At 43.3% G+C, this 72,089-nt stretch overlaps 1 protein-coding gene across 1 annotated transcript; it reads right to left on the bottom strand.

The window, feature by feature from the left end:
• Positions 1-30,969: 30,969 nt before the first annotated feature.
• On the bottom strand, positions 30,970-61,646 carry WSB1 (WD repeat and SOCS box containing 1). The gene is made up of 10 exons (XM_029611956.1): positions 61,544-61,646; positions 61,252-61,426; positions 50,576-50,744; positions 40,805-41,073; positions 39,056-39,187; positions 38,459-38,559; positions 35,591-35,763; positions 34,468-34,581; positions 32,531-32,638; positions 30,970-32,165 (listed from the first exon to the last, which is right to left on the bottom strand). The coding sequence occupies exons 2-10, from the start codon at positions 61,289-61,291 to the stop codon at positions 32,006-32,008; spliced, it is 1,266 nt and encodes a 421-aa protein (XP_029467816.1). The 5' UTR covers positions 61,292-61,426; positions 61,544-61,646; the 3' UTR covers positions 30,970-32,005.
• Between the last annotated feature and the right edge of the window lie 10,443 nt (positions 61,647-72,089).

Genomic DNA, 72,089 nt, shown 5'->3' with positions numbered 1-72,089 from the left:
ATGTAATTCGGTTATTTACTCTCTCAGATAATAGAAGGACCAGGGGACACTCCATGAAGTTAGCAAGTAGCTCATTTAAAACAAATAGAAGAAAATTATTCAGCGCATAGTTAAGCTCCAAAATTCATTCCAAGAGATGTAGTTTCAGCAGTTAGTGTTACTGGGTTTAAAAAAGGTTTGGATAAGTTCCTAGAGGAAAAATCCATAAACTGCTATTACGGTAATTAATAAGCAATAGTAGCTTGTGATCTATCTAATGTTTGGGTACTTGCCAGGTACTTGTGACTTGGATTGGCCACTGCTGGAAACAGGATACTGGGCTTGATGGACCCTTGGTCTGACCTAGTATGGCATTTCTTATGTTCTATGTTCTTATGTAATATGGTGGCATGGTTAATTCTTGGGAAATCTGGATTCGATTGTGTTTCTCCATTATTGCATTGTCTTCACTGGTTGCCAGAGGTGGAAAGGGCAAATTTTAAGTTGTTGGCTATTGTTTTTCGAATAATACAAAGTTGTTCTGATTGCTCCTTTTGAGTAGCAGTTTCCCTATTTCATGAGTTCCAACGGCATTGTTATATGTCTTAAAATGTATTGCTGTGTGTTTCTATGATTATGGATGTTTATTACTGTAAATCACTTTTATAGTTTATATTGATTATTATAAATACGTTAAATAAATATTGGGTAGAGACTAGATGGGCCTTTCATCCCTTATCTTCCATCATGTTCTCTATTTCTTGGTGACTTATCCCACCATGCCTCACATCTGCTCCACCTTACTAATGCCTTTCTGGAATGCAATGAACGGTTTTGATTCACCAATCAGCATGGATTGTAAGCTCTTCAGGACAGGACCTTGCAAGCACTGAATATGTCTTATATAGCACTGTGTGGAGGCAGGTGGTAATTCATTTATGTCTTGCTTTAAAACAAAATTTTGCTCCAGTTTTGTCTCAGTGTGCTCAACAGTAAAAACACTGAGATAATTGTTATTAATAAATCTGAATCAGTTTTTGAGCATGCGCCTCATTAACTATTATTATTAGGATTATCATTTTTTTCTTCATTGGAATAAAAAGTTGATACCGCTCTCCCTCACCCCAGCATGCTGACAGTGACATAACATATAAAATAAATATCTTAACTTATATGCTTCTCAGGAAGCCAAGGCTCTCTATTGGCTTGGAAAGAGGAAGGAGCTAATGTGGAATTGTAATTGTAAATGAGCTAATGTAAAAGCGTTATGGATTTTCAGTCCACCTAGCAGTGCAGTGTGCTATCGTTTAGTAGATCTGAATTTGACTCTTGACCAAGTCCAGCACCTGCTCCATGAGCTGTAGCTGCAATGTCTGGGCTTGCTGACCAGAGAGGGTTAAACCCTCCATCTAGCTCACAAAAACTCACAGTGCCCTAGCTCTAGCACAAAGTTGGTTTCTACTGAGCTGGAAGCCCAAAGGGCAACAGGAAGTTATTGGGGAAAAAAAAAAAAAAAGAGAGAGCAGCTCCTATCAGCGCATGGATTCTCATGTGACAATATTTCAAGGTCTGTTCCTTTGCTAGCAAATGCTAAATATTTTTCCTCTCTTGGCCGTTACTGCAGGCTGTACAGGGAATGTTCTTAGTTAAATGGGAAAGTCTGTCCACCCATCTGAACAAAATATGGCCATAAGGATGCCAGCACTATCCTTTTCAGTTGTGCATGTGATTGGAAGTATGTTGCTCTGACAGGAATCAAAATAAGAACAAAAAGAAAAATCAGTAACAAAGGCTTTTCTGCAAAAATAGAATAGAAAAACCTGTTTGCAAATAGTAGTGCAATGCCGAAAGGTTAAGACTTGAGCTATCCATCTTTTGCAAGTTTGTGCTTTCTACAAGTTTTGAATGCTAATCCCTTCCCCCACCTCCAAACTGAAAGTACTTGGGACCAGAGTCCTGCTTGAGTTTCTTAATCTGGAGATCTTTCCCTCTAGGCCTTATGCTCTTGAAACAGATCTGGTTTTCATTTCAGGGTAACCGAAATATGCAAAATCACATTCATGCAGCAACCCTTGGGAATTCTAAATACTGTAAAACCTGGACCTGCCTGGGGGTAGGCAGAGAAACGCTGGCTTAGCCTTTCATAGGCTTAGTCAATAATCCCAATGGACAGGGGTGCTACTGACAATCACTGCCTTCTGTGAATATAATTCCACTCGGAAACTGATGTGGTCTCAATTCATTACCTGCACCCTAAATGTATTTGTGTGTCCTTCCCATCCCTGCCTATTGTTAGAACCATGACCTTCTTTTTTTTTTTTTTTTTTTTGAAATATATTTATTGAATTTTTCAGTTACAACCTACAACGGCATGTTAACAATACAAATCAGCAACGTGCAACAAAAAGAACCATTCCCCCCCCCCCTCCCTCCCTTCCCCCCCCCCCCCCCCCCCAACGTCCTGGTGGTCAGCTCTAGATCTCTGTTCCTGGCAAAGGTAGTCGTCGTCTCAAATGGGCGCTTGCAGGATAAATCCCTTGGGAACACGTAGGAGCGTCTTCCTCATGTGGCGTCCGCTGTGTGGTCTGTATCCGGGCCTGGGTCCCATGGGTCCATGGTCAGTCTTGTAGTCGGAGCTAGATAAGTCGTAAAAGCATTCCATATGCGGGAGGTAAGCACACCCCTCCGGGGCTCCTTATAGGATAGTAGGGAGTACTCCATGGAACATAGCCTTGTCATGAGCCTGAACCAGTGTTCGTAGCAGGGGTCCGTTGCGTTCAGCCAGTTTTTCAAGATGACTTGCTTCCCCGCCACTCCCGCTTTCAGGATAAATAAGAGTGCGGGTTCTGGCAGTGCTACTGGAAGCGAAGTCGGGCTCCCAAACAACCACAAGTTGGGGTCCGGGGGCAAAGTGATTCGTAAAAAAAGTGAGCAGGCACAGGCTATTTTGTTCCAAAAAGACGAGCTTGAACTACAATCCCAAAAACAATGTTGATACCCACTGTCCAGATTGAGACATTTTGGGCAACTGGGGGAAGGGGCAATGTGCATTTTGTATGCTCGTGAAGGAGTGATATAGGAGCGCCAGAGAAATTTGTACTGCACCTCCCGCATCAATACACTATCTGCCACCGCACTTATTTTCTCAAAGCAGTTCACAAATTCAGTATAAGACAACAAGAACAGCGGCCAAGTTTGCCACTGAAGGTACAAGGAGTAGAGAGGGCGACTGTTCACCAAAGTCCCCACAGCTGTATAATATCCTGAAATGGAGGGCTTACCCCCCTGCCTCTTACTCAGTATTTCCCTAACTTTCCTAGTGTGCAAGGTTTCCACTATTGGAGGGCGGGACCGGCGAATGAAGTGTGCCAACTGTTGATAAGCATAGATGTCCACTGCCTCCAGCTGGTATCGTTCCCGGAGGGTGGAAAACGGTAGAACACCCCCTCCCGCCTCATCTAAGACATCAGAGAGATACACCACTCCCCGATCCTTCCATCTTTGAAAGACCCCTCCTCTAGCCCCTGGGGGAAATAACACATTACCTACAATAGTCAGTAAGGGTGTCTGTGTAGTCGGGGCGTTGCACAGTTTGCATAGGAGAAGCCACCCCTTTCTGCACGAAGTCACTAAGTCCAAGTCTCGCATAGCAGCCGGAACATGGCAGACGGGGAGCTGAAGCCATGGATTGAGGGAGGCCGCACGCAACCACTCAAGGAGGTATGCATGGGGAGTAAAAGATGAAGTCGTTAATGCCCAATCGCTGACATGACGGAGGCAACATGCTAGGTTATAAAGTTCCAAGTTCGGGCATCCCAGACCCCCTCCCCCCTCAGGGCCCATCAGCACCGACAAAGGTATGCGAGCCCTCTTGCCCTCCCAAAGAAAGGCACGGAGCGCCATCTGAAGGATTCGGTGGTCAGTCCTAGTGATCCAGAGTGGTGCCATCTGTAATACGTACAACCACTTAGGGACCAACATCATTTTGTATAATTGTATGCGCCCAGTGATAGACAAGGGAAGGGGCGTCCACCGTCTCAGCGCATCTAAAGTATACTTCATCAGCGGTTTTATATTAGCCCCATACAACCGCCCCCTCTGGCCGGGTACACAAATCCCCAAATAAGTAAGCGACCCCTCTGCCCACTGCAAAGGGAAGAGCCCCCCCCAGCGGGCCCGAACAGCATTCGTAACATCCAACGCTGCAGATTTCATATAGTTGATTTTCAGGCCTGCAAAAAGACCAAAACGGCGTAATATGTCTAAGACCCTGGGCAGGGAGGTCTCAGGTTTAGTGATAAAAACTAACAGATCGTCGGCAAAAGCCGCTGTCTTAAACACGTGCTCGGGTCCGCCCACTCCAGCTATCAAGGGGCTGCTCTCTAGTTTCCGAAGGAGAGGGTCCAGAGAAAGAATGTATAGCAAAGGCGATAAAGGGCACCCCTGCCGGACTCCTCTCTGAACCGTCACCGCCCCGGAGAGACACCCATTGACCAGAATACGAGAACAGGGGTCATGATATAACAGGGTCAGATATCTCAAAAAATCGCCCTGTATACCAAACCGCTGTAGGACCAAAAACAAGTAATGCCATTCAACCCGGTCAAATGCTTTCTCCGAGTCTAGACTGATGGCCAGAGCCGGGATGTCATGGTGCTGGCATAATGTGATGGCCGTCAACAGTTTTATCAGATTTGCAGTAGGTTTTCGGCCTTTAACAAAGCCAGCCTGACTCGGAGAAATCAGCCGGGAGAGGAAAACATTCAGTCGCTCTGCAAGGATCTTAGCTAAAATTTTATAATCGCAATTTAGCAGTGAAATGGGCCTGTACGAGGCCGGGTTGGTAGCGTCCCTGCCTGGTTTGGGTAAGACGATAACATGAGCTTCATTAAAGGTAGGCGGGAAAGCCCCTTCAAGAAGGCCTGCTTCATAGTATTTAGTGAGTGGGGTTAAGATGAGGGGGGACATAATCTTGTAAAACTCATAAGAGAGGCCGTCTGGGCCAGGGGATCTTCCGGTATGAGCTGCACTAACAACCTGTTCAATCTCGTAGTTCTGCAGAGGGCGGTTCAAGAAAACTCGCTGGGATGCATTTAGGGTCGGGAGCGAGAGGTCTTGAAAGAACACTGCCTCCTCGGTGTGCGCCTCCGAAGTTTCCGAAGAATAGAGTAGGCTATAAAATTGTCTAAACACTTCACTAATTTCTTTCTCATTAGCTGTGGCCCCTCCCGTTTTCGTGGTCAATCTTGCTACAAAAGACCGGGGGCGCTGTGTTCTGGTTAAATTCGCCAGAAGTCGGCCCGGTCGATTTCCAAACCGAAAAAAGACCCGTTGTCTCCTCCAGTCAAGAGCCCGTGCCCGTTGATCTAAGAGGGTATTAAGCCGTCCCAATACACTATAATAGGCTGCCCTCGCTTTGTCAGTATTCTGAAGCAACAGGGCATCTTTTTTTTCTTTCAATAAGGCTTCGAGTTGCAAGATTGTTTGGTTAATTTGTTTAGTTCGCATATGTACATAGGAAATGATCTCCCCTCTCATCACGGCCTTTGCCGCCTCCCAATATAAATGTGGGGCTTCCGCGTGCAGGCTATTATAGAGGGCATAATCTTTCCATTTGTCCCTGAGGAACTGCTGGAATCGCCTGTCATCCTTTAAAAAAGCAGGGAAGCGCCAGATCCGTGTTCGATGGGCGGAAGATTGTGAATGCAGCTCCACCGATATAGGAGTGTGGTCTGAGATAGAGTGCGCTTCTATAACGGCTTTCCTTACTGCAAAAAAAGGCACTCTGGGAGATAAGGATATAATCAATTCGCGAGTGCGTGCCGTGGGCTCGAGATATGTGGGTATAATCACGCTCTGTGGGGTGTAGCGTCCGCCACACATCGAGTAGATCAAGTTGGTGACAGAGGTAGGCTACTCCTCTCCGCCTTTGCCCCGGGGGGTCTGGCGTGGATGTGCTTTTATCTATTAAGGGATCATGTACAGTATTGAAGTCTCCCGCTACATACAAAGTACCTTTGGCATGGAGTTGAAGCAAATTACAAAAATCTACAAAAAATTTGTGTGTGTAAGTGTTGGGGGCATAGATCGAACAGATGGTGACCACTTGACCGTCCCATTCACCCACTAAAATAATATAACGGCCTTCCGGGTCGGAGAGTGTGTGCGTCACCTGCAGGGGCACTGCTTTATTGATCAAGATTGCCACACCCCCTTTACGGTTGCACGCTGCTGCATATTCACATCTGCCGACCCATTCTCGTCTAAGTTTGCTGCTCTCTAGCGCTGTGAGGTGGGTCTCTTGGAGACACACGATATCAGCATGGAGCCTCCTAAGACGTGTTAGTACTTTGCTTCTTTTTACAGGGGTACCCAACCCATTAACATTCCATGACACTAGATTTAACATTTGTTAAAACATGTAAGTTCTAAACTGCAGCACAAAAGATTCCACAGTTTCTGGGGGAAGGGCTCCCAGCCTAACCCTCCCTCCTCGCACCTTCCGGGCCCAGGTCCCCACAAATACAAGCTAGGCGCCCAAAGCTCGACGTACCGTGCATGTCCGAACAAGTCCCAGGAACAGTAATTATGCCAGTATTGTCCCCCCGGTCCCCGACTTCCCCCCAATCCCCTCCCCCCCCCCCCCCCCGCCCCACCCCCCCCATGTATCTCCCTCCCCCCCTCCCCCCCAGTCTCTCTCCCACATCCCCTCCCTCTTCCAGTCCCCGCTACCCAACTCTGGGTCAGGGGGTGTACAGGCTACCCCCGCCCTAAACCTGGATAGTCTGAAGAGTGTACGCTCTCAGAGCGTTCGGGTGCTCCGCCTCCGCCAAGCACAAGAATCCAAAGTCTGTAGTTTCACATTCTGCCATGGATAGAAGAATAGAAAAATCTTGCCATAGTAATACAGGTAGAGAGTCCGAAAAGTATAGTCACCAGGTGTGTGCCTGACCTCGCTGCACTGCCTCTCCTGTGCACCGGCGCTACCGGACAGAAAGAGCCCCCTACTACTTCAGGGGGGGTTCCCCTCCGCCAACAGGCCGGCACACAATATTAGGCCGCAAGTACATGGCTCTCCAGTCCGCCTTCCTCCCCGTATGGGTCCGTAGCTATGAATAAAGTGTACTGTCCTAACTGCTCCCTCGGGAGTGCGGAAAGAAAAAGGAACAAAGAAAAAACCAATAACATCCAACGGAACGGAATAACACTGCCAAGTTTTTGCAGCAGAAAGTCAACAATTCCTGACCTGTGCCTGGAAACGGACGGGCTCCGTCCAGGCCACAGTGCAGTATCTCAGCGTAGGGGGTTCTCCGCATAAAGACACATGCAAGCTCAGCCGTTATTCCCCTGCAAGAACTTCTGCGCCGCTTCTGGGTCTGTAAAGCTGTGCTGCTTCCCGTCGCGCCAAATTTTAAGAATCGCCGGGTAATGGAGCGCAAACTTTATCTTGCCTTCGAAGAGTTTCGAACAGACAGGTGAGAACTTCTTCCGTTGCTGTGATACCAGTACTGAGTAATCTTGTGCAATCCTTATTTTCTGTCCTTGATATAAAACGTCTTGGCATTTCCTATAAGCAATCCAGATACGCTGCTTAACTGCCGAATTCAAGATTTTGGCTATGGCTACTCGAGGGCGTGTGTCCGATGGCCTACGGGCCCCTAGGCGATGCGCTCTCTCGATTTTTAAACTGCCTTTAAGGTCATCAAGGCCCACCGCTCCCGGCAGCCACGATTCCAGGAAATCCCCGAGCCCCTGTTCATCTAATACTTCTGGGAGCCCCAAAAAGCGAAGATTGTCGCGCCTTAGCCGGTTCTCCATATCTTCCAACTTTTCTTGGCACTGCTGCACTGCTGTAGTGTGTGCCTGGACCGTGCCCTCCATTTTGGCCACCCGATCTTCCGCGTCTCCTACCCTCCCTTCCAGCTGATCTATGCGCGGAGTAAGATCTGATATCGCCGATTTTACCTCTTGCAGTTGCTGGGCAATCCCTGCCAGTTTCGCGTCTAATGTGGCTTCCAAAGTTTGTTGTAAAACCTCTACCGTCAAGGGTAAACCCCCGGAAAGCCGCGGTTCGCTGACTCCCGGCGCCATCTTGGGGTCTGCGGGCTTTTGTTTGTCCTTGTCCTTTTCTTTTTTTCCCCCTCTAGCTGCCATTACCGGCGACGTTTTGTTCATAAAATGAACAATCGACATGTACAAGGGGTCAGCAGCGCACTGGTACACAGATTCTTGTTAGCCGTTAGTCGATGCCGGTAGATGCAGAGGCGTAGCACCCGGAGCTAAGGGAGAACGTGTCCGCCCTAGCACATCGCCCCACGTGACCCCATGACCTTCTTTAAAGAAGTCTTTCCATCCGAGGATGTAGCCTCAGCTGCTGCATCCAGGCCATAGACATATCAGGGTGGCCATAGACATAGACATATCAGGGTGGCCATAGACATATCAGGGTGGCACCAGTCCAAGCGCCTCATGGTGAACAGCACAGCAGCAACTCCCCCCCCCCCCCCCTTTAGAGCAGTGTTTCTCAACTAAAACACCCCTAAAACAGCAAATTAGACAAGTGTAACTCTCACATAGCCATTGAGCATATTCTGGGCTACAGATTTGGCTCCATAACTGTGTGAGGGTTTTATGAAAGGGCCTTGCATCCTCTGTACGTCAGATTCACTATTTCTAAGTCTGGCTTCTTGATAGATAATGTTATCTCTTTGTAACCAGGCTGCTGTTTCATGGGCCGCTACAAAAAACAAAAAAAAACAAAAAAAACCCCCAAAAACCTGTCTAGCTGAGACAGGAAATAAAGGCTACATATGTTTAACAGTGTTGCTACAGGGATAGATGCACTGCTTTGTGCTCTTGCTGCTCTGCGAACCAGTAAGAACCAGTTTACCCCGCAGTTCTCCGGTTCAGCGTCGTCACTGCAGCTGAACAAAAGGTAAAAAAAAAAAAAAAAGAAAGGTCAAGATGGTAAATCTTTGTCCAAGCAAAGACTGGATGAAGTTGCAGACCTTGAAGGATTTTCTAAGAGGGCCAAGACGATGGATGTCCGTAGACTGCAGCTCGGACCTTTTGTATTTTCCGTCTGCTTCAGGCAGATTCTGCTAGAGGGCAAGAAAGAACACAGGGTTGTCACAAGTTTTAATTCTAGTTGTCAAGTGTAATTTATGTATTTATCTGCTTTGTGTGACTGGAAACGTACCAAAGGGAGTCGCCATTCCTGTTCAGCTGTTCATTATGTTGAAAAAAAAAAAAACGGAAGAAAGGAAGTAAAAGAGGAACAATTTCAAAAGCCAGGGAGCTTTGGTTGGCGGAGTTGTTGGGCTTCCAGTTCAAATCGGTAATGTGCTCCCTGAGGCTCCGGCACCACCGACCCTTCATCCACAGCCACCCGGCAGTTTTCTCCAATTTTCCATCTCTTCCCAACTCGCTCAGCTCAGTCGTCACAGTGACAACCTCAGCTGGGGGCCACGCATCAGGACTCCGTCTGGGAGACTGAAGTCACAGAGCTACTTACTCAATCAATGTCTGGTGAGCAAAGTTAGCCAGATACACTTATCCGGCTGACTTTGCTCACCAGACATTGATTGAGTAAGTAGCTCTGTGACTTCAACTGTTTCTGAATATGGACCTCAAAGTAACATAGTGAATGGAGGCAAATAAAGACCAAAATGCTCCATCTAGCCTGTCCAGCAAGCCTTCTGTTAAGGGAGTAACAACTGCCACTCCGTGCAGGCCACCCCAAGCCTTCTGTTAAAGGAGTAACAACTGCCACTCCGTGCGGGCCACCCCAAGCCTTCTGTTAAGAGAGTAACAACTGCCGCTCCGTGCGGGCCACCCCAAGCCTTCTGTTAAGGGAGTAACAACTGCGGCTCCGTGCGGGCCACCCCAAGCCTTCTGTTAAGGGAGTAACAACTGCCGCTCCGTGCGGGCCACCCCAAGCCTTCTGTTAAGGGAGTAACAACTGCCGCTCCGTGCGGGCCACCCCAAGCCTTCTGTTAAGGGAGTAACAACTGCCGCTCCGTGCGGGCCACCCCAAGCCTTCTGTTAAGGGAGTAACAACTGCCGCTCCGTGCGGGCCACCCCAAGCCTTCTGTTAAGGGAGTAACAACTGCCGCTCCGTGCGGGCCACCCCAAGCCTTCTGTTAGGGAGTAACAACTGCCGCTCCGTGCGGGCCACCCCAAGCCTTCTGTTAAGGGAGTAACAACTGCCGCTCCGTGCGGGCCACCCCAAGCCTTCTGTTAAGGGAGTAACAACTGCGGCGCCGTGCGGGCCACCCCAAGCCTTCTGTTAAGGGAGTAACAACTGCGGCGCCGTGCGGGCCACCCCAAGCCTTCTGTTAAGGGAGTAACAACTGCGGCGCCGTGCGGGCCACCCCAAGCCTTCTGTTAAGGGAGTAACAACTGCGGCTCCGTGCGGGCCACCCCAAGCCTTCTGTTAAGGGAGTAACAACTGCGGCGCCGTGCAGGCCACCCCAAGCCTTCTGTTAAGGGAGTAACAACTGCCGCTCTGTGCGGGCCACCCCAAGCCTTCTGTTAAGGGAGTAACAACTGCGGCGCCGTGCGGGCCACCCCAAGCCTTCTGTTAAGGGAGTAACAACTGCGGCGCCGTGCGGGCCACCCCAAGCCTTCTGTTAAGGGAGTAACAACTGCCGCTCCGTGCGGGCCACCCCAAGCCTTCTGTTAAGGGAGTAACAACTGCCGCTCCGTGCGGGCCACCCCAAGCCTTCTGTTAAGGGAGTAACAACTGCCGCTCTGTGCGAGCCACCCCAAGCCTTCTGTTAAGGGAGTAACAACTGCGGCGCCGTGCGGGCCACCCCAAGCCTTCTGTTAAGGGAGTAACAACTGCCGCTCCATGCGGGCCACCCCAAGCCTTCTGTTAAGGGAGTAACAACTGCGGCTCCGTGCGGGCCACCCCAAGCCTTCTGTTAAGGGAGTAACAACTGCGGCTCCGTGCGGGCCACCCCAAGCCTTCTGTTAAGGGAGTAACAACTGCGGCTCCGTGCGGGCCACCCCAAGCCTTCTGTTAAGGGAGTAACAACTGCGGCTCCGTGCGGGCCACCCCAAGCCTTCTGTTAAGGGAGTAACAACTGCGGCTCCGTGCGGGCCACCCCAAGCCTTCTGTTAAGGGGAGTAACAACTGCGGCTCCGTGCGGGCCACCCCAAGCCTTCTGTTAAGGGAGTAACAACTGCGGCTCCGTGCGGGCCACCCCAAGCCTTCTGTTAAGGGAGTAACAACTGCCGCTCCGTGCGGGCCACCCCAAGCCTTCTGTTAAGGGAGTAACAACTGCAGCTCCGTGCGGGCCACCCCAAGCCTTCTGTTAAGGGAGTAACAACTGCAGCTCCGTGCAGGCCACCCCAAGCCTTCTGTTAAGGGAGTAACAACTGCAGCTCCGTGCAGGCTACCCTCATGCAGAAATGTAAACTTTAAGTGTAGTAGAAAAGTTACGGGGTTTCTTCATTTTCAGTCTCTAGCCAACAGGGATCCCGTGTTTGTCCCAAGGCTGGATTTAAGATTTTTTGCACTGCTAGGCCCAGACTTGGCTATGGCCCTTCAAAGCTGTGCAAGCACACAGCCTTAATGCAAGCCTGCAAATTTGATGCCTTCAAAATTTGGCACCCTAGGCAGCTGCTCTACCTAACTCTGGGCCTGTCGCTGTCCTCGTCTTCACCACCTCCTCTGGGAGGGCATTCCTGGCATCCCCCCACCCTCTCCATGAAGAAATATTTCCTGACAGTCTTCCTGAGGCTTCCCCCTTGAGGTTTCATATTGTGACCCCCTAGGCTTACAGCTTCCTTTCCATTGGAAAAGATTTGATTTTTGTGTATGGATTTCTTTCAGGTATTGGAAGTTCTTTGTCATGTTTCCCCTGTCTCTTCTCTCTTCCAGGGTATACATATTGAGGTCTTTCAGTCTCATCTCATATGACTTTCTGTGCAGACCCCACCCCGTTTTGGTTGCCTTTCTCTGGACTGCTTCCGTTTTGTCCTTTATTTATTTTTTGAGAAAGGGTCTCCAGAACTAAACACAGTGCTCCAGGTGAGGCCTCACCGAGGATCTGTACAGTGGCATTATCACCTCCTTTTTCCTGATAGTTATACCCCTTTCGATGCATCCCAGCATCCTTCTGGCCTTAGATCCATGGTCCTAAATCTGACCAGTGTCACCATTACATAAGGGGACTTGGACTCCTAGGATTCGGCCCCTCTGCTCCCTACCACACTCAGAGGCTATGAATGCTTCCCTGGCTAACCAAGGGGCCGATGTTGTAACCCCAAACATGAAAACTGCGTGCTGAAATTCAGCGCATCGTTTCTTCACACGCAGACTTCTTCTTCTTTTTTTTTTCTTTTTTAAATCTCTCGCTGCAGTAAGTGAATGTTATGATAATGCGTCAGGATTTTAAAAAATATGTACAAACCGAAATATGTGTCCAACGAAAAGACTCAATGCCTGGCAAAACATGATTTATGTGCATAACTCGTATTTTATGCAGAGGAAATATATTTGTCTGTTGTTTTTTTTTTGTGTGTGCACACAGCCTGTTTTCTGTGCATAAAATCTGACTACAGGTCCCAGCACAGGCACTCCAGCTTCCGCCCGTAGACTGACATTAGCCTTAGAAACTTTACTCCACCTCAGGCTGGGGAGTTAAGTTTCCAGCGCTAAGAAAACAGGAGGTGAGCCAGAGCCTCTCTCTGCATTGGGGGGTTAATAGCTAATGCCGTCATAAGCATGGGATTTCCGTGCGCAGGCACTGAGGAGTACGCACAGTTCTATGCGCAAGGCTCCTTGCCGCAATGGCAGTAAAGTTTGCACACAACACACGTGCGCGCAGCCTGGAGGTTAAACCGTACGCTGTGCCAAGGGAGCGTGGAAGATGTGAGCAGGGCACAGAATCACTGAGGCGGCCGGCTTGGTTTCTTATTTAAAACGAGCAGAGGTAGGGATTTCTCCTGACCATGAACACATCTGGCTCCTGGGTCCGGACAGCCTTCTCTGTCAGTCATTGTTTTGTCTTGCGTCATTCACAACACTCTCGGGAGTAGGCACTAATGATGACAGCAGCACGCTGTGAGTGGCACAGAGTGACTATTGTGGCTAACGAATGGATTTGAGCTCAGCATTCCAGTTGTCAAGGTCGGCATTTCTCTTCTCTCCTGTTCCCTCCCCTCATGGCTCAGCACCCGGATACCTCCTAAACCTGGACCCCAGTTCAGATGGATATCTGCACACTTGATCGCCTCATAAAAAATGTGCAAAAAATATTCACGCTAAAAGCAAAATGCTAAAAAAAAATCAAGTTCTCAGCACCAATTAAAGCACAGCCAGTTAAATACATACAGAAACCATCCTAAAACAAAAGTCCAGTCCTTCACAACAAATAATTAAAACACCACAAATGCTACAAGGCAATATTAAAACAACAAAACAATCCAGAACAGAATATGCAAAACCAGGTCCAGCATACCAGTATCCAATAGAAATGATCATTTTTTTTAAAGGCAGCAGTGAAAAGCAAGCTTTACAGCCTTTCCCTAAAAGATAAAGAGTGATCATTTGTATGTAAATATTTGGGCAATGAATTCCACAAGGTAGGCGCAGCACAAGAAAATGCCCTATGTATTTTTTTTTTTTTTGAAATTTTTTATTTAATCTCTTGCAGTACAAAATACAACATATTGTCAGATGAAGATCATGCAACTGCACGGACAGTATAGCTTCAAAACAACAAAGGGAACCATGCAACTGCACCGACAGTATAACGCAACCTTGTGCACAAGTGTACCTATGTTATGCTCTACACATTTGCAATTATTGTAGGTTTGTGTACCCAAGTATAATAAACTGTTCCCAAAAACAACCTGAGTGTCGTATTGCATCGAACTACGCTCCCCGATTTCATCCCCCCCTTAGAGTCCCACCCCCTCCCCCTCACCCCACCCACCCCGCTGTCCATGCTACAATACTCTAGTCACGCTTATAATCAGAAGATTATCACGACTGGTTACTACTGTGTTTGTTGCCAGGCTCGGTACGGTTCCCAGATAGCATGGAATTTGTTAACCCGGTCATGAGTAACTGCTGTCAGATATTCCAACTGATACACTCTATCCAATCTCGTTAATACCTGAGGCAGGCTAGGCACGGTATCTCCTTTCCAATGTAAGGCAATTTCACACCTGGCGGCTACGAAGATATGCAAGGCAAGTCTCCTCTGTTTTTCGCCACCAAAACCCCCCGTTAGGCCTAACAGACATCCCTTAGGGTCTAGCGGTACATCTACCCCCAATAAATTAGTTAAATACCGTGTGACTTCTGTCCATAACCCCTGTATTTTGGTGCACAACCACCACATATGAAAGAATGTACCTTGCCCGCCACACTGACGCCAACACTGGTCACTGATCTGGGGTTGTATACGATGCAGTCTTTCCGGCGCCATATACCACCGGTACATTAATTTATAACCGTTCTCCTTAATAGAAGCAGAAATAGAGCCCCGCCCCATAGTCATATGGCATTGATCCCATTCTGCGTCCGAAAGGGATGCACCCAAATCTCTTTCCCACTGAGTTTGATACCCCAACTTTACCTTAGGGCCGCTGTTAATAAGCAAATACAGTCGAGAAATGGGCTTCGAGACCGGTTGGGCCCATTCACAAAGCGACTCAAACAAGGTCTTGCCCTGCGCCCATGCATCAGGTGCCCCTTCCGACCTAAGGAAATGGGTAATCTGTCGATAGGCATACAAGTCTCTAGGAGAAAGATCGTAAGTAGCTTGAAAGTCAGGGGCAGGGATCAACTGAGACCCATGGTAGAATTGACCTGCCGTAGTGACCCCTAATTGGCGCCATCTCCTAACAAAACCAGGATCCTGCCCCGGTAAGAATCGAGGGTGCATTAAAAAAGAAGTGAGTGGATAGATACTCTTAGTGCCAGTCATACGTCCCCTCCAGTTCCTCCAGTGCCGGAGTACCATTTGTGTGAACGGGGTGAGTGTCTTAAGTGTACCCTTTCCCAGGTCGCTCCACCAGACTCTAGCGGTTAAAGGGACAGGGTCCGATCTCGCCTGCGCTATGGCCACCCATGGTTTGGGGTTGCCCTGTGCGTGCCAGCTGATAATGACGCCTAGCAAAATGGCCGAATAATACCAGTAGAGGTTAGGTATATTGAGACCTCCTCGGGCCTTATCTTGATAAAGAACAGCGCGTGAGACCCTAGGGGGTTTCCTCTTCCAAATAAACTGAAAGAGTTTTCGTTGCCAGATTCTCATGGCTCCTGCTGGAATCGCTACCGGAAGCGTTTGGAACATATAACAAAAGCGGGGCAGTACGTTCATCTTACTGGTGGCCACCCTCCCGAACCATGATAAGTCCGACCTATCCCACCTCCCCAAGTCCTGTTGAATGCGGGTCAGTAAGGCATCATAGTTTAAACTATATAAATCATCCAAGTGCGTCCCTATCTTAATCCCTAAGTACTTTATGGTCTCCCTAGCCAAGCGAAAAGGCAAAGTACTCCCCAACGCCGCATATTGGTCAGCAGTCAACGACACATTAAGCACTTCAGACTTATCGGCGTTGACTTTAAAACCCGATAGTCTACCAAAGACGCGCATTTCCTCCAGCAGAGGCTGCAGAGAGACCTCCGGGTGGGCAACTGTAAATAATAAATCATCCGCGAAGAGCGATAATTTGTAGGATACATCCTTAATGGGAATTCCCTGAATATCTGGGCGACCTCTAACATGCTCCGCAAACGGTTCTAAGGATAGGGCAAATAATAACGGGGATAGAGGGCACCCCTGCCGCGTGCCCCTTTTCACCTCAAAGGGGTCAGAGTAAGCCCCATTTATCTTAATTCTAGCCTGTGGATTCCCATATAATTTTGCAATCCAAGTAATAAAATGTTCCCCCAAGCCCATAACCTCCATTACCTTGAATAAATAAGGCCAGTGGACTCGATCGAACGCCTTTTCGGCGTCAACAGTGAGTAATACAGCAGGGATACCATTGGTCTGGGCCCACCACATCAGTTCCACCACCCGCCTCACATTGTCTGACGCCAAGCGTCCTGGAATAAACCCCGATTGATCGCTATGAACCAGCCCAGGTGCAACTCTCCCGAGCCGGACAGCCAAGGCTCTCGCCAAAATCTTCATATCTATGTTAATTAATGAGATGGGGCGATAAGAGCCGCACAAGGTATGATCCCGGCCCGGCTTGGCCAGTATCGTGATGCCCGCCGTATTAGACTCCTGGGAAATTCTACCGTCCCCTTGTAATGCATTAAACATGGACACTAAGGTTGGAGTTAATTCCAGGCTGAAAGTCTTGTAGAATTTCCCGGTTAGTCCATCCAGGCCTGGTGCCTTCCCCAGCTTAAGATCTTTGATGAGTAGTAAAATTTCCCCCTCTCTGATTTCCTCATTAAGCAGAGTTCTCTGGGCATCGGGCAATACCGTAAGCGGTATGTCCCGCAGATACTGGTCCTGCTCATCCGAGGTACTTAACTGCTCTGAGTCATACAAGGTTCTGTAAAACGTATTGAAACATTGCCCTATTTCCCGCTGGGTATATACGTATTGGCCCTGAGGCCCCTTAATCTTAATAATATTGGATTGCGCTTCCCTTTCTTTTAATTTCCTGGCCAGTTGCCTCCCTGCCTTATTACCCCATTCATAATGTTGCTGCCTCACTTTCTGTAGCATAAAGGAAATCCGATCATTATCTAGGGCCTGTAATGCCCCTCTAGCCTCCCCCAATTTACCCAATAGGCCCGGATCCATGGAACGTTTATGCTGCAGCTCCAAACGGGCTATTTTGTCCAATAATAAGCAACGCTCCCTGGCCCTCTCCTTTTTCACATACGAGGCTCTAGCTATAAAAAGACCCCTCATATAAGCCTTCAGGCTATCCCATAAAACTCCCGGTGTAACCTCCCCATTATCGTTAATGTCTAAATATTGAGCTATTTTGACCTTTAGCGAATCCACAAAGGTCTTATCGTCCAGTAACCGGTCGTTCAGCCTCCAGAACTTGACCCCCGCTGACGGGCTATCGAGGTAAAGCTTTAACCATATCGGGGCATGGTCTGACCAAGATATAATTCCGATATCTGCATCCATTATAGTGCCCACCATATCTCTATCTACTAGAAAATAATCGATCCTGGAGTAGGAGAGATGGGGTTTGGAAAAAAAAGTGTAGTTACGGGACGTAGGGTTACGAAGCCGCCATATATCTACCAAGCCCCTGTCGGCTATCAAGTTTTTTAGGGCCCTCCTAGTGCTCTTACTCCCCACTCCTCCCCTTCCCGTATTGTCCAAATAAGGGTAGCGAGTGAAATTAAAATCACCCCCCACGACTAAGTGCCCTTCCGCCCATTCACTGAGAACTATAGACAATTTATTAAAGAATGAAGACTGGTCTGTATTCGGGGCATATACATTCATGAAAGTAAACAGCACTTCATTAATTTTAGCCTTCACTAAGATGTAGCGTCCCTCCACATCCCGGATGACGGATAAAATATCTACTACCAGAGCTTTGGCAAAAAATATTCCCACTCCCGCATATTTGTTTTGCCCTGTCGCTGCAGCATGATATATCTGAGGGTACGCTACTGAAGTAAGCAAGCGCTCATGACACTTCCTGACATGGGTTTCTTGGCTGAAAATAATGTCAGCCTGTAAGGAGGCCATATCACTGATCATAAGCTGTCGTTTATGATAGGTATTTAGGCCTTTCACATTCAGGGAAGCAATATTTAACACCCCCATACCAGCAAAAAAGTAAGCCGAGCAACAGCCGTCCGAGGGGCCCCCTGAGTCCGGTAGGTCAGTGTACCTTCAGTCATGTAACCAGATGTAAGCAATCTGTAATATGTGACAGCATGTACCCCCCCATCACTCCCCCCTCCCCCCCTCCCCCCCATCCCACCCATCCAACAACCACTCTCCACCTTGTGGTTCAATTCCAAGAAGAGCTGGCATCACCCGCCACACCAAACCGTGCTCCCCTCCGCCCCTCCTGGATCCTTAAAAATGGAAATATGGCTCCTCCATCCATACGCCTGCAGTGAGATGCAAAATAAAGCAATAGTAGGCAAAACCTCTCCCGCTTTAACCACATGGATAACAGTCCTAGCAACATGCTAGTTCAACGTATAGTCCAGCACATAAGGCTGGCAAACTAGGCATCCCAGTCCGCTCTGAGAGCCATAACCCACGGGACTGCAATTCGTTTATCGCCCCGCTAGCATGCAACTGTCTCGCCCACACCTGCCCCTAATGTCTTATCCAGGTGCCTCATGATCAGTGGTTCCTCCCGACCTCCGGCTTAGGCGTCCTCTGCCGGTATCCACTCGCTGCCATCTGGATCTTTGTCCATTGCGCAAGCCGCCTTCTCTTAGTGTTTCCATACGCTCCGGAATGGGTGGATCCGGTAGTCCCGCCGCACGTAGTATATCCTCTGCTTCCATAACTTGATGAACTCTGGAGGTAACTCCCCCAATAGCAAACTGTAATCCAAAGGGGAATAACCATCGGTATCTGATGTTGTGGGCTCTCAGAATTTGAACAACTTCGCGAAAGGCCCTCCTCTTCTTGATGGTGGAGATAGCTAAATCTTGGAAAACGTCGATTTTATGTCCCTGCCAGGTGACGGTGCCCAGGGATCTGGCCGCTTGTGCCACTTGCTCCTTCACCAAAAAGCTATGAAAACATACTACCATGTCGCGTGGCATGTTATTACGGGGAGTGCCATAAATCCTGTGGGCTCGCTCCAGCACTACCTCCCTAGGCCTCTCTGCTGTGCCGTCTGGGTCCAACAGCTGGGAACAGATACTTTGCACAGTCTTTGCACAGTCCTTATATTCCTCACCTTCTGGAATGCCGCGAAACCGGAGGTTTACCCTCCTTGCTCTGTTCTCCAAGTCTTCCACTTGGCGCTGGAGGTCCTCCTGCAGTTCTTTAACCTTCCCCTGTTCTTCCTGTAGCCTTTCCATCTCAGCCTGCGTCTCCTGCAGTCCCACCTCTGCCTCATCCACTCGGTGTCCAATGTCCCTGACCTCTTTCTGAACGCCGGCAAACATGGCCCCCAGCTCCTCCCGATAACGTGCCATATCACCCCGGAGCTCCTGGAACCACAGCCTGAATTCCTGGCGAGTTGGTACCTCTAGTGCGCCTTGCTCATCGCCAGACCCCGCCATCACCTCCGGGGCTTCCGCGGGTTCCCCCGCCGGCGCCATCTTGATTCCCTCCTCGCTTTGCAGGGCCGCAGCTGTAGTCGCCGCTGCGAAGGAAAAGCGGTTTAAGTCAGGCTTTTTTCACGGTGTGGCCATCCTGTGAAGCTGGCGATTCGATTTCGCACTGTGTGGGCGAGATTTACCCTGCCAAGCCCGCGATGGAGGAGGATTGCTTGCGGCGGAGGGGAGAGCACCGAGTTTAGGCGGCCATCGCTGCGGGTGACGTCACCGCTCTCCGCCCTATGTATTTTTAAGTTGCATACATTTTACATCTTTAATAGAAGACACTGTGCATCTTGTGCTGATCAAAGCTGTCTTTTGGGGGCACAAAGTTTAAGATGCTCCCTCAAGAGAAAGCAATCTCCTAGAAATTAAGTTTTTAAGATTAAATGAGCTTCATGTGAGGTGATACCTGTTAACAAAGCAGGCTAAAACAGGAGTCACTTCATTTGAATCCCAGTAGAATCTGATCAGTCGTATTCTGAATATATTGCAACTATCCCAAAGATTTATTGTGCATACCCACAAAGAGCACATTACAAAAGTCTATACGAATTAGCATGCATGCTGGTTGCAAGATTATCTCTAGATAAGGAGAGATGTTCCAAATAAACCAGAGTTGACAGAAAGCAGAGATCACCACATTGTTTACGTGAGACTGCATAGAGAGATCTGACCCTACTGTAACCCCCAAAATTTCTGATTTCATTGATAGTGACCATCAAGAAACAACAACTAGGGTAGGAAAAGCCATTGTGCCCTTTCTCATACTGCACACATATGTTTTTAGTGGGTTCACAACAAAATCAAAACAATCAGAGTTTTTGTAACATCCCACTCATGTTTTTCACCAAGATCGACAGGGATCTGGCTATCATCACAACAGAACAAATAGCTTCTTTTTTTAACTGACCCAAAGGATGAACATAAAGATTAAACACCAGGGGAGACAAAGCAGATTTCTGTGGAAAACCCGAGCCAAAGAACCGGAGGATCTGAGATCTCAGCCCTAAATCTTACTCTTTGGGATCTATTTGTCAACAATGATCCAAACCATGTCAACATTGTAACCATTGTACCATGAGGGCCACGAGATGCTCTAATAAAATCGCATGGTCTGCGGTGTCAAAGGCTGCTGAAAGATCCAACAGAATCACTAATGAATCCCTCCTCTCTCCAGACTGCCCTGAAGTGAATCTAACAAAATATTCCAAGCAATTTCAGTACTTTGTAACAGGTGAAGGCCTGTCTGGCAGGGATCAAGAAAATTCTTTCCCTGTAGTCATACTTCAAATTGCTGTGCAACCATCCGTTCAGACAATTTACCCAAAAGCTTTGGTTTGGATCAGTATGGGGTGGTGAAAGCACATCAGGCACAGGAATAGCCATGAACTGTGAATGGGATGTTGTTAGTAATACTAATTGTTAATATATTTGTTGATGATAATGTGTAAATGAGCATACTGCTACTGCTACTGCTGCTCCTCATTCCTACAGCGCTATGAGATGTGCAGCACTGTACACATAAGAGACGGTCCCTGCTCCGTAGAGCTTACAGTCTAGTCAAGACATAAGATACATAAGTGGATTCTGGAGATTTATTATAGGAAACATGGTTAAAATCAACAAGGCAATACCTAGGGAGAACCAGGGTTTAAGACGTAAAAGCAGTCAGGGTGTGTTTAGTGTGCATTCAGCCGAGGCAAAGAACAAAGTGGTCATCCTTCCATGTGTCAGCTCGGAGTGTGGTCAGGTGTGGGTATCTAATCCTCAAAAAGGGAGTATTGAAATGTTAAAAAAAAAAAAAATCAGAAAAGGGTCTCATCCATGTAAAAGGATTGTCCAAACTGGGTCCATTGTGCTTAGAAAAAAGATGGATTTGGGAGAATTAACGACACTGGGAACTTGCAGGCCCATTAGCTCCAAACAAAACCAGGAGGCACCTTCTTAGGCTAAGGTGAAACAGATTCTCCTACTTTCTTAAAGAAAACTTTTTCAGGAGAGTTGTCATGGTTACGACGCTACATAACTTCAGAAGAAATGCGATCAATGAGTAGCGTGATATAGTTAAACTCTAGGGAAATCCTCTGGCAGAGGGACGGACTGCCAGGTTTGGGCTCAGGAAGGAGTTTGTCTTCACTTAGCTGCAGGACAGTTGAATTTGCTGGACTTCTCATCCTCTTGCAACCAAAACCAGCCGGGCATCTTGACCAGTTAACAGGCAGCATTCCCTGCTCCTCAAATACCACACAGCAGAACATCTTTTATCTTTGTTAAAATGTGTTCATCACCCATGCACCAGGCCCTAGGCAATGTACAAAAATATAAAACATAATTCAATTGCTGCAAAACAACAACATAAAAAAACCCCAATGCACCTTCTTTAATAATGCATAGCAATTCTTATAACCAAATATTATTGCCACCATCTAAACAGGTGACTACGGTAGCAAAGGTAAAGGCACCTCTTCTATCAGATTTATGCCTGCTTTAAAGAAATCTATTTAATTATTTGTAAACAATCCAATTGCCTAATCTCTGCAGGCAGTGAGTTTCAGAAAGTAGGGGCTGCAACAGAGAAAGCACAGTCCTGTGTTACCACAAGGTGAGCCTATCTTGCCGAGGAAACATCTAGAAGACCTCTGAGTGCACGAGTTGGACAGTATGGCCATACCTCAGCATTGGCCCATAGGGATTTGTCGGAGCTGATTATTTTAAAAACCATCATGCCAGTCTTATATTGGATTCGCTGCCTTACAGGAAGGCAATGAAAATCCATCAGCAGGGGAGATATACGATACAATCCCTCCGATTTTTTCCTCCTATAAGTCTGGCAGTAGCATTCATTAGCAGATGGAAGATTCAGTGTTGAAGCAGGAAGACCCAAGAAAGCAATATGACAATCAATCATGGGCAATACAGATGTCCTCACAACTATTCCAAAATCAGCCTATGCTTTGATGTAGAGGTAGTGGAAGCTATGCATAACCCCTTGCCAGGTTCTTATGGCCTGGATTGGCCTCTGTTGGAAACAGGATGCTGGGCTTGATGGACCCTTGGTCTGACCCAGTATAGCATGTTCTTATGTTCTTATTGTGAGGAACATATCAGCATATCTATGCTTAAAAATTGTTATCTATCCATACCAAAGATAACGAATAATGTGGGCCTCAGAGAACTAAAACAACAAATTTTTCATAGAATCATTTTTTCTCCTGCGAGGGCCTATAAAATGCACATAATTACATCGGACAGATGTCTCAAATATGGTTCCATACAGGCTTCTCTCATTCATTGTTTAGGGACCTGTGTGACAATCCAGACTTTCTGGGAGACCGTATGGACGTTCTTTGGTCCTGCTCCTTCTGTATTTTGAACAATGATCTGGGGGGAGGGGGGGGAAGTGTGAATCACGACAATGTATGGTTTTTCTCTAAGGCATGTCTAATAGCAAAGAAATGCATTTTATCCCGCTGGATAGAGGCCTCTCCACCTACTGGAGAAATGTGCACAGCTTTAATGACGGAGTTATATCAGTTGGAATATGGCTCCCTGTACCATCGGTTCTCTCCCAAGAAAAAGTGATTCTTCAAGGAGATTTGGTCCATCTTTTACGACTCATTGCCGGACTCTGTCCACAGGCTAGTCCCTCTGGACTCAGACTGAGAGCCTGTATTTCACTAGGGATCTTGATTGCCATTTTTTCTAGACATTGCTGGGATGTAAGCTTAATCTAATAGTGTCTAGACAATGTTTGTATAGTGCAACTATGGGGTCTTAGGGAGGGGGGTTTGAGGGGGTGGGAGTTTCATAATTAAGAAAAAGGGGTGCTGCTAAACATTGGTAATGTAACCTGGTTGTTTATTTGTAAGAATGCAGTATCTCACAATAAAAACAGATTGGGGGGGAAAAAAAAAGATGTGGCAGAAGATGATCATTGGCTACATTTGGAAAGAGTCCACCACAAATTGCTAGAGCTGTTCTCTTTCTCCCTAAAAGAAATGGTGGCGTGGGTGCCCCCAATTTGTTATGGTACTTTGGGGCAGCTCAACTTCGGGCCTTGGTGGACACATAACAGCACAATGCCACTGCAGGCACTTCCGTGGCAACCCAAACATACATGGAGGCCAGTAAACTTCATGCTGCTAGCGTTAGAGAATACACTCAAAGTTTGGACTCAATGGAAGGCTAAATTGGTGGGTCTTTTTAAATATTGTCATCCTTATTTGTTTCATAATACCACTTTCCTAGTGGGAATGGAATCTCATGCCTTCTCAGTGTGGGTTGGCCATGGCATTGCCTGTGTCGGACAGCTCTTGAAGGAGGGAACTGTGATGACCTTAGCCGATTTTGAGGGAAAATACAAGCAATGTGTGAAGAATTTCTTAGGATATGCGCAAGTCCATCACTTCTTAAAAACGTTGCTGGACACTAAAACACTTCGCTTATCCAAATCCCTGTTCGAAACTTATTGTGAACATGCCGACACAATGAGGGGTATCATATCTAAGAATTATACTATATTCAATGTGCACGCGCCCTACACTTTTCCACATATCATAGCGTGGACTAAAGATCTACGGGATGTACTGAGTGAGGATGACTGGGACTTAGTGTTTTATAAGACAGCAATATGTTCTATCTCTGCTGCTATTTAGGAACACTGCTATAAAATATTATAATCACTGGCAATTGACTCCCGTCAGATTACATGCCATGTTTCCCAATGCAATAGATAAGTGCTGGAGGAATTGTGGTCAGGCACGTATGTACACATTTGGTGGTCCTGCACAAAGGTGGGTACCCTTATGCAAACAGATAAGAGGCAGGCTGGCTGACTTATTGGAGGGAGGTGAGCCATTAGAACCTAAACATGCCCTGTTAAATATACCCATAGAGGGGCTTAATAAATCCCCACAAATATTTTAGCTTACAAATGTATATCTCTGCCAGATGCAAATTGGCAAAGGCCTGGAAGCAGCCTGATCCTCCGTCACACTCGGCAGTGATCCACAGGCTTTACTCTCATTATCGAATGGCATATCTCACTGCTGTGAAGCATGATAGACATGCGGCTCTTCTTGCGATGTGGAAACCACTGGGCGTGTGGCTAAAAGACCAAAGTTCAGCAGGATGAACAGTTTTGTCTTATTCTTAAATGAATGCAGCTCACAGGATGTAGTACCATTTATTTTATTTTACTAAGTACACTGGTGAGAACTGGAGTCAGGAAGGGTGGACGAGTTGGGATACATGTTGGAATTTGAACATGTTATATAAAATGTTTGGCCATTATGCCATGTGCATACTAAGAGGTTTTGTAATGTGCTCTTTATATGGTCAATAAAAGTTTATATTGAAAAAAAAACCTAATCAATTCAATAGCTTATGGTGTAATTTTCAAAAGCCCACTTATAGGCCAATTCAGTGAACTCTGTAGGAGAGCCTGCGCTCTGAGGCGAGTGCCCACTCTCCCGCCACATGCCCAGGCACCGCTCCTGGGTGTGCATTTATTTAAATTAGGGCCCGTGCTAATAAGGAGGCGCTAGGGACACTAGCACATCCCTAACTCCTCCTTATTAGCAGAAGCAGCGGCTGTCAGCGGGTCTGACAGCAGACACTTAATTTTAACGGCATTGGTTGTCGAACCAACTGATAGCCACGGGTTCCGAAAACAGATGCCAGCAAAATTGGGCATCTGCTTTTGGTTTGGTTTTTTTTTTTTTTTTTACATTTGTGGGACCTCCAACTTAATATCGCTATGATATTAAGTCAGAGGGTGTACAGAAAAGTGCTTTTTTCTGTACACTTGGCCGGTGTTGTCTGAAATTAACACCTGCCAAAAGCAGAGTAAAATGTGCGGGTTGACCGCACATTTTACGTTCTGTATTTTGGGTGACTAACCAATAGGCTCATCAATATGCATTTGCATGTAATGAGCGCTATTAGTTTTGGGGGGAGGAGGGTTGGCCGCAAGTTTTCCCACATGCTTTTACCCCTTACAGTATGTGTAATAGCGTGTCAAAAACGCACAGCCAAAGGGGGGCTAAATGAAAACCCAGTTTTAAGTGCATAAACCCTTTTGAAAATGACCCAAGTTTGCTTGTGCTACAAGTACTGCATAATGGCAAGGGGGGAGTGGGCATATGTCAGCAAGAGGAATGAGGTTCACACATTAGCACCTAATCCTAGAACCAGGCTGCACAGTGGCAGCTTTTGAAGAGCAGACAGATTGTGCCATGAACAGCTGGAAACACTGGCTCTGCAGATGATGGTAACAAAACTCCCGGTGTGCAGACTTGGGACTACAGAGCAGCTAAAGGAAAAATAAAGACTAGTAAGAGTACAGAGAAACATTAGATGGCATGAAGAATAGAACTGAGAAACTCCTCCCCCCCAAGAAAAACAGACAGTTCCCAAAAAGTCTAACAAGTTAGCTGCTGCTGGATAACCAACTTTTTATTTTATCAAAATGAGTATAACAATTATAATAAGCCACTGAGAAGAGGAACTGCAGCTGTTAATATCTGAAATGGGAAGGGGGAAGTAATACCTCATAGAAATGCTATGTCCTTGACTTGTGGCCTCTTTTCAGTGCAGCAACAGCTTCTTATGCCAAAAAGAATAAGCTACAACTGGTTCGCTCTGGAAGCGATGCCTTATTTGGACACTTCAGTAACATTTCTCCTGTGCAGACACAGGGATCGAAAACCAGAGCTGTTCTCTTGGCAGAGAGCTGATCCTGTTCCCCCTGGCCTTTATAATCATAATCTCACATTCTGCACAGTTTTCAAACTGTTTGCAAGCCTACAGTGTGTTCAAAATCAGTCACCCTGAACATGTTCCTGTCGACTACTACCTCGTGCTGACCAGTGCCAGATCTCTGGTAGAAGAGCAGACAGACTGTTCACTTTTGGCAGAAGCCTCTCTCTTGAATGCAAGTGGCAGTTTAACACAAGCGTATAGTGCAGCACGTGATTTTTGTGCATGAAGAATGCCATCTGGAAACAGACATTCCAGGAAGCAAAGTGGGTGGGCAGACAGGAATCTATACGGGGAAAGCAAACCAACTTCATGTGACCAAAACCTTTCAACTGTGCAGAAAGTGCGTCACATTTTTAGCAGTCCAGGCAACCGTTCTGTAAATGAATGTATAGACACAGGCCGCACACAAAGCTTGGGTAAAGGAACAGTGGGGTTGCAAGTTGAACACTAGTATGTGAAAAGGTTTTCAAGGCTGCCAGATTTTTTCAATACAAGCTTCTTGGAAACACCCCCCTCCCCCCCCCCCCCCCCAATTGTTTAAAAGGAAAATACCAAAAAAAAGGTACCAGGTTTGAACTAACAGGGGACAAAATCTAGTTTAAGAATATCAGACAAGTGCAAATAACTAAGAGTGGATACAGTTCATGCAGCAAATTTCAGCCACACTGAACTGGAGTTATAAACAGAAGCAAAAGTGGAAAACCCCCCACAAACTTAGGCCAGCTACAAGCCTTAGTAGGCAGGAAAGATTTTTTTTTTTAACAAATTTTGCTAATAGACTTTGTTTTTTGCTTTGAGTAGGTGTTTCATTCAGAGGCAAAGTCAGGTACTTAAGGGGCAAGCTTTAGTAGTGTTTTGCATAGGAATAGTGCAGAATAGACTTTGAATTGTTTAGCTAATTTTAACAATGTCAAACAGTCTCAAAAGATATGAAGATGTTCCGTGCTTCACAGGGACCAGATAAGCTTTTACCAAACCCAGGACAAGAGTAATTTTGTAAGTCAGGATGCCCAAACTATGGCACAAGTGCTGGATACTGCTCCTGGCAGCGATGGCAAAAGTAGCTTGACCTGGCCTGCAGCAGCAGGCATGGGGGCACATTCCCGGTCAGATACTTTAAGTAGCGGCAGGGTATACCCATATAAGCCCACCACTGATGATTTGCTGTGTTAAGATTGCATTGGGATGCTCTGATGTGCATTACTACCTCCCTATTGTAAAAACATAAGAGATTAGCAAGTAGGCCGATTTGATAGAATAAGATCACCTTGGGAATTTACAGTTGTAACCAGATTTTAATGCATGACTTCCATGTTATTTCAGATCAGGAATTACCCACATTATTCTACAAGTACCTCCTCGCTAAAAAAGAAAAAATGTCTTTGCCAGGGTCATTTTTTTTTCAAAGTCATAGGAAAGCCAAAATTAAGTAACACATGGTAGAAAGATTTTAAAATTCCTATTTCCTGGAAGCTTCATCATTTTGAGACAATACAGAATTAGCTTTAGCCTATAGGAAATCAGGAACTGGCCAGAAAATGAGGCAAACTTAAGAGCAAAGGTGAAAGGAGGGGGGTGGGGGTGTGGAAAGAGGGAGGAAACAGATGGGAAATGAGAGAGAGACTAAAATACCTGAAAGGTAATGCTGCACAAGAATCAAAACCTTTTCCAAATAAAAAGGAAGCTGCACGAACACAGCTCCAGGGGGTAAACTTAGGAACCAAGTCAGGAAATATTTTCCACCAAAAGGGTTGATGTATACCTGAAATACCCTCCCAGAGGACGTGGTGAAGACAAAATGGTAACAATTCAAGAAATACAGATGATCCCTAGTGGCTAGAGAATAAGAACAGAGGTAACTGATGGCAATTTTGGTGTAACATTTCTAAATGGAGGAGCAGTTACAACCTAAACACCTTGGCTGGGCAGACGGGATGGACCATTTAGGTTATCATCTGCCATCATTAACTATGTAACATGAGATGGCTCCATTTTGATGTAGCAATGCAGAAGTCTACATGGAAAATTGAGTTAAATGTCATGGCTTCATGCCTCCCGTCAGAGAGATTGCTTTGGCACTATTCCATTTTCAAGTAGATTATGGAGAAAAATAGCTGATCCCCAATCCTATTGGGTATTTGTTTTATTTTTTTAAAGTTGTCCTCCTACCACTCCATTTGATGAGATTTCTAAAATCTGATTGTGAATCAAAAGAAATCAATCCTTTGAAGACACCAAGATGGAGCACCACCTTTCTGGAGAGGTAGAGGGGGAGAGAGAACATGCACTGCAATTCAAAACAGAATAGGGAGATGAGACGCGAGTCCATCTTTCAGGAAGGCATATACATAAGCTTTATAAGTGTACCTTTTCATGTATCTATGTATTTAAACCTACATAAGACTTGCCATACTGGGTCAGACCAAAGGTCTATCAAGCCAGTATCCTGTTTCCCCACAGTGGCCAATCCAGGTCCCATGTATCTGGCAGTATCCCAAAAAGTAGTCAGATTCCATGCTGCTAAGTCCATCTGGTTAACAATTTATGGACTTCTCCTCGAAGAATTTGTCCAAACCATTTTAACCCATCTGTGCCTTTACCACAACCTGCGGCAATGATTTCCAGAGCTTATTGTGGAGTAAAAAAAAAAATGTCTCCAATTTGTTTTAAGTGTAACTTATTAACTTCATGGAGTGCCAACTAGTTTTTGTATAATTTATAAGAGCAAATCTATTCCTCTCAGTTTACAGATCTCTACCATACCCCTGCCACAATCAGCCACCTCTGCTCCAAACTGAAGAGCTGTAACCTCTTTAGCCTTTACTCATAGGGGACTTGTTTCATCCCATTTTACAGCTTGGTCACCCTTCTCTATACCTTTTCCAGTTCAGCTATATCTGAGATGTGGCAACCAGAATGGCACACAGTACTCAAGATTCAGTCTCACCATGGAGGGATGAAGACTTATGACATTCTCCATTCTTTTCCTAATAATTCCTAACATTGTTTGCTTTTTGATCGCTGTTACAGAATGAGCCAAGGATTCCAAAATATTGTCCACGATGACACCCAGATTTTTCCTGGATGTTAACTCCTAATGTGGAATTTAACATGATGGGTTACTTTTCCTTAAGTGCATCACTTTACACTTGTCCACATTACATGTCATCTGCCATTTGGATGCCCCCTCTCCCAGTCTTGCAAGGTATTTCTGTAATTTCTCACAATCTGTTTGTGATTTCACAACTCTGAATAATTTTATGTCATCTGCAAATTTGATCACCTCACTTCTGGTTCCCTTTTCCAGGTCATTTATAAATATTAAAAATGTGCAAATCCCAGTACAGTTCCTTGAGGCACTCCACTGTTTACCTTTTCCCATTGAGAAAATGGACCATTTACTCCTGTTTCCTATCTTTTAACCAGTTTGTAATGTACAATAAGGCATTGCCCTCTAACCCATGACTTTCCAGTTTCCTCAGGAGTCTTTGACAAACACCTTCTGAAAATGTAAATACACTGTACCCACCAAATCACTATTATCCACATCTATTAACTCCTTGAAAAAAAATGTAGATTGAAGGGGCAAGTCTTCCCTTAGTGTAAATCCATGGTGGATGTGTCTGATTAAATGATGCCTATTTGTTATGTAATTTTATTCTTTAGTGCCTAGAAAATCTTTGAAACTATTCTAAAGTTGGCCTGATTGGTCTGTAACTTCTCAGATCACCCCTGAAGCCCTTTTTAAAGATTGAAGGGTGGCTAATGTGAAACCAATATTCAGGTACAATAGACTATTTTGATAGTAATTTGTAACCTAACAATAGATCTGCAATTTAAATTTTCTGAACTCTGGTGTGTAAACCATTTGGTCCATGCGATTTGCTACTCTTGTAGTTTCTCAATCTGCCCTATTACATCTTCCAGGTTTACCATGATTTGTTTCAGTTCTTCCGAATCATTCCCACTAAATAGTTTCCAGCACAGCTATCTCCCAAACCTCATCTTCAGTAAACATTGAAGCAAAGAATTCATGTAGTCTTTCCGCTATTACCTTGTTTTTCCTAAATGCCCCTTTAAACCCTTGATTATCTAACGATCCAACTGACTCACAGGCTACCTCCTTCATATATATTCAAAAAAAGGCTTTAGGGTTTTTTTTCTATTTTCATAATTTTATCAAAGTCTCCCTTTTGAAAGTTAAATGCTAGCAGATTTACTTTAAATGTCCTTCCTCTATTAGATCAAATTTGATCGCATTATGATCATTGCTGCCAAGCAGCCACTCTTGTTACCTCTCGCATTCCACTAAGAATTAAGTCTAAAATGATTCTGGCTCTTTTTGGTTTCATTTTTATGTGGTTTTTTTTTTTTTTTTTTTTTTTTTTTTTTTTTTTTTTTAATACTGCTTAATGATCAGTTATAATTTTCTTCTAGCTTGGGTTTTGTTATTCTACTTCCTATCTTGACTGATTTGTTCAGTTTTCTTACATTTTTGTTACTTCACCTGATTGTAATTGATCTGTGGACAATTCCAGTTTGATAACTAGTTTTATCTTAGCTATTTGCACAGTCTTTTGTTTGTGAGTTTTATATTTTGATTTACAATTAGTAACTTATAACTATAATCTTCAAAGAAAAAAATCAGAATAAGCAGCTAGTGAAATGTTCAAATACAAGAGGTTGGGTTTTGTTTGCTGGGACTGGGATCTGGCTTTCCTTCAACCACTGGGGTACTCTGCAAGAATCCAGATTTCCTTGCTTGTCTTATGGCCAAAAGAAATGAATGTTCCTTGTAGGATTAGTTTAAACATTTTTTAGGCATTATGTTTAGGGAAATTAAATAGACAAACGCCTTCAAATGTAGAACTGATTTTAACAAAGTGAATATTTGTGGCTCAACTTTAAAATGTTTATCTGGATCAGTCCTGTCACCATATATTAGGAAAGCTACACAAATTAAAAAAAGTCAAATATCTAATTCAAAAACAATTTATTTTTGATAGGTTTTGTAACCCAAATTTTAAACAAAAATATATAACTAGGCATTTTATGCACTGCATACAGTCATTATATCTGCAAGTACAGATTAAAAGAAGGCAACAGCAAATGTTTTGCTCATCTTTGGCAGTTAACCAATAATTGACCCTCCACCAAAAGACAAAAAAAAACTAATAAAAAAGTTCCCAAAATGTGCACTACCGACATGATAACCTGTCAGATAGAAGTTATCCAACACTAGCAACTAAAGCATATTTTCTGTGGTTGTGTTTTGTTGATTTCTTAATGCCTTATTTGTGGATCTAATATTTGCATGTGAAATTAAGGCCAGCAGCTCTCACTTCAGAGAAGTACTGGGAAATCAGTATACTGTATTTTACCCTTCTAAAAGCTTTGAACAATACCACTCCCTAATTAACATTTAAAAAAAAAGTATCCTACGCTTTTCTAAACTCAAATGTATTTACTTATGGTCAGATTACCTGGATTGCTTACTAATTCCCACTGTCCGGGCACATGTCCAGGGTATATAATACAGCAATGGAGCACTCAGGTCAGTAATTCTCCTGCAAAGTCATTTAAGCCAATGCAAGAATATCCTTCCTTTTACAGCAGCTAGGCTCAAATGAAGCAATATGTACAATAAATTCAGACACTAACCTTCAAAAGCTATAAAAAGGCATATATTGGATATTTATATATAAAAAAAACATAAGCAACTTACAAATATGTACAAGTTTTCACAGCTGCATGGATAGAGAAAGTCTGAGCTTCAGTGCGAACTAATAGTGTTGGAAACACTGTATTCTCATAAATAAACCAGTTTTAAAGCTTCTCATGATCAGAAGTGCAGTAACATTTTAAATACTGTATTTTAAATACTTAAATGGACAAATGAATAGCTTGTAATACTTTAAGCTCAAAGCTTGCAAAATGCTGGAGATGTTTAGTTTTGCATTCTTGTCTTCTACAAGGTGTGTCAATAGCTTCATCGTGTGGCTCGCCAATTCTCTACATTTGGTAAGAAAGAAACTCCTTCAGCTTAGGAGGGAGATGCAGTTTCTTCAGCTGAACTGTGTTCATCACTCGTCTTATTGACATGCGACATATGTGCTGAAGACTGGAAACATATTTTGGAGTTGCCCAAAAGTGCACGTTTCCATCTTGGGTGCTGTGTACAGGGCAAAAAAAAAAAAACAAACAACGAAATAAGGCCAGATAGAAATCACAGCATTTCATAAAAAGGAGACATGTTCTAAGATGTTTCAATGTCTCCTCATTTAAAAGAAAAAAAATCTGAGGCTCTTGTTTGAACTTTAGATTTCATTCTCATTTCTAAATTTACATAAAAAGTAACCAAGCACAAGTACTACATATAGTGATCTGTATGGCTGCTCCATGCACTTATTAAATCATACACTAGTTAATGTCCTTCACAAAATCCTTTTCTAGGCTTCAAATTGTTCTATTGTAAGAGCTCCCATCTCCAATAAGTAGAGATCCCTGAAAAATACACTAGACACCTCTCATACTTACCCAGCAGCTAGAACACTGCCATCAGTAGAAAAGGCACAGCAGAGTCCTTTGTTCAAAGATGCAACTTCTACAGGGTGATTTTTATCAATTCTCCAGAACCTCATAAAACTAGAACCAAAGAAATTTGAAATTATTTTGTGAAAATTTTTCAAATTGCATCGACTGAAAGGCTGAGATGTGTTAACAGTTCTGTTGTGCATTAAATGCAGATGAATCGTAGTGCTCTGATAAGCTTCCAGGGCCAGTTTTATTATCTGATAGGAACCAGCTCCCCCTCCCTGGGACAAGGGGAAGATGAGCAGGAGTATATTGCTATCACATGACCACCATGAAATGCAATACCTCTGGGGATTCTACCAGATCATGAAATTTAAGCTGGGACTAAAATAGCCCAAAACAAAAGCCTTTTCTGTGCACTGAAACTGGTGGGTTCTACTTACAGAAAGTGTAAAAGTCATTTTAGTGGTCAGAAAGGGGTGGCATGACCTAGTGATTAAAGGCAGCAGCATGCTAAGAACCAAGGATGCAAGCATTCAAACCCGGCTTCTCCCACAAATGCTCCTTGTGATCTTGCAATCACTTCATCCTCCACTGCCTAAGAGACCAACTTGGATTGTAAACCTTCTGTATCTGAATGTAACTCCTCTTAAGCTCAGGTTTGGAAAGTGAGTAACTGAATCCAAACCCACAATTCCAAAGTGAGAATTTTTGGGGGGAGAAAAAAAAAAGTGTTATGCTTTTACAAGCAGATTATACAAGCATACGCCCATTTTTTTTTTCGGGTACTCTAGGTGATATTGCTCAATTCCAGAGACAAAAAAAAACCTTCCCCTATCTGAACAGTGCTCCTTCCTCTTCTTGCAAGCCACACCATTGGACTATCCATAGGAAGCTTCTCTCATGACAAGTCTCATGCTCTTGTATATTCTTATTTTGCCTGCTAGCTTGGATGTGCTGTTCATAAACATACTAAAATCCAAAAGGTCTCTACAAGATAACCAACTGCTATGTTGCCCAATTATCTAGTTTTCAGGCCGATACAGTAAAATTTGCGGGAGAGCTCCTGGCACACACACAGGCCACTCTCCTGTGCGCGTGATTCAGAAAAAAAAATTATTCAAATTAGGGCCCGCGTCTCTTTTTGGACAGGAGCGGTGGCTGTCAGCGGGTTTGACAGCCAACGCTCAATTTTGCCAGTGTCTGTTCTCAAACCCGTTGACAGCCAAGGGTTCGGAACCGGACGTCGGCAAAATTGAGCGTCCGTCTTCCAACCCACAAGCAGATTTTACATTTATTTTTATTATTTTTAACTTTTGGGACCTCCGACTTAATATCACCATGATATTAAGTCGGAAGGTGTACAGAAAAGCAGTTTTTACTGCTTTTCTGTACACTTTCCCGGTGCTGAGAGAAACTAACACCTACCTTTGGGTAGGTGCTAATTTCTGAAAGTAAAATGTGCGGCTTGGGTGCACGTTTTACTTACTGAATCGCGCAGGAATAACTAATAGGGCCATCAACGTGCATTTGCATGTTGCAGGCGCTATTAGTTTTTGGGGGGGGGGGGTTTGGATGCACGTTTGACGCGCTATTACCCCTTACTGAATAAGGGGTACAGCTAGCGTGTCAAAAACGCACGTCCAAAAGCGGGTTAACAGTGTGCTCTGGAGTGGCCTATACTGTATCGGCCTGTTTATGAGCTTGTAGACAGTGTCAGTTAGTCTGCTCATGGGACAGAAGGGAGCAGCAACAAGGACAGGTGAGAAAGGGAGAAGAGAAAAAGAAGCAGAGGCTAAAATTGATCATAGAAGGGAAGAGGAGAAAGAGCGAGCCAACCCTCATTAAAAGAAAAAAAAAAAGATACATGACAATGGCTGGATTCCTGAGTCAGGGACATGTTTTAAAAATTGTTAACTGGCCACATAAGATGTACTTACTTATCATCTGCAAGGCTTGCAATATGGACTCCATCATGACTGAAAGCCACCGATCTCACCCATGTGCCATTGGCCCCACCTGCAAAAATTGGTGTCGGAGCAGGAAAGAGATGACTGCAGAGTTTAAAAAAAAAAAAAAGGGAGTCTATTATTTGATAGGCACACAAGTGTAACCCAAACAGTTACCGTATTTTTTGCTCCATAAGACGCACCTAGGATTCAGAGGGGGAAAATAAAAAAAAAAAAATTTGTGCTCAACTGGCTCTGTCCCTGGGCGTCTGTGAGTCTTATGGAGCAAATTAGGGGAGTGCATAACATTTTTTTCTCCCCATTTTGTTTTTAGGTCTGGGGAGGGCCATTTCGGTCCATTCCCCAGATCAGAAATCTTTTCTAATTCTGTGGGGAACCCCCTCCCAAAAAAAAACAAAAACCCACCCCCCCACCCTCCTGAACCCCCCCCCCCCCCCCCAGACCTGCCAAAGTCCCTGGTGGTCCAGCGGGGGTCCGGGAGCGATCTCCTGGGCTTGGGCCATCGGCTGCCAGCAATCAAAATGGCACCAACGGCCCTTTGCCCTTACTATGTCAGAGGGGCTACCGCTGGCATTTGTCGACCCCAGTGACATAGTAAGGGCAAAGGGCCGTCGGCGCCATTTTGATTGCTGGCAGCCGACGGCACAAGTCCAGGAGATTACTCCCTGACCCCCGCTGGACCACCAGGTTCTTATGGCAGGTCTTTGGGGGGGGGGTTAAGTAAATTAATTTGGAAGGTCTGGGGGGCGGGGGTTTTGTTAGACTTAATTTTTTTTTTATATTTGCTCCATAAGACGCACAGACATTTTCCCCCCACTTTTGGGGGAAAAAGTGCGTCTTATGGAGCGAAAAATACAGTAATTTCTCATATGAGAAATTCAGGGAACATAGATCCAGAGTTAATGCTGTGTCACAGATAAATTAAACTGAAAAAAAAGCAAATACACATCACAACGTAACACCCCTCAAAAATAAAATCTCAAAATATCTAAGGATGACAAAACATGCAATGTAAATACCAATCAATTACTGGCCACATCCAGTGGTGTTCAAACAGCAGAAGTCAGATACAGAAGACAAAGGAATATCTTACCCAAATTCTAAGAGAATGGTTCCCATGTGAGGATCCCAGATATAAATTCTGGTATCGTAAGATGCAGTAGCCAACAAGGCGCCATCAGGAGAAAACTCACAAGCTACTACGTCATTGTGGTGCCCATCAAGTTTACGGATCATGGTGTATTTATCCATATCCCAAAGAAACACCTGCAATTAAAAGCAGCTGGGTTATAGTTCTACTCCTGGAGAGCACAGCAATACTTTGCAAACAGTAAATCTGACTGACAGCTAATGCTAGTTAGGATTATATTTAATCAAGCATTATCAAATTACAGGAATTAAGGTATATGCTCAGTGTCATACCCAACTAATTTAAAGCAATATAAAAAAAAAGTTAAAGCAAAATCATGCATATTAACTGGTTGTTAAAATGTTACACACAAAGATATATTTAAAATATATATAATTAACCATGAATATGTATATATTTCTATATATTTAGATACAGAATGCCATAGACTTCAAAAATTAATTTTAAATGAAAAAGAACAAAATAAAAAAAATTATATATAGCAGGGTTAAGCACTACAACCCTGGTTTCAATAACTACCAAGAAGTGAAAATAAGATATACAAACAGAAAATGTAAAAAGTTAACATATTGTTACTCCAGTGGTAGCGCCTTTGAGAGATTAAGTTCACTTGTTTACATTAGACTTGGGTCACCCACGTGAGCCTAGGAAGAGAAACAGATACTGCAAGAAAAGAGAATTTGACAGCCAAAAGAAAAAAAAAATACAATACTTTTGGCAAATAAGATCTACATTGTAACTTAGATGCTCATTCTTAAAAAAAGCTACTACAGATCTATGCTTAACCCAAGTTACTCATTTAACATAACTATTTTAAGCTGGTCATTTGAAGCTTACAGCATTAGCAGTAAAAAAAACCAAAACATTAAAAATGTTTGAAAAAATATTTAAGCTGCATGAGCTATGCTTTTCGGTACTAAACTGATTTATAAGATTTAAAGGTGTGAAGAGCTGCCTATATATACATGAAATTATGTTTTATTGATTTCATGCACGGGCTCTTTGTGAAATATGTACATTTCACAAATGGTCGTTGCCTCAATGATTAAAAAAAAAAAGCAACGAGTACCAAGTCACACTGCAAGCAATTTTTTTCCCAGCAAAGTCTAACCCCCCTCCTCCCTTTTATTCTTTTAGTACAATGACTTCCTCAGACATGAAAACAACCACAAACTATTTACATCTATAGAAATCTTAAGCCTATATTATGCCATAAACATCTGGAAACTAAAATAAATTAAACAGATTACATTAAAGGAGTTAATAAGAGGATTTAACTAAAACAAAATATACAGATAGAAAAGAAATGCAAGAAATGCAGAAAAGTGGACATCAACCAGCACCTGCGTACGTACAGTACACCCTGCAGCCCAACGCAAGGTTAACTTCGTCCTATGGCAAAGTTCGTCCCCAGCCTTGGTAGCCGGAGATGCCACTCTTTCTGCCCAGCTAACACCACTGTGCGCCTGTGTGGTGCCAGCTTAACCTCAATCACAACCATATTGCTGCCACCACCTGTGACAGGGGAAAGCAAGAAGCTTATGGAAAACACACAAAAATAAAAAATAAAAATCACTAGATTCACAAATATGAATTTACACATATCCAGATCTGCTTTGTTTTTAATTCTAACTCTTTGTTTTCTTTCCTATCACTCACTGCTTTTTTTTTCTTACAGCGTTTAATTCAAAAAAAAGTGCTATGGCGTATCAGTTCCAATAGCATTACTTTTAATGGTTACATTAAAGACTAGTCAAAATTAATAGACCAGTATCTTTATAGTACTCTAAAACGTTTATCTATGACAATCAATTTCTGCTTAGATGGACAAGTAGCTACCATCATGTGTGTTGAAGCAGAGGTACTAGTAAGTGGTTCCCCCTCTGCCCCCAAACTGTGCAGGAGGCACGATTATTGAATTACTCCAGGAGTGGTCAAGTTTTGGACAGCTCTGCTTATCGAGACGATCCTATTTTAGATACATGAACGTAACGGTGGAAGGGAGCAGGGAAGGCTGCATCCTTAGAATCCAGCCTGGTACCACCACATGGAAAGCAATAATATATAGAGTGGTCAGTCAATAACGAATACAGGCTACAGAGATGGATTTTCTTGAAAAGTCCAGGAGGTACGATCAGAAAAGAAAGCAGATTCCTTTTGTTTCGAGGGGAGAGGGAGAACCAAACAAGCACTTTTTTTTTTTTTTTAAAGACTAGCTAGTACCATTGCTTTAACAGCTACAGCTGACTGTGGAAGATGTACTCACTGATTTTAGCTTTCACCAATATGAAAAAAAATCAGATGAAACCAAACCAAGCTAAGCTTTAGTTCTCATTGTTTACTGAAACTACATTGCCAATCCAATTAGAATGTGCATTACAAGTTATATTTTTGGGGGGGGGTGTTTTGTTTAATCAACTCAAGTCAGGAGCAACTCAGCTGACTGTTGTACAGTAATGAGGAGGTGCCATCAAGAGTGGAAAGGAAGCTGATCACCAAGATGACTTTAAAGATAGCTCACCTTCCTGATTTACGCAATAGACAGATGCGTAAGCATAAAACCAGATTTCTCAAAAGGATGTTTTTGAAAACATTTCCTTTGTTTTAAGAGCAAGTTATTGTAAATCATAATCCATACCAAGTAGTCCCACTGGGCTATATTCTATTCATGCAATGCTTTATTATATAAATCAGAAAAAGATGCATTCAAATGTTCATGACACCGAGCACGAGCTTTCAATGATTTTAGATTCATTCTGAATATCTGACATTACACAAAAAACAATAGGAACAAGGAACTTCGACACCTACTGCTTTGCCAGCTCCAACTGAGCACAAGATGGAAGAATCAGGGGAGAAAGCACAACAGTAGACCCAGTTCTGGTGCCCCCTCAGCACTTTCATCATGTTGCCTAAAACGGAGGGGAAAAAAAAGCCTGGTTTTTATCTTGCCGAGTTGCAGACTCGCCAATGTATTTTAGGACTGTTACCTAGAAGCACAATAAAGAAGCCCAGAAGGTTCTATGTGCACTTTCCATTTCTACTGAGCAAGCTAATATTTCAGACTGTATAGGAAATTTTGCCAAATATTTACAACTGATTAAAGCCTGTACAAAACAGTAAAAACAAATGAGTTTTGAGCATGGGCTGGCAGTGCATTTGATTGAGCTTTCCTTTTCTCTGACTTAGATGTAGTGCTCAATTCAATCTGGTCATTACATACTCCACAGAGCAGCAACATTGTTAGTTAGGGTGTGGGAAGACATGTTGGAAAGCCAATAAAATGAGAAGATCCAGCATCTCTGGTTATTAACAGCAAGTCATCAGTGAAGCAAAGAAAGAGCAACAGTCAATAGTATCAGTATTCTGGTGATAACAGAAAATGAAAGCTGAATTTTCAAAACATACCATCATCTTTTAAATCCCAGACTCTCAGAGTTTTATCCCTTGATGCAGACACTAAAATAAGGCTGCCATCTGGAGCAAAGGTTAGATCTCTAACCACTTCTGTATGATCCATTAGGTTGAGGAGAAGTTTACCTATAACAGTATTGAAGGAATAATGTGTTATCAGTTTCTTTATTCTCCAGTGTAAGCCAGCTAACAGTATTAGAAGCTACACTTATTGCAGATAACCTTTTGCCTCAAAGCTATTTTAAACCTGGTCATTCACAAAAAATAGAACATTGGCTTGGGTCAGCTGCTGATGAAATTCCAGTCCTACTACCCAATCACTGAAAGAGCTGCAGGACCAGCCTCAAGACCTACATGTATTAAGAGTTGCTACTCAGTCAATGATTAATTAACCTAACAATTGCACAACCCAGTTGAATTTTCCAACACACTACAATGAAAATATAGTTTAAATCTAACAATGTAGGCTTCTGTGCTCTTTACAGAGAGGCTTACTGGAGATTCCATCTCCCAAAAAAGCCAAGCTTCATCACTCGTGAATGTTGCAACCACCTTATGTAACTCCCTTCCTATAGAAATCAGAATGTGATTCACAACCAATTCAAAAAACAAATGAAAGATTTTATTTACTTAAAACCTTTGTGTTTGGGTGTTTTAACTTTAATAAGTTCTAACTCATTTTATTCTGGCATTTACTGTTGATAATTGTGTTTTATATTTGTTTTTTTATGTATGTAATTGTGTTCACTGCCTAGGCCTAACCGTGTTAGGTGGTTTATAAATTTAAACTACTAAATGTAGTAAAAGCTCTTGAGATGGCCATTCTACTGCAGACCATGCTCTGTGCAATGAAGCCTGAATACTGACTCTACACTGCTTAGGATTTCCCTCGAGTTGGGAAATAAACTGTAGCTAAAGATATGAGTTTTACGTTTGTGGCAAGAGATAATAGCAGAGCTTAACAAGTTTCTTCTATTGCAATGTAGTTTAAATACATTTTCTCCAACTCCTTTGCAAAAAAAATGCTGATGGGGAGGGCTCCTAATGTTTTGTCTGGCAAACATGTCTAAACAAAGAATGAATGGAAGGATGCTCAAGCCCAACATGCAGATACTGTAACTCAAGATACATATAGAGATTCAGGAGTAAAATGTCAAACTAGGCAAGAGCTTAAGTAAAAAAACAGATGCATTTAGGACTAACAGTTCAGAATCGCTCTTCAATTGGAGAGTACAGAAATGACCCAAGGATGATATCTGAATATACAAGTAAACTATTGGACGTTCATTTTAGCTGTAAAAAGTTGTAAACTGAAGATGATGGCAGGTGGAGAGGCAATTGGGGTCCTTTTCAGTCATATAAAATAGATTTATATAGGAGTAATAAAGGTAGAGACCCCGAAGCTTGCAGCTACAAAACTCCGTCTCCAGTAATCTGAAGAAGGAAGTCTCCATGTCAGTTTGTGTTTCATTATTTCATTTGTCTTACTAAAAAGAAGATCACAACTATTCAAGAAGTATCCCAACCATAAAGGTCTTACTTCAAGGAAGACCAAAGTGTTCTCAAGTCTCCGTACCAAAAAGAATCAAAGAAAAAAGTGGATTAAAAGCGAGAAAATAAAGCATGAAATATACCAGAACCAGGAGCCTACCCTGATAATGGTTAAGTCAAGGTCACCTTTAGTTACTGCACTGAACATTCCCTATGGAAACATACTCCGGCAGATTAACCAATGTCTTTTACCTGTGTACACATCCCAGATTTTGATACGTCCGTTGTTCAAGCCTGTTGCAAGCAGGAGCTGATCCTGACCAAACTTGAATCGATGCCATTCTATATTCACACAACGACTTTGTTTCTCAGGCACTGAAGAACCAAAGGCCAAACTCCACACTAGATCTCCACAGTCTATAGTGTGTTCACAAGGTTTACTTTTCTGACCGCCATCGCTGTTCTGGCGTGAAATCTTTGTATTTCCTAAATTGGTGATGTTCTGACTGACATCCACAGCACTGTAAAACAAATCCACATTTTAGCTAAATTACTATTTTAAGTAGTTAACATGACTCCTCTAAGATTTCAAAGGAGGGAAATAGTATGCATACACCCAAACTCAGGTTAGCTTATAATCATGCCTTCTAATGAAGGTTGCCAAAATATTACCAGATATTCCACAGTTAAAGTTCTTAGATAGTCGGAATCAAAGCTGTTTTTTTTCTTCTCCTTTCTCTACCTCAGAGGAGGAAGACCTCATACAGAACATGTGCAGCTGCTAAAGGTTTGAAAAAATACAGTTTGCACTGTCTCATCTAGGTCTGCTCTGCAGTAGCTGAAAGTAGTAAGACTGAGAAAGAACTACCTGATAGAGGGAAAATAACCAATGGTTTTTGAGTATTTTACTGAATGGAAACACTTTAAAATAAAACAAAAAACATGAGCCTCTTAAGGGTCACAATATAGAAATATCCAGATACCTGCACAGACCAAAAGGAAGTATTTCCACAGGCAATGCATGAAAAAAAAACAAAAAACGACATGAATTCTGTAAGGCTGTTTTAATGATCGTTCTTACAGACCATACCAGCAGTAGAAATTCTCAGTAAACACATGCCCTCTTTTTTTTTTTTAAAAACTGTCACAAAATGATCAAGAAAAAGCAAGCATTGTGATGTGTCCAAAAAAATTCTGATAAAACTGCCTTATGGGTTGGACAGTGTAATAATTGTCAGACAATGTCACACCATGCATGCATTAGTAAAATTAATAAAAATTAAATCTGTGTCCCAGACCCTGCTGTAAATGGGATAAGACTTTAGAGTATTAAGGATTTCAACATTTCTAAGGCAATGCAGTCAGCTGTCCTTTGATTCTATGCCTCATGCAGAGAATGAGGTAAACCTTTACTGTGTTACTATGTCATGTTTGTGTTTTGGGTGCACTAGACTAGCACCCAATGCAATGGAAAAAATACTTACCTGATGATTTTGTTTTCCTTAGTGTAGACAGATGGACTCCGGACCAATGGGTTATGCTCCCCTACCAGCAGATGGAGACTGAGTCAGATTTCAAAGCTGACATCACCCTAGATACAACCCTGCAGTGACCTCAGCCCTTCAGTATTCTCTTCAAAAGCCACTGTGGACATACTATTGAAAACAACTTGATTAAAATGGAAATGCATAACTGTACTCAAACACTGAAACCCAGTAAGAATATAGATGCCCTTATCTAGGGAGCAGATGACTGTTTACCCATAATCTTAGACTAGATATCCACTCCACAGGCAAATCCTTCGCATCCTGCCCAAGAATGGTGCCAAGTCCATCAGTCTACACCAAGGAAAACAAAATTATCAGGTAAATAATTTCTCCATTTCCTAGTGTGCAGCCAGATGGACTCAGGACCAATGGGATGTACAAAAGCTACTCCTGATCGGGGCAAGAGGCAGCCCATGTCCTGGTTAACACCACCCTTGCAAGGCTGCATCCTCTCAGGCCTGTACGTCCAGGTGAAAGAACCCGGAGAAGGTGTGCAAGGAGGACCACGGCACCGCTCTGCAGATATTAACAAGAGACAGCAGTCTGACTTCCACCCATGAGACTACCTGAGCCCTAGTGGAATGAGCTTTAACCCGAGAAGGTAATGGCTTTCCTGTCTCCACATAGGCTATGGTAACCCACAAAGCTGGTTCGCCCTGGTTCCTTCCACCATGAAGAACAAGCAGTTCTGAAACTTCCAGATACTGCACCAAAAATCTGTTGACATTCAAATGGAAGAGACTGTTCCTTTCCTTTCCTTCTCAGATACAATGAAATAGATGGAATAATGCCCCGTATTTTCCTGGAGCACAGGTACTAGGATTATAGCCATCATTCTGAGGAACTTTAAAAAAAAAAAAAAAAAAAAAAAAAAAAAAAGAGTAGCCTCCACTAGCTGCTTCTTGTCCTGGGAGTGGCAAGGAGACATCATGAATATCGTTCTCCAATGACCTCCAGTACCCATTTGTCTGAAGTGAGTGATCGACGCACTGCTGGTAGACTAAGGACAGTCAACCCCCTTATCTCCTCATTCTGAGGGTCAGCAAAATTTCATTGGTGGGGGGGGGGGGGGGGGAAATCAGGATGAACCTGAACCCAAGCTTGCATCTCTTTGGCTGTTGACTACGAAAGGACTGAACTCCCAAAGGGCCGAGACTTCTGAAATGTTGAGTTTCTGTAGGGGCGAAAGCATTGAGAACCCCTGGATAGACCCCTCATAGGCAAGGGGCGCTGTAACTGCTCTCATCTTCTGGTAGCTAGGGAACTAGAGATTCGCCCCATTTACTGGCCAGCTTTTCCCCAATTTGCTTCCAAAAAGGAGTGATCCTTTAAAGGGCATCTTTGTAAGATCTGCCTCGGAGATTGCATCTGCTAACCAATTATGCAGCCATAGCTGTCTTCTGGCTGCCTCCACTGAGGCCACTCCTCTGGCTAGGATCCAAGCCCATACAAGCTAAAAAGAGGTGACTAGTTCCATAACTGCTTTGGAAGTCAGAGTCATCCACCTCCTGAGAGAGGAGCAGGCACGAACGAGCTACCAGGGCACAACAAGAAGCAATCTAAGGTCATTGCTACTGTGTCAAAGGCTGGTTTAAGGATGGACGCCATCTGTTTGTTGTGCACATCCTTTAAGGCCGCTTCTCCCTCCACTGGGATAGTTGTTCACTTAGAGACGGCACCGACCAGCGCATCCACTTTAGGGAAATGCAAGTGTTCTCTCACTGCCGGATCCAGTGGGTATAGAGCTTCTAACTCTCATCCTGGATGGCTTCCAGTACTGGAAATTAGCAAGAGGCTTTCTATGGGAAAAATCAGAATGGGATTCTTCTTTGGTTCCGTCAGTCTCTGCCCCAGGTACTCCCAGCATCTTCAGGGTCTGGGAAACTAGGGCCGGCAATTCATCTCTATGGAAAAACCTTAACATGGTCCGATATGGTTCTAAGGCAGGGGGAATTTCCCCCCATCTTCCAAGGATCCGAATTCTCTTCGTCCTTGCCAGGGATACCCTTGGTGAGGCAGGGCATGCCTCTAGGTCTGCCGATAGGACTGGAAGGGCTTACCAGCTGAGGTTCCATCCTGACAGGGGCAGATGAGGTAGCAGACTGCACCTGTAAGATGGTTTGAAGGCCCTGGAAAAATTCCATCCAAGAGAAGGCAGCTGGATCCTTGCCTAGCCCAGGAGGTACTGGGATAGGCGCCGCTGAATTTCCCTCTCCCATGGATGACCCAGTCACGGGGGTACTCAGATCCGGGGTACTTCCAGTTAAGACTGTGGCTGACCCATCCACTGAATGGAAGGAGCTGGGCTTAGCAAAGTCTGAGGATGCCAGTTTTCCCTAGGCTTCCTCATAGTGCTGATAGAAGTTGGAAACCAGGTCAGACTGTGAAGGCCTAATATGACAAGCAGCGCAGAGACAAAAGGTGCTTATGTTTCTTGGCTGCCACAGCCAATGGCAGCAGTAACTGTGCGTGCTATCGGCTTGTGTTTAAGATTTTATGCGCACAGATTTTGGGTGCCTAGGTGGGACGTGGCGAGGCACACGCACAGCCTGTGCGCCCGGCTTTACCTGTATTCTGTGCTTAGTAGGTTGTGCGCACATGTACATGTGAGGCATTATGAGTGTAGCATGTGCACAGAGCTGACGCACTGCGCATACCAATGGTCTATGGAGAGCAATACAGTATGTACAAAGATGCATGCAAGATAGCACTGCCGCGGCCTACCACGTGGTGTGTCAACCTATCCTAAAGCGAGTTCTAGCACACTAGGGCCAGTGCTCAACCCGTTTGAGAGCCTACTTCCCTTTGTCCCAACAGGATCAGGAACAACAATCGGTACAGCGCTTACTGAAAACCCCTCCAACATCTCTGAATCTGGAGGCAACTTTATTTTATTTTTTTTAAACATACCTGGGCTCTGTGTACCAGTTGAGTACAGAAACGGTCTCTGGCTGTGGGGGAGGGGGGGGGGGGGGGAAGAGGGCTTTTCCCCGTCACCACCACGCTCGGCTTCCTGCACCTGCTGCCGTTCAGCATGCTGGGAACCGGCTACAGAATCAAGGCACACCTGAGGGATCTCTGAAAATCGCCTCAGGATTTCTCAACTGGAGGAGGGACCTTTAGCTATCACCGCAGTAGAGCAGGGTTCAATTTTTTTCTCCAATTTAAAATGTAGAATTTCTCTGTCCAAAAAAGTACAGCAATCTCCATAGAAAGAGTTACACCCACCATCTGCTGGAGATGGAGAAATACTGAAGGGCTGAGGACAATACAGATGCAGAATAAAATGGAAAATGTCATAATGCCTCTATATCGCTCCATGGTGAGACCGCACCTTGAATACTGTGTACAATTCTGGTTGCCGCATCTCAAAAAAAGATATAATTGCGATGGAGAAGGTACAGAGAAGGGCTACCAAAATGATAAGGGGAATGGAACAGCTCCTCTATGAGGAAAGACTAAAGAGGTTAGGACTTTTCAGCTTGGAGAAGAGACGACTGAGGGGGGATATGATAGAGGTGTTTAAAATCATGAGAGGTCTAGAACGGGTAGATGTGAATCTGTTATTTACTCTTTCGGATAATAGAAAGACTAGGGGGCACTCCATGAAGTTAGCATGGGGCACATTTAAAACTAATCGGAGAAAGTTCTTTTTTACTCAACGCACAATTAAACTCTGGAATTTGTTGCCAGAGGATGTGGTTAGTGCAGTTAGTATAGCTGTGTTTAAAAAGGATTGGATAAGTTCTTGGAGGAGAAGTCCATTACCTGCTATTAAGTTCACTTAGAGAATAGCCACTGCCATTAGCAATGGTTACATGGAATAGACTTAGTTTTTGGGTACTTACCAGGTTCTTATGGCCTGGATTGGCCACTGTTGGAAACAGGATGCTGGGCTTGATGGACCCTTGGTCTGACCCAGTATGGCATTTTCTTATGTTGGGCAATGTCAGTTTTGAAATCTGACTGTTTCCATCTGCTGGCAGGGGAGCATAACCCACGGGTCCTGAGTCCATCTGGCTACACGCTAGGAAATAAGGAGATTAGTGCGTCCAAAACGCACGGCCAAACGCATAAGACGATAGCGCTCAGCATATATGACACTATTAGCTGTTATCCCCCCCCCCCAAAAAAAAATAAAATTAGGTGCCCATTGCATACTTTCTAATGTGGCAAATTTAACTCCAGTCTCGGAGGTGGCGTTAAGTTAATCCATGAGTCAAGGGCTCAGGAGAAGTTTAAAAAAAAAGTCCTCTCTAGTCCCTCCTACTTAGTATCACTGAAATACTTAAATCTGCTTGTGGTGTTTAAGAATAGTGGTATAATACAATGGCTTGATGGGGAAAAAAAAAGATTTCTGAAAGCACAATACACATGCACCATAGACACTTCAGGCCGATTTCACCCCTTGCCATTGTGTGTGTATACTGGACAAAAGTGACTTGAAGCACGATAAAATGGATGCTCATATTAAGTGCCCATTGCAATTGTGGGCACCCAATGTATGAGTGCAAGAGACAATTCTTCCCTAGTGCATCCTTTTTACCGCAGAAGCTCATTTAAATATCGAATCGGACACCCAGGAGACGTGGCTGTGCACACATTAGGAGAATGGGCGCTCAGTACTAGGGCTTGTTTTAGCCTGCATCTTATTGCATCAGCCCCTGAAAGAGGTAAATAGTGGATTACCTCAAGAATCTGTCCTGTGACCTGTATTGTTTAACTTAACGACTTAGAAAAGGGAGCACTGAGTGAGGTGAGCAAATTTGCAGATGACAAACATTCAAAACAGTTAACACAAGCAGATTGTGAGGAACTGCAGGACCTTGGTAGATTCCAAGAATTGGAAGTTTAAATAGACAAAATTTGACAATGATATGTGCAAAGAGATGTACATAGGGGAAAATAAGCATAATGTAATATAGTTAGGATGAGCTCCATATTAGCAGGAAAGGATATTGGCATCACTGTGGACAAATATGTTGACATCCTCAACATAATGCAAGGTGGTGGTTAAAAAAAAAAACAAAAAATGAATGACTGGAATTATTTGAAGAGCAATGGAGGGGGGGGGGGGAAGATTGTCTTATCAGACACGGAGGTGGTCATCTGGGGTCCTGTGCTCAACAGGACTTAAGCGGTGTGCCGAAGCCACGCACCAAAGGGGTGCGCCCCTTCTGATGATTTTCTCCCTTTGTCGGTATGGGGGGGGGGGGGAAAGAAAGGGGAAGTTTTTTTCCAACTCCCCAAGCAACTCTACCCATTACTGGACCTTTAGACCATCATTTTACAAGAACAGTTCTCCTAGGGAGAACAGTGAAGTGGAAGAAACTGGAATTTCAGGTGAGTATGGGTGGTAGGACTCCTCCCCCTGCACCTCATTTGGAGTCACCTGGGACCTCTTCCAATGTAGGTTTAATGGGCTTGGTGACCCAACTTGTATCAACTTCTACAAGCACTCCAATTGCTCAGGGTCATGGATTTGGCTATCCTGACTAATGCTCATCAGCATCTGGAAAATTAAAAGGTTGGATTAATGGTCCCGATTTCTAAACCAGTTATTCAGACTTTAGAGAATAAGTTATTTACCAGGTAATCTGGAAGAACCAGAGAATGTAATTTTAAGAGAATTTGGAGAGTAGTCTCACGGATGGAGGCTGCTTTATCCCAACCTGTCTCTCAATTATGTGATTATTCTATAAAAGCCTCAAATAAGCTTTTGGACTTGGAACACAGAGTAGCTGTCGATAGAGGGGCAAATGGCAATCATTAACCAGACCACTAATATACAATCTGTTTTTGCATCAAATATCAAAAAGATAGCTTATTTCTACATAATAGAATTGAGCAACTTGATAATGTTATGAGATAAAAACTTAAGATTTATGAATTTTCCGAAAAGCTGGTCATCTATAGAGTTGCTTAGGAAATATACATGTGAAGTTTTACAAATTGCTCATGATAAAGAAATTAAGTTATTACCTTCCAGAATTTGAGTGTATACAGGGCCCTGAGGGGGGAGCTTTGATAATTTAGTTTCAAATGATAGGCTTGATGTATCAGAGTTTCCCCAGGACATATCTAAAAGAACTACCTTGGTTAGTTTTGTAACATATGGATAAGGATTTAATTTTTAAACAATATTTTCAAATTTAAATCCATAGAATTTTGTGGTAAAAGGTTTTTGTTTATCCAGATGGCTCCCATGAAGCACAGCTTCATAGAAAATTCTCTCTCATAAGTAGCGTAAGATTTTTCCTTAAATTTCCTTTTAAGTGCTTAGTAACTTACCAAGGGAAATCGTATGTGTTCCTTGATCCAGCTCATTTGGAGACTTTTGAATAACAAATCTCCAGTGGTTACCAGGGATCAAGATACTTAGCAGGGTATGGTAATCACTGTATAGTTTACAGCTGCAATTGTCAATGTCTTATTTGCCTTTTTATTACTTATTTCATCCCCCCAAAAAGTGGGTTAGAATTCTGTTTATGATAATGGTAAATCCTATTAAGATTTATACCTGTTATATTTCTTTTTAATGTTCAGAATAAACCTTTTGTTGTTTATTAATGTACATGATAACTAATCAAAGATATTATATATAAAAAAAAAGCAATGGAGAACAAACCTGAGACTATCATAATGCCTCTATAAATCTATTGATGCGACCACACCTCGAGTACTGTGACATTCTGGTTGTCCCATCTCAAAAAGGCGATAATGGAATTACAAAGGGTACACAGAAGGGCAACAAAACAGATAACGGCTCCCTTTAAGAAGAGAAGCTAAATTGGTTCAAGCTCTTCAGTTTAAAGAGGCGACAGAAGGCATTAAAAGGTTTATAAAAAACTGAGTAGGGTAGAATAGGTAGAGGCTATGGTTATTTACTCTTTCAGTTAGAAGGACCAAGGACACTAGGAAAATTACAGGTAACTGATCTGAAACAAAAATCAGAGAACTCTGGGAATAGGAAAACACCTATAGTACCCGAATGTAATCTGCTTTGAAGTGTGAAAAGCGGAATATAAAAATCTAAATATTAAAAAACTAGTTGTTGTGCACCCATACACGTGTATTGGCACACAAGTGGAAATAAAATTCCAGCTTAAGTTTTGCACGCACAATTTAAAAATATGTCTATCGCATGTAAGTACGTCTCTAATTTTAAGAGTTTACTCTAGCAAACCTACTTTGTGTATCTTCCATAGGACTTTGCCTGGTTTAAATGCACATATGTAAGCGGATTTTAACATATGCTCGCATGGGGGACATTCAGTTTCTCCAGTCCTCTCTGGTTCTTCAGTTGACCCAGACCATTCATCCTGTCATGTAAGCCCTAAAATGCGAGATCTGCAGACTTGTTCCTCATCAGGAGCAGCAGTAAAATTACATAGCTAACAAGCTGATGTGTGCTGCGGCCTCCGGCTTTAAAATATGGAGTTGCATGCGTAACTGTTGGCCCCACCCACATGTACATAAAGCGTGGCTTTTAAAATCCATGTTGCGCATGTGTGGGCATTTTAGAGCAAGTAAAGCTTTTAAAATAGATCCCTAAATGCACAATTAGGCTGTGGAATTTGTTTTTCAGAGGATGTTGTCAAGGAAGCTAGCATAACAGTTTAAAAAGCTCAGACAAGGTCCTGGAAGAAAAGTCCGTTAATTATTAGCCAGGTAGACTTGGAGTAGCCGGCTAAGAATCAGGGATGCTAATCTCCAGGACATTAACCAAGTCACTTTACCCTCTCCATTGCCTCATGTACAAACTTAGGGCCTGATTTACTAAGGCTCGTCTTCCATTGTGTCTATGGGAAAAATGCTTAGTAAATGCCCCCCCTAAGATATTAAGCCCTCTGGGGATAGGGAAATACCTACAGCACTTGAATTTAACTTGCCTTGAGCTACCAATGAAAAGGTGCAAGCTAGATCTAAAACAAAACAAGACTTGGGGAAAGCTAGTGCTTCTTCCTGGGAGCAGGCAACAAGAAAGATTGATCTGTCAATATTTTGTTACTATCTGAACTGGCCACTATCAGAGAGAACACTGGGCTCGAATGACCCTTAGTCTAACCCAGCATGGCTCTTATATTATGTTCCTAAGCCTTCACCTACCCTTCCAGAAACAAGATGTGATCACAGTCATTTTACTTCTGTGCTATTCATATTGGGAAATTTCACTTTCAGAAAAACATAGTAGATCCAAGAACCAGTCTGCCTCACCCAGTCAATTCAATTAAGTTTAAGCCACTGTTAAGCCATGTCTTTGATGCTGCACTGGTATCATTTTCTAATCAATTTATACACCACCTATTAGAACAGATTTTAAACTAAAAATATCAAAGGAGTGACAAATTCAGTGCTCAAAGGAGATCACCTGTCTTGTAAAACATCTGCCATTGTTAGCACACAAATTAAGACTTTAGAAGAAAGACTAAGAAGATAAAAGATCAACTTTTCAAAGAAAATATAAGATGCTTACAAGTTATTAAGACACTGCGACCAGGGTACCAGCTTTACTATGCGATGTCCTTGTGACCAAGCAAAGAAAGATCCATCTGGAGCAAAAGCAACAGTCCAGTTTTCCCGTCCATATTTCTGGTCAAATGGAGCGGCCCGGTTTGTAAGCTCTCCAATGCTCCGGGAGGTTGCTGAAATAGAACAAAGTCAAATAAGGCAATTAAGGAAGGTCCTGAAAATAGTTACATTACAAAACAAGTTGTGAAAATATTCAAGATTTGTTTCACTTGGCTCCCTGTGCAGTGGCAACTGAAATAAAAACTGTTTTGCCCATACAATAACTCCCCCCCCCCCAAATCCATTAACAGAGTAAAATAAACTTAATATTCCGAGCACAGGGAGTTAAAATTAATCTCATTCATATATGAATGCAATATTTACCCTAATGGCAAATATTAAATGGTTATCCTGTTAACTTTTTTCCCCTTAAAGTTCAATACTTTCCTCATCAGGGCAGAATCCACTTCTGTAGCAATAAAATCTTTAACAAAAAAAAAAAAAAAGAATCCACTTCTGTAAAGGCTACAGCACTAGAAGCGTTGAGACTAACCAGAACTATACCCCATTCTTTAATCCTCCCCCACCTCTCTCATTATGGCCATAACTTCCTCCAGAACTGTCCCCTTTCACCCCCTCCTCACCCTGCAATCTGGCCACCAGGTATTAGCAATGCAACAACCAGGGGTCCTTTACAATGAGGTTGAGAACATTGCTTCTGCCCTCTGAAACAGAAGCCAGTCCCTCTGCAAGAGCAGCTCAAAGTTTAGATCACATACATGAAATTGTTTTATAATTGAACAGAGCTAGCAATCCCAGGAGCCAACTCACCTGGGCTCTTAAGGGTTTGGCACCCTGCTGCATAAAATTGCAAAAAGCAAAACAAAAATCTAAATAAAAAAAAAATAAGATAAATGCCACAATCAACAAGGCTGATATTAATGATCATCTTCAGCCACTTACTCTGTCTCGGTGGGAATTTTTAGATTTCTTGAGAGGTAATCAGGCTGTTTCCTTAAGTGATTAAATCACTCAAATTAGGCAAGGCCCAGGGTCTAGATGGGTTCACTAGTATGTATTATTGCAAACTGTCCCACATTCTCACTGATCCCTTGGTGAATCTGTTCAACTCTCTCAGGGAACAAGACTCACTTCCCTGCCCACTAATATAGCGGGCACCTCATTGATAGCTAAACCTTAGAGGGATCCAACAGTGTGTGGGTCGCTGGAGTATTGGCTTTATGCTTCAATACTTTTCTTCCAACCCTCGTCCATACCGACCAAGTGGGCTTTGTCCCGCAACATATGGCTGTGGACAACATCCACATGATTATCAATCTTTTATGGGGGGGTTGAACAGGAGTGTAACCCCACTGTTCTCTTGTCCATTGATGCAGAGGTGTTTGATTTAGTTCATTGGCCATTTCTATTTAAAACCTTGCATTGCATGAACTTTGGACCCTTTTCTTCAATGGATAGGGAAACTGAGTCCCCTAGAGCCAAAGTTAATATAAATGGGGGTTATGGATCTGGTTGATATTTGCAGAGGAACCCGCCAAGGCTGCCCCCTCTCTTATTTGCACTGTTTTTGGAGCCCTTTGCCATACGAGTGTGACGCTCTACTCAGATCCAGGGAGTATTACTGGGTGATCGACAATACAAGCTTTCGTTATTCGCGGATGATGTTCTGCAAACTCTCACAGATCCGCGTAACTCACTTGCTGGGGTTGAGTCTGAATTTGTGCGGTTTAGTGGAGTATCTGGTTTTAAAGTAAACTTAGATAAATCCGAGCTTCTCAATGTTACAAGCAACATCTAATGCTGGCAAGTTATCAAGCAACGATTCTCCTTTAAGTGGGCAAAAACCTCCCTCAAATATTTATTTATTTATTTAACATTTTTCTATACCGACCTTCATGGTTAAATACCATATCAGGACGGTTTACATCGAACAGGGGTAAAATAACTAGATAAAGGAAGAAAAAACAAAGTTACATTACAACGAGGACTGTGAACTTGGAAGCTTAGGAAGCTAGAAGAGAAATATAAAGTTAAGTTAAAGGGAGAGAAACAAATTCCGGACTAGAGGTAGTCCAGACTAGAGATAGTCCACATGTTAGAGTCGGTATCCATGCTGTCAAGGTATTCAGAGGAGGGGAGGATCCATTAATCATGGGTAGATAACGCCTAATGTGTATCCCAGGGTTCTGGGAAGGCTTGGCGGAACAGCCACGTTTTGAGTTTTTTCTTAAAAGTTAGCAGGCAAGGTTCCAGCCTAAGTTCTGCAGGGAGGTTGTTCCAGATGGCTGGGCCTGCTGTCGAAAATGCTCGGTCCCTGGATGCGATGAGTCGTGTGGCTTTGGTTGGAGGGGCTTGTAGCGTTCCTTTGGATATTTCTCTCATTGGCCTGTTAGAAGTATGGAGTTTTAATGGAATTTCAAGGTCGAGATAAAGGAGATTATAGATGAATTTGTGTATTAATGTTAAAGATTTGTGAAGGACTCTGTAATTGACTGGTAACCAGTGTAGATTTCGGAGGATGGGTGTAATATGATCATTCCGGTTGGTGCTTGTCAGGATTCTAGCTGCAGCATTCTGTATCATCTGGAGAGGCCTGATGGATGAGTTGGGTAATCCTGTGAAGAGCGCGCTGCAGTAGTCTATTTTGGCAAAAATCAATGATTGAAGAACTGTCCTAAAGTCGTGGAAATATAAAAGGGGTTTGAGTCTTTTTAATACCTGTAGTCTGAAGAAGCAATCTTTGGTTATAGTGTTAATCATACTCTTTAGGTTAAGACGGTTATCAAGTATAACCCCAAGGTCTCTAACTTGAGTATGAGAGAGGGCGTGGTTATGTTGGGCCTGTGACTGATAGTTATCTTGGAAGGCGGAAATGAGGAGGAGTTCGGTCTTTTTAGCATTGAGGACCAAATTTAAACTGTTGAGGAGATTAGTGATAGAATGTAGGCAGTTGTTCCAGATCGAGAGTGATTTGGTGATGGATTCCGTTATGGGGATCAGGATCTGCACATCATCCGCGTAAATGTAGTGAATAAGGTTGAGGCTTGTTAATAGTTGGCATAGGGGGAGGAGGTAGATATTAAAAAGGGTGGGGGACAGGGAGGATCCTTGAGGTACTCCAAGTGATGAATTTGTTGGTGGTGATTCTTTATTAATTATTCTGACCTTGAAACTTCTATCGCTAAGGAAAGACTTGAACCAGTTGTAGACTTGTCCTGAGATGCCTATGTCTAATAGACGATTCAGGAGGATGGCGTGGTTGACGGTATCGAACGCCGCTGATATGTCTAAAAGGATTAGAAGAAAAGAATGTCCTTTGTCTAGTCCCATAATAATATGGTCAGTTAGGGAGATGAGCAAGGTTTCTGTGCTGCGTGATTTGCGGAAACCATATTGTGAAGGATATAAAATATTGTAATCTTCTAAATATTCTGATAGCTGGGTGTTAACCACCTTTTCTGTGAGTTTGGCTAAGAATGGAAGATTCGATATAGGGCGGAAATTAGCTAGTTCACTAGGGTCTAAGTTGTGTTTCTTAAGTAGGGGTTTGAGAGAGGCGTTTTTTAGGATGTTTGGGTACAGTCCTTGGGTTAAGCAGCAGTTTATGATGTTGGCCAGTGGTCCGGATATAGTGTTTGGTATGAGTAGAAGTAGCTTGGTTGGTAGGTTGTCTGTGGGATGGCTGGATGGTTTCTGCTTCTTGAGAATGGATTCGATCTCTTTAGATGAAGTTAATTCGAAGTTTTCTAATTTGGCTTCCTTAAGCATATGGGTATTGGTAAATGAAACGAGGGTGTTGGTATTGGGTGGGAGGAGGGAGATCGTGTTTGATATCTTCTGCTGAAAGAATATGGCTAGCTCATTTGCCTTGGATTGAGCTTGTTTGTCTGGGATCGGTGGTGGTAGTGACTTTGTAATTTGAGACACATATGAGAAGAGAGCCTTCGCATCATATTGGAAGTCATGGATTTTATTTGCGTAAAAAACTTTTTTAGCTTTTAAAATTGATGACCTGTAATAATGTAAGGTTCCTCTGTATGATGAAAGCGTGGAGGGGGAAGGGGCTTTACGCCATTTGTTTTCTTTGTGACGTAGTTCTTGTTTTAACTGTTTGAGTTCCTGGGTGAACCAAGGTTGATTTCCTTTTTTTGTGGGGTTAATTCTTTTCGAGATAGATGGGCAGAGCTTATTTGCTACATCTTCTGTGATCTTGTGCCAGGAGAGCACTGCTGTGTTGGGGTTGGATAGATCTATATTTTTGAGATCCTTAGTGAGCTGTTCATTGAGTGTCTCGGAAGCACATGATTTCCTAAAGTGAATGGAGGAGAGGTGTTGGGTGTTGGGTGTCTGTTTATTTGAAGTGAGGGTGGTTGTTATCAGATAGTGGTCTGACCAGGGGATGGGGGTACAAGCCGGATCCTTGGTGATGGAGAAATTAGAGTTGATAAAGATAAGGTCCAATGTATGTCCTGCTTTATGTGTGGGTCCGTTGACGATCTGGGTGAATCCCATTGCATTGAGGGCGGTGATTAAGGCTTCGCAATTGGGCGTATGGTGAGAGGCTTCAAAGTGTATGTTAAAGTCTCCCAAGATTATGGTAGGAGAGTCAGTATTGATATGTTTAACAATGGATTCAATAAGGGGGGAGGCGTCTGCTTCCAATACTCCTGGAGGGGCATAAACTAGTAAGACTTGCAGATGATTAGATTTGAATAAACCTAATTCTAGTTTGGATTCTGTCTTGATTGTATGAGATGTTAGTCTAAGTTCTTTCTTGGAGGCTAGTAATAGGCCGCCCCCTCGTTTTTTTTTGTCTGTGTATAGAGAAAAAATCGTATTTGTGGGTAGGTAATTGGTTGATTAGCGCTATATCCGAGTTTTTTAGCCAGGTTTCTGTAATGGCGCAGACATCAGGGTTACAGTCTAAGAGATAGTCGTTGAGGATATGAGTTTTTTTTGTCAGAGATTGAGAATTAAATAGGGTCACTGAGAGAAGTGTTAGACCTAGGAGCTGAGTCAGGGGAGTGATCAAGATAGGGATGAGAGATTTGGGAGTTCTTGCTGTAGGGGATTGAGCTGGGAGCATGTTGAAGAGGTGGCGGTGATATCTGATGGGAATATGTTGGGTCATCATATTTGTGTTACTCTGGACTTATTGTGAGAGCAGAGATGAGCCTTGGTTAAGGGTCCTGGGTGGTTGTTGTTATTTCCAGGCCTCACTTTCCGATGAGTTAATTGATTCAAGAGGGATTGTTTGAGTCGCGGGGGAGTGGAGTCGGAAAGATGGTTGCTCAGGGGCAGCACGAAGGGGCCCACAGAAGGGCAACCACTTTTTCGCACCCCTTTGACGAGCAGCGTCCGTGCTCAGGTTTGTTTAAATGATCCTTTCCCTCGCTGATTGGTTGCTTGAACTGGTAAGCGGGTCTATTGTGCCGCTGCCTGTGGGATTGGGGCTAAGGCCTGCCGGGAGGAAGGGATGAAACCTTGAGGCCTTACCCCGACAGGTCTGGGCGCCGATCGCGCAGGCCTCCCCTCCTTGATGCACGAACAGTAGTAAACGCGGCAGTGTCAGCGGTTTGAGCAGGAGTGGAGATATCCTTCGGTTTTCTGTGGAAATGGCGAGGGGCTTCCTTGGGGCTGTACGAAGGGGCGCGACAAAGGGGCAGGCCCCTTTGTCGCGCTCCTTCGGCGCGAGACGCCGGATGGAGCAGATTTTTTAAACTTCCCTCTGCTGCTGTCTGATTGGCCGGATCTGGCTGGTGGGCGGGTCTTAGCGCCGTGGGTTCGCTGCTCTGTCCGCACGGTCGGCGATCGGGCCCGCCGGGGGGAAGGGAATTTAGCAGGCCTAATATTTGGAAGTTTACCTGGGCGCTCATACTTGAGTTATTTCATCTTAATTATTCCCCTGTCCTTTCTGCTATCCATAAAGACCTGGAAAAATGGCAGAGAAGCACTCTCGTGGTTAGGCCGTATCGCCATAGTTAAGATGAATGTCTTACTGCGGTTTTTATATTTGTTTTCCACCTTACCCATTTTTATCTCTAATGCTCTACTTCGCCACTGGCAAAAGAAAAAACATTTTTTACTTCATCTGGCGGTGATGCCCACAGAGTGGCTCGTAGTGTTTTTTCACCCCAAAATCAGAGGTGGGCTCTGTGTCCCTAATCTTTTATGGTACTATGCAGCTGCACAACAGAGAGCCCTTCTAGACTTGAATAGAACCCTCTCTGTTAAACAGTGGGCTCTGAGCAAGGGCTCTTGGGCATCATGCCTTTAACTTGCCTTACCCTGGCAGCCACGATCGACATGGGAGACCAACACGATGTATGCCTTTCGCTCTTCACACCACTTTGTGTGTCTGGGAACAGTGGAAAACCCAACTCGTTGGGGACTCCCATTACTTTTACCTTTCCTGCTGGTGTTCAGTCTATGCTGTATTATTCCTGGAAGCGGTCGGGGATACTCACTATTGGCCACTTATTTAGGCTGGGTAGCTTGATAGATATAAATTCCTTATGGGAATTCCTTTTTCAGGATAGGGTAGACTTTTTGGCCTTTGCTCAGATGAGACACTTTATATGCTCCTTATAGCGCACCAGTAGCCCGAGGGGCGGAAAGTCCCTGTTTGAAAATTTTTGCACCCAAGCTGACTCCACCCAGCACATAATCTTGAAAATTTATATGCTCCTTCATTATATGGTCTCAGCACCTCTCATATCAAACACTGAGAGGCCGACCTGAGCTGATCCTTGAACCCTGGCGACCAGAATTTATTTTTTTTGCTAAATATTAGCAAATGTTTCAGCACATTACAAGAAAACAGTTTAAAATTACTTTTAATCGATAGCATTTAGACCTGGTGAAACTGCATAAATTATACCCCTCCCAATCGGACCTCTGTTGGTGAAATTGCAGCTCGAAGGGGACATTTTTCACACATGGTGGCAATGCCCTATTATCCCTTTCTGGGATGAATTAACTAGTTGGCTGAATTCTGCTTTGAACTTAAATATCACACTGGATGCTGGACAGGCGCTCATACATTTGCCAATACCCGGTCTAAATAAATTCCAATTTCGCTTTTATTTACAAGTATTTATTGCAGCCCGTAGCGTAACTGCCATATGCTGGAAACAAACTGGAAAACCCCCTTTCCAAAAGGTTTGATAAACTTCGTGTTCATTGTCGCTTAGCTTCTCTTACAGCTGCCCGAAGCAATCTGATGGCATCATTTCATGCAGTTTGGAAACCATTTCTTAAACTAACTAATCAGGCTGAGATAATATCTTAACGGAGCTATACCCCCCTCTTGCAATTTGCACTTTTATCTCGCCTCAAAGTACACCCAGAGTAGCTGTCTATATCTATCACTCATTCACCCAGAGTGATGCTTTAATGTCTGTATCTGGAGAGTCACTAACCTGTACATGCTAGAGGAAATGCTTCCTATGTGTGTTTAATCAAATGATTCCTGTTATTTTGTGAACTCCTGGGGGGGGGGGGGGGGGGGGGCAGCATGAAATGTTCTATTTACTTCTCATGTTTGTCACAGTTCTTATTTTGGACAGCATAGGATTTGTTAACATTGCTGCCTGTAATGCTCGTTAAAATAAAAATAAAAGCAAAACAAGAATAAAATAAGCAAAATAGCAACAGCAAAAGGAGAAAAAAAAAAAGTAAAGACTTTCCCTGGCTCCTAAATTTTTTTTTTTTTTAATAGGGTTTAAGTTTTCTGAATATAATGTCACCCCTGTGTAGGAGGGTTTTTTTGGGGAATTAGTTTCTCCCAGCTCAACTGAAATTGGCTCCTACTGGGTGTACAGGCCCCTGTGCCTTACAAGGACTTTTTCCATTTTGTTAGCCCTCTCTTTCCTGTTAGTCCCAGCCATTGCACCAACAATTTTCAGAAAGTGCAGAAATGTGCACCTTGAGCATGGCTAGTGGGTGGTGTTGCCGCATGATGGATTTTTGTACTACACTGTAGTATGTGCAAGCAACTGCTCTAAAGTATTATTTGGTGTGGTATGGTTTTGTACTGTTTATGACCCAGAAGGCAAAACACTGCCACCTCACCCACTTGGTTTGGTAGATATTTTTGATAAATGTTTAGTGTTTATAGACAGTAGTATCAAGTTAAGGAAAATTAATTTGAGGAGTGATTTTTAGATTTCATCTCTTTTAAACTAGTAATATGTACATAAGAAAGGCCATGCAGGGTCAAATGAAGGTCCCTCAAGCCCAGCATCCTACTCCCCAGTCTGAGTCACAAGTACCCAGCAGATCTCAAGACTCAGATTTTATTAATTTATAATTTTTATACATTGTTGTTCCAGTACCAGACTTGACCAGAATCGTGTACACTCACTCTGAAGGATAGCAATAGCTTTCTCTAGTCTACCTGGCTAATAACATATTATGGGTTTTTCCTCCAGGAACTTGACCAAACCTCTTTTAAACCCCACTATGCTATGCTAGTTGTTTTGATCACATCCTCTGGCAAAAGATGCCACAGCTTGATGGTGCACAGAGTGTAAAAGTACTTTCTATGCTTTGTTTTATTATTTGAAGGGGTAAATAGCTCTCTTATTTACTTATGCCACCCCATTCATAATTTTTATAAAGTCTTCTATCATGTAGCCTCTCAGCCACCTCTTTTCCAAGCTAAAGAGCCCTTCCTTGTGTAGCCTCATAGGGGAGCCAGTCCATCCTCTTATTTTTGTCACCCTCCTCTGCACCTTTTCTTGTTTGTTTTTTTTTTAATTAGAAGACCAAACCTGCACACAATTCTCAAGGTGTGGTTGCACCATGGCTCAATACAGAGGCAACAATATTCTCCCTTTTATTTTCCATTCCTTTTTTCAAGTTATCCCTAACATTAAGTGGCTTTTTTTTTTTTACCACTGTTGCTGCACACAGAGCTGAGGATTTCAATATATTTTCCAGAAGGATGCAGAAATCTTTTCCTGGATGGTGACTCCTAATACAATACCTAGCAGAGTACAGTAGCAAGTTTTAATCAATATTAGTGTTCCACATGGAGAAGACATCTTCCAATTCTAATTACTTTCCTCTCAGCTGCCTATGCTTTTAAAGTAAAGTATACATGCTGTCTAGAAGAGGAAGGAGCCAGAGTCTCCAGCCTGGTTAAAGAATCCTCCTGGTGTGATTAAGTAACAAATTATACATTTCTGCTAGAAAACTGTGCTTCTTAAAGACCGATGGCTCACTTCTACTGAAGGAGTGAGAGGTTTGTCTGTGGATTTAATTTTTGTTTTAATCTAGTATTCAGTCAGGAAAGCTCTAGCACTCCCTTTTTTGTGGACAGTGAGAACATTGTTCTTTAAATAGTTAATATCCAAGTAAAACCTTAAATTACAAGACTATAAAACAGCATACTTCAAGCACTGTGCCAACATGAACTAATTGGCACTGAGACTAAATTATAAGTAAGCAATTCAAATTCTAACCCAACCTCCAAATTAATACCTCCAAAGAACATTAACCCACATGAAATATTAGAACACGTTATTACAGAGCATGACATGCTCACTATTTATTTTATTCATTTAAAGTATATACCCCACTGAGGGCAAAACCCTTTTACTGGGGCGCATAGCAATACTTTACATGTTTTGGTAAATTTTGCTTGAATCTGCAACACAATAATATCACACTTCAAAAGACTCACTTGATCAAACAGAAAGATTCATTTCCAGCCACCTAGGCTGGAGCGCTATCATATTTCCTAAAAATAATTGTACACAATACCCTACTATAGACTGCCACCAGCTTTTGAGAATATTATGGACTACCACCTGCCACCACCCCTTGAGCAGACAGAACCAGATAGGAGGAGGTGGGGGGAGAGGTAGGATAGGATGGGTAAGGACAGTGGGAGGGAATACAGGCAACCTAAGCATGACGATTCCATCTGTGTACATGAGGAATGCAATGCATGCAATGGCAGCCCCATCCCATGGAAAAGCAAAAATTAAAAGAAATTCTGGTGGAGGCAAAGAAACCCCCCCCCCCCAAAACAAAATGTACATAAAATAAAGGAGAACAAACTTTAAAATGATAAACTAGAATCATTTAACAGTTTTCCTTCTACTGAACCCCCTCCCCAAAAAAGGGGGCTCCTTTCAGTTACCCCCAGTAAGACAGACAAACACTGGTTTTTGTTTTTTTTAAATCATCTATTCATGAAATCTATTGGAGACCATTATTCAACGATCATGTTACAGGGACCATAAGTTAAAGGAAAAATTTGGTTGATCCAATTTTTTGGTAGCTCCAGTTTAAGGTTTATACTACTAAAATTAAGAACTGAAAAAAGTAACAATACAGATCACTTAAGAGTTACTACAGCAGAAAAAAAATGAAATGAATGAAAAACGTTACCGTAATTCGGATGGGGGAGCTATTTAGGTTAACCAGCAGCATCCAATATCGCTTTACTATATAATGCGCCTTGGGTTGACTGTAGGAAAGGAGATATATACACACGCACACTGACACAAAATAAATAAGTGCTATACAAAGAGGAAGAGCTTCAAGATTATAAAACGAAGTCACTTAGCCCAACTTTATACAGTAAAGCAGGCGCTCGACTATACTCACCTATATCATTCTCGTTTACAGTTGGGGGAAAGCTTGCCATCTAAGTAAAACACCAAAGGCTTGAGAAACGAAAGGCAGAATAAAAAAAAAAAAATTGTTTATTGTCGGAACTGGATAAAATGAATTTCTTCACAATTTCCTTCCTTCCCGCAGTCCGCACCAAGGCCTCGAACACCTACAACAAAAGAAACCCCCTAAAATATGAATACATGAAAAATAAAAAAAATCCCCCCCCCAGCCCTCGCCTCTACAACCAAAAAGGAGAAATCTGAAAAACAAATGAATTAATTACGTTCAAAAACACAAAAGAGACAGAAGGGCGAGCCGCTAGCCCCAGCCTCTTCCCCTTCGTCCTCGCCCGGCGCCGGCTGCTGAAAGACTGAGACCAAGATGGCCAACTCGGGGCAGGAAGTAGAGAGGGACGGGCGGCGATTGCGTCACCCGGCCGCGCCCCCGCCGTCGCCATGGAGATGCCGAGAGGCGGGAGGAGGAGGAGGAGGTCCTGGCCTGGTCGCCGTTCGCCGACTCCAGCGGGAATGACCTCCGGCTCCGGGGAGGCAGCGACGTAAAGGAGCAACGTAAAGAGCCGCCGCCGCCACCCCGTCAGCTTGTTGTACCATAATCGGGGGGCAGGTAGAGCAGGAGGCGAGAGAGTAGTAAAAAAGAAGGGGAGTGGGTGGATATAAATAATGATAAGCATATGGGATTTTTAGGCGCGCTTTCAGAGCCTTTTCCATAAGATTATACCGTATGTACCTTCTTATTAGATCCATAAACAAAAGGCTCAGAGGTCATCAGAGGGGTGGGTCCATACACAACAAATATACCTAGCAGGTTTCTTAGGAACTTGCGAACATACTGGGGAAGGGGAGCCTATCCGCCTAAGTAGTGACTTTTACGTGGATATTCAGCTGCATAGCCGTGCTGCTGAATACTTCATGTAACTTATAACCCATGTAACTTCACTCAATAAGTTATATCCCATGTAACTTATCCTAAATTACATACTTGAATATTAGTGAATATTTGACCCAAATTGTAAACCCTCTGGGCATAGGGAAATACCTCCAGTACCTGAATGTAATCTGCTTTGAAGTCCTGAAAGGCAGACTATAAATCAAACAAATAAATATAGTCAAGCAGGATAAACATTTTTCAGGAGACAAACTGCACTGTGAAATAGAAATTCTAAGGATAAAAGGGAAGCGCATAGGAGTGGGGATATATTACTGCCCATCTGGCCAGGATGAGGAAACAGATTGCAAAATGCTAACAAAGATTAGACTGGCTAGTAAAATGGACAACACAATAATAATGGCAGACTTCAGTTATCCAAGTATTGAGTGGGAAAATTTCAAATCAGAACATACAAGGGTGGGAAAGTTATTTGATGCCATCAATGACTGCTTCATGCAGCACTTGGTCTTAGAAGCAATGAGAGGTTACATCTAGTTCTCAAGGGATACTCGGGACCTATTGCAAAAGATAAAGATGGTGGATTTGCTTGGCAACAGTGATCATAATGTAATAAAATTTAACATAATCACTGGAGTGCAAAAACTAAGGAAAACTACTGCTGTAGCACTTAACTATAAAAAGGGAAATTATGATAAAATGAAGAAATTTGTTAGAAAAAAAACTGAAAGGAGCTATCTACACAGTTAAAAACTTTTAGGAAGCATGGACAATGTTTACAATTACCGTCCTTGAGGCCCGGACAAAATCTGTTCTATGCATTAAAAAAGGAAAACTAAATGGCTGTCCAAATGGTTTAATAGTGATGTCAAAAATACAATTAAAGCTAGAAGGGCATCATGCAAAAAATGGAAAACAGACCTAAATGAGGAAAATAGGGAAGAGCATAAGCATTAGAAAGTTAGATGTAAAAAAGTAATTAAGCAGGCTCAGAGAAAAGTTGCATGTTATGGAAGCAGTGCATGCAAATTTTAGTTAGATGTAAAAAAAAGTAATCAAGCAGGCTCAGAGAAATGTTGCATGTTATGGAGGCAGTGCATGCAAATTTTCTCTCATGCATATTCATTGGGAATATCCTGAAAACCTGTCTGGCTGGGGGGTTCCCAGGACAGGGTTGGGAACCACTGTTTTAAATCAAGGTATATACACAAACTAAAAGAAACTACCTACCTTTCCTAGTCTTTTTTTCTAATCAAGGTACTTGTAAGACTGAGAGCCTGGACTTCTAAATGGCAGATGCAATTTAATGTGGACAAGTTCAAAGTAATGCACGTAGGGAAAAGTATCCCAATGCTGGGTTCCGTGTTTGTAGTCACCACCCAGGGAAAGGACCTTAGAATCCTTCTGGACAATACCTTGAAATCTTCAGCTTAGTGTGCAGCAATAGTCAAAAAGGCAAATAGAATGTTAAGAACATAAGAAATTGCCATTCTGGGTCAGACCAAGGGTCCATCAAGCCAAGCATCCTGTGTCCAACAGAGGCCAAACCAGGCCACAATTATTATTTGGAAAGGAAGAGAGAATAGACCTGAGAATATCATAATGCTTTTGCATAGATCCATGGTGCAACCACTTTTGAGTATTGTGTGCAGTTCTAATCACCCAATCTAAAAAATGACACAGTGAACATAGAAAAGGTACAGAGAAAGGCAATGAAAATTATAAAGGGGATGGAAAAGCTCCCATATGGAGAAAGGTTAAACAAATTAGGGCTCTTAGCTTGGAAAAGAGATGACTGAGAGGGGATATGAATGAAATTTATAAAATCATATAAATAGGGAACAGTTATTTATCTTTCAAGCAACACTAGGACTAGGGAACACTCCATGAAACCAGCAATTGTTATGGGAGTCTCAGTTTAGTGGACCCTTGGGCCGACTTGCAGGAGACTGGGAAAAGATGGTCACTGTCTCTAGTATATGGCAGGCCGGGAGGCAGATGTTCAGGCTGGACGTAGAGGTACTCTTCACCCTGGAAGCTGGTACTCCCCCGGGAGGAGCCCGTAGGAGCCCAAGCACTGAGACTTAGGTGGCTTCACCCTTGGAAACCGAAGCCCCCCTGGGAGGAGCCCATAGAGGCCCGGCCGCTGGGACTTAGGCGGTAGTGGGTCAGGACTGGGAACTGGAACCAGACTAAGACAGTAGGTTAGTACTGTAACAGGGCTCGGGTTCTGGAACCAGGCAGGAACTGTAGCAAGACTCGGGTACTGGAACCAGGCAGGAACTGTAGCAGGCAAGCAGGAACCAAGCAAGTACTGTAGCAGACAAGCAGGAACCAGGCAGGTACTGTAGCAGGCAAACAGGTACTGTAGCAGGCAAGCAGGAACAGAGCGATAGCGAGGCAAGTCGCTCCGGGGCACAGCACAACAGGGATCTGGTAAGTAAGCCCGTTGCAAGGCAAAGACTGGTGACCGCGGCCGGCTTATCAAGGCCGCGGCGTCTGACGTCAGGAATTGGGTGGAGTCACCACTGGCAGGAAATGGCCTAGAAAAGCGCCCAAGTGGCTCGCACACGCGCCTAGAGACAGGGCATCCATGGAAGGCTTCCCGGCGGCACGGCCCTCGCAGGGACGCCGCCGAACAGGCCAGGAACTAGGCCAACGAAAGCGGAAACAGGTCCAGGAACACGGAGGTAAGGGTCTGGTCGCGGCGCACGCAGCCAGAACCGCAACAGCAATTGGCAGATTTAAAACAAATTATAGAACATATTTTTTCATTCAGTGTACAGTCAAACTAAGGAATCTATTATGGAGGATGTGGTTAAACCTAGTGGGCCTCAAAGAAGATTGGACAAGTTCCTGAAGGGAAAGCCCATAAACAGTTATTAGCCAGGTAGACTTTGGAAAGCCAGCGCTTATCCCTGGAAGTGAGATACAAGAAATACATTACTGGGGGATCTGCTGGCTGGGCACTTGTAAACCTGACTGCCACTGTTGGGGATGTTGGGGACAGAATGCTGGGCTCAATGGACCTAGCCGCTCTGTGGTCAGTAGGAAATTAAATAGCTGTGCTAGTACAGCTTTTTGGATAAAATTACCTAAAATAGTAGGCTTGAGACTGGGTGATAATTACTCAACTTTTTTGGTGCAGGTTGAGTTTCTTTTGGGTTGGTCTAACTATTGCTGGTAAAAGACCTTTTGTTAGTGATACATTTAAAATGTGCTGGAGAGAACCAGGCTTGGATTTGACCTTCTTGATTGAGGCAGGTTGTAGCTTTAAGGTTCAAGAGAATGGTATCTATATCTTTCTCTAGCAGAAAGCAAAAGGTAGTGAGATCTTGGGAAGGAATGAGCTGGAGTTCCTGGTGGTTGATCCACTTCAGTGACTGAATCCAAGTCCCTCCGGATGTGTAAGATCTTATTGGAGAATAACTTAGCCAACTTAATGCAATGAGCTTCTGCTTCCAAGATGGAGGATAGTGAGGATATGGAACCTAATTGTTTGTTAACTGTTTGAAATAGCTCCCTGGGGCCTCATTGCAATAAGATGTGGTGGATTGTGTGCAGACTTCACTTTCAGTGCAGCACAAATCAGCATAAAACTGTGTGCATAATTAGTGCTCCTTCATTTAAATCCAATGGTAATGAAGTCATTAGCTAATATTTCCCAGTGCAGAGAGATATGCAGGCATAACTCATGGTTTCTCAATGCTGGAAATTTAAATCCTGGTCAGAGCTAGAGTAAAGTTACTCAGGCTAACATTAGTCTATAGGGCTGAACCCCAAGTTCATGGTGTGGGGATCCTGTACTGAGAATTTATACTCATAAAACACAATTTGTGCACAAACCAAGTTTTCTGTGCATAATACATGTTTTATGTGCAGAGAATATGCTTTGACACTACCCAGGGGGATTGGTACAGTTTATCAGAGACTGGAGTCACAGCATTGTGTAACCAGGCAGGGAATGGGAGTGAAGGTGATACTGAGAATCTATGTCGTACTGCAGACAGCTTGGGGATTCCCCCCCCCCACTTCCCGACAGCATTCCCCCTGCCTACTGTGATGTTGTGTCTGTGGTCTCCACTAACATGTCAAGATTAACTTTGCCGGACATTCGACAAGCACAACAGACTGATCCCTTAATTGGTGATGTGCTCAAGGTCAATAAGAGAAATTTGGGGGCAAAAGCAGTCCATCAGAGCCACCCAGATACTCAGTTGCTAATCAGAAAGTGGGATAATCTATTTGTGCAGAATCAGGTCCTGTTCAGAGAAAGGAAAGATACCAATTCGGGTCATCCCAAACAACTGCAGAAATTCCACAGAACTGTGCTACAGTCTCTATGATGACAGGTGAGGGACAGGTTTTATTGGCCTAAACAAGCACAAGACGTTGAAAAACATTGTAGACAATGTACTAGTTGTATAAAAAGAAAGACTTTACCGCACAGGGCAACAGAGATGGTAAACATTACTAGTCAAGGCTCTATGGACTTGGTGTGTATAGACTTCATATCTTTAGAAATGGACTCCCAGCGTAAAGAGAAAATTCTGGTTGCGATAGACCATTTCACCAGGTAGGCACAGGCATACCCTACCAAGGACCAGAGAGCAGAGACTATTGCCCAAGAATTATGGAACAAATTCTTTGTGAACTATGGACTCCCAGCCTGGATACACTCTGACCAGGGGAGGGATTTTGAAAGCAGACTAAAGAGATGTTGCAGGTGGCTGGGGTTAGGAAGTCACATACCTCTCCCTATCATCCCCAAGGAGACCTCCAGCTTGAGAGGTTTAACAGGACATTCCTAAACATGTTGGGTACATTGAAGTCAACTCAAAAGAGGAACTGGAGCCAATATGTGAGCTATTTAGTGCATGCTTACAACTGCATATATAATGATGCTACAGGGTTTTCACCCTATTTTCTACTGTTTGGGCGAGAGGCCTGGTTGCCAATTGATCTGTATTTTGGGGTTTCAGTAAGTGGGTCATTGCCTTAAACTTTTTTTTTTTTATAAATTATGATTTTATTGCTTACACATGAAACAACATATAATAAAGCAATATAACAAGAATATGGTCCAGTGTAGTATTCATTATATTATACTAACAATATTGAAAATATACCCTCCCTCCATCCCTCCCAGCATCGGAAAGTGACTGAACCAGTGGAGCAAAACAATACCCTTAGTCCTCAAAACTAAGACTTTTGAGTCTCTTACAAACACATAAAAGCTAACAAAATCACAAGAGAAGTTAAAGTCTCATAGATAGCCATGAAATGAACGAGTTCCAAACCCTATAAAACCCAGAAAGCATGTGGCTTTTAACAGTAGATAATTTATATAAGAAACAAGTCTGTTCAAGTCTACTAATAACAGTAGCAATGGAAGGAATGATATCCAATTTCCAACAGGAAGCTAGCTCACATCGAGCAGAGATCACGATGTGATATACCAGTATCCACTTACCCAATGGTACATCTAAAGGTAAGTTCAAAAACACATGTTCAGGAGAGAAGGACAAAAGTAGCTCAATAATCTCCTGAGCCAGAGACAACACTGTTTCCCAAAATGAAAGAACTCTGGGACAACCCCACAACATATGAAAGAAAGTACCTCTTTCCCCACATCCCTTCCAGCATAAATCAGTCTTATCAGGGTATGCTTTACTAATGCGTACAGGCATAAGATACCACTGCATTAACACTTTATAAACGTTTTCAGACATAAGGATGGAAACTGAACTACGTTTCATATTGAGAAATATGAGATCCCAATCCTCAGCCGTCAATTTCCGCCCCAGAACCTTTTACCAAGCCTGTGTATGCAAATCTCTATTAACAAACATACAGGCCAATACAGTACAGTGCTCCATCGGAGCGCACTGTTAACCTGTTCTTGGATGTGCGTTTTCCCTTACCCCTTATTCAGTAAGGGGAGGAAAGCACGCGTCCAACCCGCGGCAACTATTAACGCCCTCAACATGCAAATGCATGTTGATGGCCCTATTAGGTATGTGGGCGGGATACAGAAAGTAAAATGTGCACCAAGCCACACATTTTACTTTAAGAAATTCGGCGCTAATTTCTTCCGGCACCGGGAAAGTGCACAGAAAAGCAGTAAACACTTTACTGAATCGGCCTGTAATATATTAGAAATCATTCCTTTCATAGTATCAGCATGATCACACCAATGCTCAAATTGCATTTTACCTAATGCCAATTCTTCCCCAATCTTTTCGGCTACTTCGGCTACCATAAACTGATGAATCTGAAGATAACAAAAGACTTCCCCACCCGCTAAGTTATCCTGTAATTCCTGAAAGGTGAGAGATCTTTGAACTCCCCAGATCTTTTCAAATTGAGTCAGTCTATTAGATATCCAAGACCAAAAATGGTGGGTAGACATGCCAGCTAGAAAAGCAATATAGATAAACAATGAATTAAAAAAATAGCGGCATTTTCCTACTAGGTTTAGTTTCCACTTCTTCCACAACTTCAATGTATGATTAGTAGTTGGTGGAAAACACGTCAGCCATGGCCATGTAAATCTAGGTTGCCAAGTGAAGACCCATAGGGGCATGCCTCCCACTAACGACTGCTCAACCTGAACCCAGATCTTAGGTTCACCCTTCCTATTCCAATCTAGTACAGCTCGTAGTTGTGCAGCAGCATAGTACCATCGAAGATTGGACACTTCCAACTCACCCTGAAATTTGTGTTGGAACATAACCCTGCTTGCTATCCAGGGAGGGTCTACGTTTTCATATGAAGACAAATATACGCCGTTGCCAATACTTTAAAGCAGCAGAAGATATGGGAATTGGAAGAGACTGAAAAAAATAGCCAAATCTAGGTAGAATGTTCATTTCTACTGCCGCTATTCGAACGAATCAGGACAGAGTAAACCCAGACCAAGAATCTAGATCCTGATAAGTAGACTTCCGCAGGGGCTTATAATTCAACTCAATTAAATCCTCTAAACAATTGCTAACCTGAATCCCAAAATACTTAATGCTTTTTGTAGTCCATGTAAAAGGAAATTTTCTTCTCAACAAAGGAAGCTGGTCCTCTATCACAATAAGGCCAGAATGGGGTGAAGAACCAGTAAAAATGGTACACAGAAACCATCTCCTGCCCATTGGACAGTTGGTATTTCCCCTAGAGGAACCTTAAGCTATAGCTGAACCCCCTCTACCTCGGCCAAGAAGAAGGGGAACCGTAAGACCTGAGAACCAACCTCATTGGGAGTTTGACAGGAATCTCCATAGGAAACTGATAAGGACTCCTGAGTATCCACTGGAAGAGAGACATGGTGGATATGATAGTGAGGATTCACAAGGAGAGTTAGGTTGGGGACATATGAGATTTACTTGGAAGCTATATTGGAGAGACTGTACCCCAAACCAACAGGCACATGATGGGGATTTAGTAAGACAGTTCCTGGGAATGGAAACCCAGGAGAGGGAAATCCAAGAAGCCCCCAAATGTAATGATAGGACTGAGGATGGTACAGATGGTGAGAAAGAGATGGACAACTGGAAAAAGAGAGGGAAAGAGGTGCCACGGATGAAATTCACCCCCAGAAAGAATCAGAAACTACAGAGGTTGAGGAATTGGTTCCACTGCCACCCTGAGAGCCCAGAAGGACAGGTAAGTCTGTGAAGCCCACAATAAAGTTCACATATGATAGCCCTGGAAACCCAGTGAATGTCCCCCTGACAGTCACCTGACAAACAGGTTACTGCCTCTTTCCCAAAAGTAATGAAGGAATGCCTTGAGACTTTGGTCTAAACGGGAGGTACAAGCAAGAGAGTGGCTTCTTGTTGAGGACAAAAAGAAATTTAAGTGGGGGAGAGTGAAACCTTCTACCTAGGGGAGAGAGAGGTTAAAGATCATGCTACCATTTAAGTGAACTTCAGCAGAGGAAAATAAAAAGAGGACAATGCAACTATGTAACATATTATTTATTTATTTATTTATTGTTTTTGTTATACCGAGTTTCATGACTAATATCACATCAACCCGGTTTACAGCTAACAATGTGTGTAGGGTAAAGTGTAACATAATAAACAAATTTCCCAATTGCAACTTTAAATACAGTAAAACAATAATAAGGATGTGAGAAAGTTACAATAAAACAGGGAAAATTAACTAGGATCAGAAAAGGGGGGGAGAGAGTGAATAAAGAGATATTTACAAATCAGACAGTTTCATCAAGTAACATAATTGTATAGCAAAGTGAGTACATATCAGCCAGTTGCATCAAGTAACATAGTTGTGAGTAAATGAGACAACGTGAGTAAATATGACTGTGGATAGATATGACGCAGTAAATAAATATAGCCAAGTGAATAAATATGACACCCAAGTGAATAGATATGACACAGTTGTGAGTGATGATAATATTGTGCTGAGTATAAGTTTGTGGTTGGTGGATTCTTATTTTGATCCAATTTTTGAATACATTTGTGCTGAAGGGTGGAGGTTTTAATCAGGGCCTGGGAATGCTTTTTTGAAAAGCCAAGTTTTTAGTCTTTTCCTAAATGTTAGAGTGCATGGTTCTTGTCTCAAGTCAGGTGGGATAGAGTTCCATAGTGTTGGACCTGCTGAAGAAAAAGCTCTGAGACTCAATGATTTATGTTGGTAGGTTTTGGCATGAGGAATTTGGAGTGACTCTTTGTAGTATTCCCTGATGGGTCTGGCGGATGTGTGTTTTTTAAGTGGTATTTGTAGGTCGAGTTGAGTGTGTTGGTTGATAGCCTTGTGGATGATATTGATAGTTTTGTACATGATTCTGTAGTGGATCGGTAACCAATGAAGGTCTTTGAGGATCGGTGAGATGTGGTCGATTTTCCTGGAGTTTGTAAGGATTCTGGCTGCTGAGTTCTGAACCATTTGTAGAGGCTTGGTGTAGGAAGCTGGGAGGCCTAGTAGTAGTGAGTTGCAATAATCTAGTTTGGAAAAGATTATTGCTTGCAAGATTGTTCTAAAGTCCTGAGCGTGGAAAAGTGGTTTAATTCTTTTCAGAATATGTAATTTGTGGAAGCAATCTTTGGTGGTCTGGTTAATGAATGGTTTGAGGTTAAGCCGGTTGTCTAAGCGGGCTCCTAGGTCTCTTACGTGGGTTGTTTGAAGGAGGGCTGGTGGGTTTGGATGTGTGTTGTTGTTTTCCGGTGATATGAGCAGGTATTCCGTTTTCGAAGCATTGAGGACGAGGTTTAAGCTGGTGAGGAGATGTTTGATATCTAATAAGCAACTATCCCAGTATTCCATTGTTTTTGAGATTGATTCTTTTATGGGGATCACGATTTGTACGTCGTCTGCGAAAAGGAAGTGTTTCAGGCTTAGTTTTGAGAGAAGTTGACATAGGGGAAGCAGGTAGACATTAAAGAGTGTGGGTGAAAGTGATGAACCTTGTGGCACCCCACGGTTGGAAGGGTGATATTGGGATTCTGTATTGTGAATTTTGACTCTATATCCTCTGTTTTCTAGAAATGTTTTAAACCAGTTTAGTGTAGCACCTGACAATCCAATGTTTGCCAGTTGTTTTAGAAGAAGGACATGGTTGACGGTGTCGAAGGCTGCCGAGAAGTCAAGGAGGATTAGTAAAAATGCTTGGCCTTTATCAATTCCAGAGAGGAGGAAGTCCATGAGTGAGAGAAGTAGAGTTTCGGTGCTTGCTGCTTTGCGAAAGCCATATTGGTTTGGAGACAGAATACTGTGGTCTTCTAAGTAGTTGGATAGTTGAGTGTTTACCAATTTTTCCATAATTTTGGCTATGAATGGGAGGTTGGAAATGGGGCGGAAGTTATTAGGATCATCAGCATTTAGATTTGGTTTTTTTAGGAGTGGTTTGATTGAGGCAGTTTTTAGGTCATCTGGGTAGATACCATGTGACAGGGAGCAGTTTATGATGT

This window comes from Rhinatrema bivittatum, chromosome 8, assembly GCF_901001135.1.
Source record: "Rhinatrema bivittatum chromosome 8, aRhiBiv1.1, whole genome shotgun sequence".
NCBI classification, from domain to species: Eukaryota; Metazoa; Chordata; class Amphibia; order Gymnophiona; family Rhinatrematidae; genus Rhinatrema; species Rhinatrema bivittatum.
Note: the sequence above shows the minus strand (reverse complement) of the source record. Positions and strands in the feature narration are given on the sequence as shown.

Bases quoted from the DNA above. Each gene is read 5' to 3' on its own strand.
- WSB1 (XM_029611956.1), bottom strand. From the start codon at position 61,291: ATGGCAAGCTTTCCCCCAACTGTAAACGAGAATGATATAG. The intron at 38,560-39,055 runs GTATGTTTTGAA...CCTCCGTTTTAG, and splicing joins CTGGGATTTAAAAGATGATG to GCAACATGATGAAAGTGCTG. The intron at 32,639-34,467 runs GTAAGTACATCT...CTTTGGTTCTAG, and splicing joins GCAAGCCTTGCAGATGATAA to TTTTATGAGGTTCTGGAGAA.